Here is a 72,089-nt window from a genome sequence, read left to right as displayed (position 1 = left end):
TCTTTAAGAAAGACACCTTCATTGCCCACGAACAAAAGGATAACACAACGAACACAACGACAGTTGCAAGTGGTTGTGGACATTAAAAAGATTGAGACCAAGAGCATGGAAAAACTTGGGAATAAAGTATCGACCGACAACAGAACTTGCATTGACCAATCGAGAGTCGATACAACACTGTCACAAGAGGGTGACGAATCTATACCAATCACATCCAAGGAAAACCATAACACAATAACAACAAAGCCTCAGGAGAAACATGGAAACCCTGAGGACATAAACAATCCTAGAGTTGACCAATCTTGCTCGTCTAGGCTTGAGCCCCCAGGTATGTCGCAGAATGCTTAACTGAGTTGAATGCTAAACTCAAAGTGTTCACACGTGTCTACATCCTTGCAAACATGGGCGCATTCCCTAGAGATCAACCTGAAGAATACTTGCCATTTCCCCTATCCTAGGGAGCAAGAACATCTTGATGAGCACTATGACAGGCTCCTGCATGAACGCATGCGACTCATCTCTAACGAGGAAGCCGACAAACTATGCTTAACTGTGACATTCAATGATGTGCTCTGCCAACCAAATCTCTTAGAGATAGAGCAACTAAAGCAACAATCAGAGGGTCAAAGTCAATTTGAAAAACATTGGATTGAAAACCACATTACAATGGCCGAATTGGGAGCCATGATTATGACAATCTCAGAGGAGCGATTGGCCAAATGGCAGTCTCAAAGAGACCCAACCTATGTGGCGCCAACTTTCTTTGCTGACGGCCATTCGGGGTATGGACTTAGCCGAAACTAGCCAAGAAAACTCTCTAATTGATAAGGTTCTCACTGAGGAGGAGCTACATGTTGCGATTAGGCTTCGGACAAGGTACCATGCTACTCAATGTTGCAAAATATCTATTATTATTGAGTAAGTTGCCACAAGTACTAGATACGTGTGCCACACTCTAGTATAATCCTGAGTTCTACAACAAGTTTTTACCCTCACGAACCGACATGGATGCATAAATTGTACATAAATGAACAATGTGTTTTGTGAATGTGAATAAATAATATCCAAGCAAGCACACACACAAGAAATGATAGTCAAGCATAGAGAGAAAAGTTTGGGTTTGACAGGCTGAGGTCCTAGGGTCCTCCTTCGACCACACATCTAGAAGTCGTATGACCATTCCCACCTCCGAGTAAAGGGCAAATAGTCCTCATGACCGCCATGGGAAGCCTTGACCAACACCTTTGAGGGTGTACACGGGGCACCATCCCTTTTTACGGGCTCTCCCTCTGCTTCCGATCTCCCCTTCTGAAAATGAGTCTTGCCCCAATTCATCACAACCACTCCATGTGATTTGGGATAAGCAAAGATCTACTACGCCCTTCAGTCAAAGCAGGACAAATATTATCACGAGGGTTGTCCCTCTACAATGACTACTATGTGCTTGATGAGCTACTGGTTAATCCCTGTCATGTGAATAATTCCATCCTACCTCAAGGCCTAACCCTTGGTTCACTTTTTGTAGGTCTCCTCACAGTAGCCGTCATGGAGCACCCAATGGAGCTAGCTTGTAAGGACACTATCCGCCATCGGAGGGAGCATACGGCACAAACTCCTCCACCAGAGCGCTATGTACCTACCCTTAAGAGGTATGCATCGAAAAGAGACCCTAAGCGACACCGCCCCGGATGTAGGCCAAAAACTTCCCAGGCTAGGAAAACAAAGGCTCAAGGGAACGCCCGGGGTGTGGCAACCCTGGTCGTGCAGACGCTCGGGCACCAGGTGCTCAAAAGAGGAGAAGGCAGCTCAAAACAAGAGGGAATTTGATGAATCATTTAAAAGCATTCTTGAAACAGCTACGGATAGGGAATATACCATTCGGGTCCCGATCGATATCTTCCTTGCCTGGCGTAACAGGAACCCCTCATCGGCACACCCAGAGTCGCTCAACCACCCGAACTCACCCCGCCTCATACAAATAGAATAGCCCCTATATTGTATAAGCTACTTAACAAAGGCCGTCTTGCCGTAACTTTTTGTTCTTAAGTGGTTAAAGGGGCAAGCTCCCCCCAACTGTACAAACCTGCCTTACTACTAATACATGGCCTGTCTTTAACAAGCGCCGATGAGATGCATTGCAATCAACACCAAAGGATTTAGATGAAGTAATATCTTTTTGTGTTGCATCGACTCATCATAATTGACGCATATGATTTGCATGTACTCTCACGAAGCGTCAAGTGAATGCAGGACGACACAGGTCTCTCTACGAAAGTGTTTAGGGCCCAAGTCACTGCAAGACCACCAACCTCACGAAGAGCCATGACAAAAGCCTCACTGCCAAAAGTGAAAATCACCCTTGCCAATTGCCTATATCGCATGACCCAAGCAAGATCAAGGGGGCCACTCTCTCTTTCTGGGTTAAACTCTACACTTGGTACTCATGGCAACTATTACCTCAATTGTACCAACATCGCATGGTACAGAGAGATTTTGCAAAATCTCCAGTGTATCTCCCCATCTCATCAACTATTTCTCTAGCAACGAGGCTAGGGTACAATCATCAGTGTAATATCCATTTCCACAGCCTTCGAATCTCAACATTTCCCAACCCATTGAAAGGTTTGCCTCAACGTATTGCAATGGTTGTACTCAAGTTATTCTTTTTTTTTTAAAGAAAAGAAAGAAAAAAAAAAGCACTCACAATCACAACACAACACCTAGGGGTCCTCAAATTAGGTACGCCTAGTGACCTTGGCCGATTGGCTCCGTCCCTAGTTCCCTAGCTCTCTACACATTCCCAACAATTGTTCATGGCACATTAAGGGCAGGACATACCTAGGAAGCTTGTCTCGCCTATGGTTAGACATGGGAGTGTGAGAGTGTGAGGGAGTGAGTGTCTGAGGGTGAGGGACCGTGGAGGAGAAGCTCTCCATCATCTCCTCTTTTCTTCTCTTCTCTTGCTCGCGGCAATGGAGCTTGGAGCATGCGGCTTGAGGATGGAGCTTGCTTGAAGCTTGCACTTGGATCGTGGAGCTACTAAAGTGCTCGGGAGAGGAGGTAACTCAATCGAGCATGGAGGTAAGCTCACTACACCTGTAGAGATAGATAGCGCGTCAGCTATGTGAGAGGTAGACATTAGTGCTCGGCTTGGAATGCTTGAAGCAATAAGTAGTTCATGGGTCTCGACGGTTGATCACCACTACACACCAACCCCACTCTTTTACTCCATTTAATTAACTCTTACTTCATTAAATAGGCTAATATGACTCTTTATTTATCCATATGTTATCTTAACAATAGTTCGTTATCTTGCCTTCTATAATGCTTGAAAAAGGTTGCACACTTGGTTTGCCAACCCCACTCTTTACTATTATAATTAACTCATTTTATTACTTTTTGTCTTTTATTGTATTGTCATGACAATGACGTCTCAATCCTTCTTGCTTCACCGTCTTATTAATAATTAGTACCAGGTGCTCCGAATCTAGATTCTCTAAGTGCTTTGTATCGATGTCATCCTAGCACTTTGCATAGATGTTCAAATGCACGTTTCATGTGGTAAGAGGATTCATGGGAGGTTGATACAAGGATATAATCCAAATTTTAAAAGCTTTAGTTAGATTAATATAATATTTATTGTATGAAAATGCAATATATGGAAATATGGTACTCAATAATGTATAGGGAGTAGAAGGCCAACGTTAATAGGATTGAGCCTAAACTATATCTCCAAATAACCCTTGTAACCATTCCTTAAAGTTTTTAAAAGACAAACACATTTATTGGTGATTTCTATTCACATTGAGCCTATCATGGTATACATATTATCCTCATACATTGAGCTTATCATTAAATGGTGATTCATATTCATATTGAGTCTATCATGGCATGCATTTTATCCTCACACTAATCCTATCAGATTACATGTATTTGAAAATCTCTAAACTATATTAAGAACTACTACTACTATTCTCTCTCTCTCTCTCTCTCTCTCTCTCTCTCTCTCTCTCTCTCTCTCTCTCTCTCTCTCTCTCTCTCTCTCTCTCTCTCTCTCTCTCTCTCTCTCTCTCTCTCTCTCTCTCCACACACACACGTACACACATATATAACTAATATAACATATATACATAGTTTTATATATGAAATATATTTATATATTTATATATTTTTTCTTTGTTATTAATTAACATATTTATCATTAATAATTAACATATAATTAATTACATCATAGTAGCATTATATGTATATCAATTATTATTCACATAATCAAGTATACTAAAGTATTAATAATTAAAATAAGTATATTATAACTATCATTAATACATAAAGAATAATTATACATATTAATCATTAGTTAAAATTAAAATACACTAATTTCATATTATAGATTATAGCTATTTATAAATGTATATGTTAAATTATATCATTTATAGTTTTTATTTCAATTTCATTGAGATTTATTTTCTATCCAAGAATGAAATTCTCATCAAGATATTTTGCTAGATGATTTTCTAGCAAAGAGTTTATATGTTTTTCTAATCCTTACTAGCTTATGAGATTAATCTTTCTCTACTAGTTAATGTGTTTTTGTTGCTAGATAATCTTCTAGCAAATAGTTGATGTTGTTTTCTAATCCTTAGCAACTTGAGAGATCAATCTCTCTCTACTAGTTAATTTTTGAGCAATTAAAAATAGTACCTAACCAACATCCCTAAATACCTTAACTTCCTTTGAGTTTTAATTACATAAATATTTCATTTCAAATATGTAGCTTAATTTTTCTCTAAGACAAATTTAGTCCATCATTTTAGTATTGCAATATAAATATCCAATTGTATAGAAGTTTTAAGCATAAACTAGGTCCCATCATGGGAGGGGTTATTCCTATTGGAATTTTCTTCTAAAGCACCCATGTTTTCTATCCATCTACTTGACCCTTAGGGTGTCCACAAGGATCTTGAGACTCAAGTAGTTGTATTCTCATTCGTTATCATTTACTAACCAAGATTTCTATTATTGTTGTATCAAAAATTCTTTTTCAATTACAAGGGGGACACCTAGACTTGAGTCAGCGTGACGGAAATGTAGCTTGTACATGACACTTCTCATCCAACTCTAACGTTCCTTTATTTTAGGGCCATCTTGCACACATCGGCTCTCCTAGCATTTCCCTAGCCTCACTTCTCCTTTGGGCCTTTGTCATTATTATAAGACTTGCATGTCCTTGACTCAAGACTTGTCAAGGTAGAAGAATAAGCTCAACGAAGTTTAGTTGCGGAGTTTAGTTGAGCAAGAAGAAAGTCTCAAACTTTAAGGAGTGAGCTCTAAGATTAAAAAGGTGATATAAGGTCTCTAGATGTCGGATTGAGAGTTTTTTATGTGTTCTTGGGTGGATATATGATGGAGAGTAGGATGTGCAACAAAGGTAAATGTGATAAATGGACAAAATTAGCAATAGCAAATGGAGATAGGGTTGATATAGATAGTTGGAAGTCACTAGTATTGAATTGGGAGTATATGGATAGATTGAGGAGAGTAATTTATAGGGGCATTGTGATTTGCAAGGAGGTGGTAGAGATAAAGTGGCTTGGTTCTCCAAGTTTTAGACACAATCCTCTTCTCCTTCATTCTCTCTCTCTCCTCTCTTACTAGTATGATCCCTCTCTATCTCCCTTCTATATATATATATATATATATATATATATATATATATATATATATATATATATATATATATATATATATATATATATATATATATATATATATATATATATATACTCTCTCTCTCTCTCTCTCTCTCTCTCTCTCTCTCTCTCTCTCTCTCTCTCTCTCTCTTTAACGCCATAGAAATCACATGTATCCCTAAGCCTTAGAGACTAAGGCTCTTTAATGATTGAGATCGACTTTTGTGATCGCATTGCTTTAGATTTGTGTAAGCAAGAGATGAAGCTAACATTGACGGTGATGAGGGCTACAATGATGATGATAGATGTCTACAAAAGCATTAAGCTTTTCCTATTTAGTAACTCTAAGATTATTACATCATCTCCCTCTTAGAGAAATTGAGATGTTCTCATCTTGAGAGGAACTAGGGTCATTATTTATATAGAGCTTCCCCATCCATCCAAGTGACATCCTCTTTAGGATAGTCCTTGCAAAGGGCAAGGTATTTCCTTTTCATCAATTATTCTCTCATGCTAGAGCTCAGGCTAAAGCTCAAAGACTCCTTGGCTTGGCATTACAATCTATTGATCATCTAGTATATGATTTAAGTTGGATACATAAGCCTTTAATAAACTAATATGAAAAACATCATGGATACTTAAGTATTCGAGGTGTTGCAACTTATATCCATTGGTCCCTAGGCACTTGAGGATCTTATAAGGTCCAGAATATCTTGGGTTTAGTTTCTTAAATTGAGCCAACGATAGCAAACTCTTCTTTGCGCAAGCTCCTTCTTTGAAGATTTGCATATGTTTTCCAAAATCGGCATATATTTTCTAATGATACCACAATTGTTGGATTTAGACATGGATATCCCAAGTTATGGTATTTTTACTTTCGATTAATCTAATTGGATAGTTACAAGAGTCTATAGGTCTTTCACTCCTTCATAATTATTGCTTCATAGGTAATTGTTTTTAGATTATGGGCTTTATTCTCAACATGGATCTACATCCTCTAAAGCTCTTTTGTATATTCCATTATAAAATTCATGCCCTTTCTAAGCTTTGGGGACAATGTTTCTTTAGGCCAAGTAGACTTATACTGAAGCATTGGTTTAGGGAAGAGTATATAAAGATGAGATGTAACAATGCTCATTATCTTTTTGAAATTAATCGATTTCATCTTGAGGACTCCTAACTTTTGGACCTCCCACCATAGCAAAGGGGTAAGTACCTTGCTCCACATTGCAAGAGGTGGATATTTTGCTGCCACATCTCTTTTCCTTTGATGTAATGCTTCAGCATATTAATCTAATCTTTGGCTATGGCTATCTTCATCATGGCTTTTCACATTTTTTGAATATTTCATGTATTTCTTTGTTGTGAGAAATTGGCTTTATTACAAAAAGGGGGAACATTTTTTAATAGGTTTGGAGAATGATGTAGGTTTGAGAGGCCTTCTAGTGGTTTAAAACCTCCCAGACCTACAACCAAAACAAAAATATAGTATAAATGCATGGTTTTTAGCCTAAGAGAAAGGGGAGCCAATAAAATAATACCTTACTCAAGGTGCATCATTTATTCTTCTTTAAGCAATGGAAATCGACTACCTTTTTGGGCCCATTAGTATCACAAACGTATTGCACCTTTTAAGTAAAAATACATATGTGCCACGATGCTTCCACAGGTGAAGGTAAATGATATATAAATTTGCGACTAACAAAAATCAAATTTTATCATGTGAAAACAATGCACTTATTGAAAAATACAAATGTAGACCAGTTGTGTAATGGAATTTAAACTTGTCATCACTAGTGGAAGCTTTCTATTTGATTCCTATAAACCACTAGCGCGAATGCTTTTGTCATGCTACTAACCTCAACAATATCTTAAAAAGTGTTATCCCACTGGTACCTGTTTTTTAATTGGCTCCTCTATCCTACACCTTACCTTGAATGAGATCTCACTCCATATGACCTATTAGATCATGGCCTTTGAGCTAGATATTATATGCAAACATCTTTGCACTCCCAAAAGAGAAGGTAGTTTGTGATAGGAAGAAGCTCTAAGGCTTAGATGATGGTGCCAAGCATGGTAGTGCACGACACCCTCTCAAGCAACACACTTTTTTTTTTTTAATAATCTACTGGCTACGCTAGTGGTAAGCCACTTATTTATAGAACCCATTTACCCCCATTCAAATGACCCCTTTTCCATACATATACTGAATGGCCATGTGGAAAGTAGGATTTGAACCAAAGAAACATACATGCACGTGCGCGCACACATACACTCTCTGTAGTGAGCGCAATCTATTAGCTTAAGATGGTAATTTCATGTTCTAGAGCAATGGGTACCATAGCATGATGGGACAACTTTCTATAGCTCTCCTCTTTTATGTGTTTGACCAACTTTATAAGCTCGAGTACATGGCCGACATACGACAAAGAGGAAGGATGTTGCTAACAAAAGCCATGGTGGTTGTGGGCTCAAACAACAAAGTAATATAAGGTTAGGGAAAGACCTCAACTAATGCTGCTAATAGGCATAGGATACATTTCAAGTGCCCTTCTTTATTGTGTAGTGGGAAGGGCAAGTTGGCCACTTTATGCACGTCGTGTGGGCCCAAAACATTTTGTCGATGGTCGGGAGTCTGAGATAGCGTGATGTGGCCAAAATTGTGAGACAAGAGGTCATTGGTGTAGTCTTCTTTATATGTTGTTGCATACTTTTACAACAAATGTTGGTGTACTTTGGCTAAGTTGTAGATATGTGAGCTCGACAATTGAGTCCACCAATGACAAAGGTTCAACTCCTTGATTTGACTTGTAGTTTTCAAAATACTTTCTACCTTTGTCTTTTATCATTTTAAAGTGTATTTCTTAGAATTCAATCAAACCATTTCGAAATGCTTTGATTTTAGAATAATTATTTTAGAAAGGTTCAACTCAATAGTTTGCATGCACAACTCATTAAATTGTTGAATCTGGTATGTATGAATTTTCTTCCACCATTTTCTCTCTTTTTATAATGAGAATTTTCTTCATGTTCTCTCTAAGCCCTTCCACTCTACTTCAAGGAACATGCATATAAATATAAAATTTTTGAAGATGGAGTGCGAGATTTGATACTGGGGGTCAAAAATGAGGAAATGGAGTGCATAGCACTGCAACACGTCCATTTGATTGGTCATTATGCACAGTCTCATGGCGGTCGACAACCACCCCCATGTCTCAGATCGACTTGCGTGTAAAGTGGTCAGCTCGCCCTTCCCAATACACCACAAGGAAGCCTGGTGCTTGCAATCTATCCCAGGCTGAGTGCATCCATGCTTCCTTTCCTATTGTAGGATGAGATAAACCTTTCCATCAGCTCTCTCTCTCTCTCTCTCTCTCTCTCTCTCTCTCTCTCTCGTATGATGCATGAACTTCATTCGCATCTATATATAAATAATTGACGACCATAATTGGCGCTCATCACTACCTGTGTAGTTAACGCATGATCACTCAGCAACAGTAGCAACGCCTTTATAATAATAAATCTGCATTGCCTAGCTGCTTGCAAGTTACCAACTATGGCTGCAGTTAATTAGACGTCTAGTACTATAGTACTTCAACGTGGTGGGATTAACACTTCTGTAGTGGGTATAGAAGCCCATCAAAGTAGAACAGAATCAAAAACTAAGAAAAGCATCATTGTTTGTAAGAACTAATTTTCAAATGCTGGGTTCACTCAATTTTGAAGCCTACAAATATCAAAACCTTGAAGGCTTCTCGAGAAGCATGCAAAATTTTTAGGGTGGGAGTGGGGAGAATACCTGATCATGGCATGCTATTGCAGTTGAAGTTGCAAGGTTGAACCCATCAACCCAACGACATGATGCGACGCATCAAATTGGAATTCTAGGGAGGATAGGCTTTGTCAGGAGTGACGAGATTGCACCCAAGAGGAATGTAACTGTTGGGTGTCGCACCTACACAGCACAGGCCGTTATCCCAAGATATTGCACAGAGAGAGAGAGAGAGAGAGAGAGAGAGAGAGAGAGAGAGAGAGAGAACCCATACCTTTGCAGTACTAGCAAGGAAAGGAGCATATACGGTTGCTACAAATTCAAGGAGATGAGTTCTGCTTTGAGCTGCAATGAGCAAGGTACGCTTCCCTCTCCTCTTCTTGGTTCTATTAACAAGTGTATTTCGTCTCTTCTTTCTGTCTGTCTGTGAGAAAGGAGATTTGGCTTGTCTGTCTTCACAAGATGGAACGTTTGTTATTTACGTCGCAAATTAATAGGCAAGGTGTGCTTTCATCTCCTCTTCTGGGTTCTTTCTCTCTTATTTTCCAACTCCTCTTTCTTTAGATCAATCAGAATCGAGGTCTGCGTTATCTTGAAAAGATATAATACTTGGTGTCCTGCTTGCTTCTCTTATTTCAATGATGTTGTGTTTGAATTAGTATAGCAACGAGATGTGCCAATGTGTGAATAGACACAATTTTTGCTGATTTTGCATAAACACACACAATACACTATGAAATCCTAAGCTATGTTGGATGAACATATTGCATGTATATAGACAACTTCTCAAGATCAATCACTTTGAGTCCTCAAGGCCTACCATATCGTGCTGCTGCATGCCAAGCTATATCTAAGGACACCAATATGTATCACAAGCAATGTTGAGATATGTGTGGATTCTCAAGCCTACAACATTAGCAATGTTGGGAAATGCCCAATTGGAATTGTCACCGACTAGCGATATTGCATGACAAATTAGTAGACTGAATCAACCACCATATGAATGTTTAGACAAATTCCCACATTGTGAATTACGACATCAACACAAGCTTGTGTGAGGAAGGGACTCTACACCTAACTAGGGTGCAATTGGGAGCACGGGCTAGCAAGCCTCCAGTGCCGCTTGAGCAGAAGCTAACGTGCATTCATATCGAGAAAAAGTACTATCATTCAATCTCTGCCTTTGCATCACAATCAAGAGAAGAAAGACAATATTTAGTAAATATGTATATTATAAAATAGCATGCCTCAATGTATTGATATCATTATTTGGAACTCATTCAAGGTGTTCACATGTTCCATGGATAATATTGGTTAGTGGAGATTCTTTAAGGTTTTTTTAGGTCTATCTATTTTCTAAAAGTTGAGATATTCCAAGAAAGGTGACTATTTGATCATGTAATGGCCATCTCATCATGGCATACGCTTATTAGCATTACTGGATAACCTTAAAGTATATTGTAAAAGCTATGATTAACCTTTATATACTAGAGAAGAAACATAAATCTTTTGTGTCACGTCTATGTTGAACATTCAAAATCCATAGAACAATAACAATCACAAGTGTTTTGTAAGTAATGTTTATTATAAAACAAACATACATCAAATGTTGACATGATTATTTGTAACTTATTCACACTGTTCACATGTACATTTTTCCTCACACGTGCGCAAGCAGATATTCTCTCTCTCTCTCTCTCTCTCTCTCTCTCTCTCTCTCTCTCTCTCTCTCTCTCTCTCCACGGAGAGAGAGAGAGAGAGAGAGAGAGAGAGAGAGAGAGAAGAGAAGAAGGCTACATAGAGTTTGAATATATGCAAGGGTGTGTATAGTACGTATAGTATCCTTACAAAGTATTTAAGTTCCCAAAGCAACGATGCCATGGCAACCTATTAGAGCTATGCAAACATGAAGCCCTTGATAAGTAGGCTAACACCACAACCCACCAAGGGCACCAACTAGAGAGATCAACAACTTCTTTGAACATACATCCATTGACGCCCTATCAAACACCCTGATTGCAACTCTAAAGCCACCTAAGGAAACATTCTAGAGCCCTATTTGGAGATTCCATTCTTATCCACAATCCACAAGACCTATCTAAGAGCCTCAAATCATGACCCAGTTGTTGTGAAAGGATCAAGGCCATTATTACTCACCATCAAAGTTGAATATAAGTCCTCCTAGCTCGAACACCTTGCTCCCTAATATTACAACACCTAATGAGGGACATTATTTGATAGCCTAGATCCTCCTTTCTTTGTTGCACCTCTAGATACGCATGGTGTCTCGAAGCTCATAGGTCAATTAGGTTTTATAAACATTGCTAAAGTTTTCTTTTCGCTCTCAACTACATGGTGCATTCTCACCCCTAATTTGCTTATGAGATTGCACATACATAGAGCAAATATAACTGGGCATGGATATGCTTTTTGCACTTGCCCAAAATATTAAAAACATATTGAGCTTTGTGCAAGAAAGTGCGAGAAAGATCATTTGTAAATATGGTTTGTAGAGCACCACTAACTACATGCTTGAGAGAAGCATACAACCACCCTCACCTGTTTGCATAATATGAATTTTGGGTTATGAATGTTCCAAGCAGAGCGAGTTTTGGGAGTTTCTACATAAAGCATAGACATTCCACTTTATACTTGAGCTTTTTTCATATATCTAACTCTCTGTATCTCAAACCTTACAAAGCACAAAAATATTTTCCCAAGATTCATCCATCAAAGCTCAAAAGAACTTTCCAAAGATCCGTCCATCAAGAGAGAATCTTCCTCTACCCTGGAGATTGTTAAGTTTTTGCTTAATTGACGTCCTTGTCACCTCAATTTGCTATGAATAATCCTTGTCCTTTCTTGATTCATGGTACTATGCACAAAAAGAATATCCAAGTCCTCGAGTCATCTCCAATATTTGTGTGCACACCAATTTCACAAAATTTAAATCGTGTAAAGGTCAAAAAACCTCTCTTACCATAACGAAAAGGTTGGTTTGATACCAAATGGAATGCACTCAAGGTAAGGGATAAAGTAAGCAGATTCGCCAATCTTCGAGAAGGATTCTAAATTGCCAAAAACCTCAATTTAGATAACATTTTGAGCCTTGCAACCTCGAAAGGTCATAGTCTAAATGTGATGGATTGATATTGTTTACTATACCCACATGCATTCTTGATTCGCGTGTGATTTCTAGGCAGCCACTTGAGTCACCCTATTGGCTAGAATATTATCCTTGAACTAATGTCAAGGTGGGTAAATTACTGGTCAACCATGACATTCGAAGCTATCCACATGACCATTGTTTTGTTCACTTGTGAAATGTGGAACCTATTATTGTGGTCCGCATTTAGTTTTTTTGTTTTTTGAACTCATTATGAGGTCTACGGCTGAAATCGATTATTTCAGATCAATGGCAATATGAAAGACATAGAGGCATAAGAAAAGTGTCAAACCTTTGGCTGTTAAAAAAGTTTGCTTCCCAAAAATCGAATCAACAATCTTGGGCTCAAAAGTTGGCTTTTTTCTGGGCCAATCTAAGGGTTGGAAAGAATCCCCCTCTCTCACAAGATGCACAAGCAAGCCTTTCCCAAGCCCAAAGAGAGTACCCTTTGGGTCATCATGAAAAGCTTATTTGGCCCGGTTTGAAATATGATGGATTCCTTCCAAATCTGAACTCTGCAAATAGGTTACAAGACTAGAGCATTTCGTGTAATGGAAAGAATTATTCTGCAAGGCATCAAAACTACGAGAATCTATGTTGTATTGCAATCTAAGCCTTGCAGATCTAGACATGCCAGTGCAGTTTAGCACCGTGTACATGCTCTCGTTCAATGATGCCAAGAACTAAAATATGGGCCAGCAAACTATCATGCAAGGAGTGACCATTCCTTTGGAGATGTATGATCAGTATTATTCCTTCAATTCTATTCTTACCATCAGAAGCATTACTCCTGCTACTTATCATAGATATTATGCTTTGAATAAGACCTCTCCACACATTTCTGTAGTTGTCCTTGTTCACAAGGGCAAAGCGTATACTTCTCTCAGACTCTATTTTAATTCCTTTGGACTTGGCTTGCCACACAAGGGTTGCTCTTGCTCCTTGTCCTAGATGTGATGCTTTGATTGAGACCTTTCCCCACATTTTCAGAGTTGCCCCTGTTCAAAAGAGCTTATTCAAAGAGTGTTTGTTTCTCTCGGACTCTGTTTTCCGTCTTTCGAACTTGGCAAGCTCTTTTGGCTCTTCAGTTCTTGCCAGTTAGATTGAAGTTCAGGCCACTATTTTTTATGGCTACACCTACTTCAGAAAATCTCTACACCAGTCCCTTTCTGACAGCCTTGTCACTAAAGGATTGGATAACCTCAATATGATCTTTTTTGGGAATGCATAACTTTTTGGGCTGTACTTATAGTGTTCAGCCACTTTATATGATTGTTAATACAATATTTTCCCACATAAAAATTATATCGTGGGTGCATGCACATGCACATATGTACAGGTGTGCATGTTTATGCGTGCACATACATGTGGCTCTTCATTGGGTTGAAGGCCTGAAATGGTAGCTACTATGTTAATCTTGCATTAAATTAGCAGTAAAGTTCTTCGAAGACTGTTTATCTATGAATTCTCTTCTCTTAAAGAACAGAGATTCCTGAGACCTTGCCTTGTCGTAATGATGGAAAATTCTATTCAAGATTGCCTGTGAGCTGACTTGACTGATGAATAATAGTAAGCCTGAGTCTGTTACAAAGTCTCTGATATTTTATTGCGGCAGCAAGTGAATAAAAAATAAAAGATTGTAGAGCAACAGACTGTCCTCTCATTAACAATCAGTACCAGTGTTGCTAGTGTCATGGCAGAGCTTGACTGTCGATTTCAGAAGACAGACAGCCACCATTTTTGGAACTGGAGGAAGAAAAGTTCATGATACTTTATGGGTGCTCTGAGAGCTGACCAGCTATGAGGCACTCTGAGAGCTGACCAGCATCTGAGATTGATAATCTTTTCTGATTTCCCATAAACATTCTGCTGCTTTCTTCATTGTTGGCCGATCATGTTTTGTTGGTGCAGAACACTTGAAGGCCAACTCAAGAACCCTAGTAGCTAGAAGGTGAGCTGCCTCATTCTTCTCCAATCTTGGATCCAGGAGATCTAATAGATTGCCATCAAGAAAAGCTTTGAAGGCCTGCAGAAAAAAGAGAGACAGTTATAGAATCTTCCCAGAGCAGAGTTAAGTCCAAACAAAAGGAGCATGTAAGACCTTACCCAGCGCACAGTTATACGTTGCTCAAGAACTCGACTTTGTTCAATAGGTCGCCTGCCTGTCAGTAATTCCACCAGCAATATTCCAAAAGAATAGACGTCACTTTTAGGTGTAAGCTGATAAGATTTCAAGTACTCGGGGTCTAAGTATCCAGCTGTTCCTTTGACTTGTGTTGAGACATGGGTAGCACCTGATTCCATAGGACCAACTCTGGAAAACCCAAAATCAGTAACTTTGGCCCTGAAACTTTTTGTCAGTAATATGTTTGTGGCTTTGACATCTCGATGAATAATTGGTCGCTCTGCAGCAGCAACATCAAAGCAAGAAAAAGAAATCAAACTCCAGCTTCAAAAGCACATTGCCTTGCCTACTCAGTAAGTTACGATGTTTTCACAATGATATACACCCAGATTTTAAGGGTATGTACAAGTGAATATGTGCAGGTGTAATGTCAACATCAAGTTTATATGTGATTCTACTAAGAAATAAGCTGAGGAGTGTACCATCTACTGTTCCAGAGCAGGACCATATTTCACATTCACATGCTTGATAGAACTAATCGATAGGCATTTGTTCCTTATTTCACATTCAAATTCAAATCAAAGGAAATGTCTCCAACCAATTACTCTATTGACACCTAAATTAGTTGCTTACAACTCTTTAGTGGATGTACTTGTAAGTAGCCTCCGCCTCTGGGTGGTTTTTGAAATTGACAAATACTCCAGATAAACGGTCTGATGGGATCATTTAGTCCTATGGCCAAGAACCAGTTCGGCCTCAAGTTGGACATAATGAGCAATGTCCTCAAGCTGTAGAACTTCCTCAGTTGGAACTATCAATTCACCTTTCCCCACTCCTTTCAAACGACTCGGGTGGAACATGAGATAAACTTGGATCTTCGGAGGTAAATCTAGCTCATAAGACATGCTATTTATCTTCTAATATGCTTCTTCTTCCTTTCGATACCCTTGAGCAAACGTGTTTAAGGGTTCAACAATGTGAGCACAGTCCTTAATGAACTTCTGAAGAAAACCATTAAAACCCAAAATAGCTTTTACTTGCCTTATGGTCCTCCATATAGGCACTACTTGAACCTTTTCGAGATCACACCTGCACTTATCGTCTCCTTGCTGTCGCCAGTTGCTGACATCATCAGCAGACCTTGTGTTTGCTATACCAACACCACCATGTGTATCTGCATTTTTCTGTTCAAACCTCTCACCCAACTACCACATCATCGTCTAATGAGCATTTTGCTGATTTTGCTGCCAATTGCTGCGCTGTCAAATACTAATCCAGCCTCTTCTAAGATGCATCTTCTACTACCTGATATCTCTAGAGGCTATCCACTACATTTCGAGATTTGTCACGAGGATGTGAAATTTTATTGCTTTGCTTAGCATTTGATTAAAAGTTAATCAAATGTGCGGATGTGACTTGCACATGTGAGGTGCAAGTTAAGTGTTTCACAGTGTGGGACCTAGGACCCTGAGATATCAATTGGTGTCAAATATAAAAGTTGTAATAAGTTATACCTAACACGTACTAGGTGGTATCCGGTGTCAAATCTGGGCCTAGACCAATTTATTGGACACTAATATCAGTGGTGACAGTAGAGACTAGGCATTAATTAATTAATTAATGCTTGTCTAAGGGCTAATAACTGCTCAGGGATACTTCAAAGACAATTGGCCTAGCCAATTTAATTATTGGCACGTGAAACTAATTCTTTGATCACTAGAATAATTATTAAATTGATTTTCAAAATTAATGAAAATCAATTTAATAAGCTGGATAATGCTGGAAAATGAAATTAAAAGACTAGCACTTGGTAGACTTGCCTATGCAAGTGGAAAAAACGTTTTAAGGAACTACTGGAAGCCTATTCCAACCATTGTGAGAGAGAAGAAGGATATTAGAGAGCAAGAAGAGGCTGCTGATATGATTTGCAACCACCAAGAAACAGTCCTACAGCGTATAATTATAGTTTGGAACCCTCTAGGAGCAAGTAATAGAAGCCAAGGTCCTTCTGGTGCAAGTGATAGCCAAGGTCTCCTAGTCATCTCTCAAGTAATCTCAACATTTTCCACCAATTTGAACCATTAGAGGAAGAGATTTCAATTAATCTCTGTTGTAAACGCTAATTTACAACAAAAATTAGGGTTTTGATAGCTGCCTCAAGATGCGTGCTCAAAATTGAGGGCCTAGTACTTGAATTCCAACAGTTGAAATTGAGGAATTTCAAGGAGATTTGAGAGACTAGCCAGCCAATATCAGATTTGGGGCTGAATTTGTCTTTCAAGAAGTAGAGTGAAGACCAATCCCCAAGCAAACCAAGGGGCAAATTGGTTTGAAGGCTTACTAGTTAGTTTTGATAGCAAAAGGCACTTGGATTAGCGGAGGAGATCAAAGTATCTTAGTTGTACTCCTGTCTACTGAAGGATTCATCGATGACGATCGTTGGTGTCAAGTTCTCTATCACATTTGTGGTCATGAAGTTGACTATGACCTATCACAGACCCTAGAAGCACAGTGCACCACTCATTGAAGATTGGGACAATGGTCTAGTCTTTTTGGGAAACCAAACTAAGGTTGTGCGCATTGAAATGAATAGCTAGAAAACTACCTCAATCGTCCTAGATGTTATTTCTAGCTTGTTCCGTAGTGACACAATCTATCCCCTACCACAAAAGCCATTGAACAAATATGTTTCATGCCTCGAGGATGAACATGATTGGCTTCAAATTCTTGCCACCTTAGAGTTACCGTTCATACAACAAGGAGAGTACAAAGAAACCATTGAACACCTGAGTCAACAAGGCATAAAAGCAGCCCCTGTCAATATGCATGATGCCCTATGGAGCAATGCAACCAATGGACCTATTCACTTTGCCAGTTGTTACAACTTTGTTCAAAACTATGATCGTAAGACTAGAACAAGTGTTATGGAGTACTAGATAATAGAGAAACAAAAAATTGGGGAGTTAGCACTCACTTTTAAGCTGGTAGAATAAGCCTTAGGTCCCCATCAAAAATCACGAAAATAGAGTAAAATCCTACAATGGACCAGAGGTTAGACCATACGCCTAATGTCACTTCAAATGGATTGTTATTCTCTGCCATCAAGGAGTGTGTGCACATAAACTTACTTGTATGAATCTGCCTCTGTGCATCTAGTATCAAAGTGACGAGTGTAATTAAGCTACGTGGGCATTAAAGAATGTATGGTCGAAAGTGAGTGTGGACAAGGACTTATAAGATGTAATAGGAGGATGTGTGAATAGTGGGTAAGAGAAATAAAAACCCAGCCTACGCATCCTATCCAATGGATGTCGCATGGAGACGCCTTGGTTCCCGCTGCCCAAAGGACCAACCACCACCAAAAAGACATTGGCCAACCACCCTAGAGAGACACATAGTCCGACACCAAGTCAACCAGGCCGCCTCAATCAATATGTACATAGCCCAAGGAATATAAAAATCCGCCCAAGGAATAAAAACCACTACAATGAGGAGCCACCGCCCAAAAATAAAACACTGTCGTGATAGTGTGAACTACTTGAGATCGACAATCCAACACTAGCGCTGTTAAGAAACTTGAACTGCCATTGGAGACTACAAGCAATCTGTAAATATGCAAGCCAAGCTTTGAAGTTGCATGCAAATGAAACACGATACCAAGTGCACAACTGATGTGGACAGTTACCCAACCGGTCGACTAGAGCACTTCAGTTGTTGCAATGCACGAGGCAAGTGATGACGCAATGCACAAGAGGAACAGGTTTGACAAGTAGTCACTGTGCACAAATATGAAAGGTGATACGGCATGCATAAGAGCAGCTTTTCTAACCGGCCAACTAGAGGACAACGCTTCAGCTACTGCAATGCATGAGGCAAGTGATGCCGCTATGCACAAGAGGAACAAGTTTGACAAGTAGTCGCTATGCATAAATATGAAAGGTGATACGTCATGCATGAGAGCAACATTGTAAGCGCAGGGAAGAACATGAGAATGACAATACTTTAAACTTAACCAACTCGATCAATTATCACCATGAAAATTTATAAAAAGAGAGAGAGAGAGAGAGAGAGAGAGAGAGAGAGAAATCAACACCACGTTTAGAGGGGCCAGTTCCCCTCCACCTTTACACGAATTTATTGAAACAAACCACACGCACTGAGTGCCTGAACCATATACAAAGGGCTGATTTGCTGCAATTCTGAAAACTAGGGTTTTGAAACCCTAATTTCTACAAACTCTAGGCAACAAGCTGATTTTCTTCTTCAATGCTTGGATTAGATCAAACTAAGTGGAAAGTGCTTCTTGGATGAGAGACGAATTACAATTTAAAAAGAGTGCAACATTGAGCATCTACAGAATTTAAGAAATAAGAAACTTGTAGATAATCCCTAAACTGAATTATTCAGATTTGGGATACAATTTTCAGATTTGGAAATGTTTGGACATACAGTTTTCATATTTGGAAATGTAGATCAACTTAAGATTTGGAGCAAACATTCAAAGTCAAAATTTTGTTCAAATTTGGGCCCAATTTCTAAATTTCACAAATTTGGGGCAAATCTAGATAGAATCGGATCAATATTTAGGTTCAGTAACATTCAAATTGGGGAAAAATGTTCAAATTTGAGACTTAATGAAAGAACTGGGGCAAAATTCAGTATTTGGGAAAGAAATTGAGATGAAATTTCAGATTTGAGGCAAAAGTTTTCACATATGGGGTAAATTCAAAGATTTGGAGCAAATTTTCTCAAATTTGGGACAATTTTAGGTAGAATTTGGGCCAACAAATAAGATTGGGCAACATTCAAGCCGGGGCAAAATGTTCAATTTTCACACTTGGGAAAAGAATTGGGCCAACATTTCAACGTTTGGGGAAAAAAAATTCCATTCCAGGCTTGAGCAAAATTGGGCATAATCATGTAAACTTGGGGTAAAATTTCCTAGAATTGGAACAAAAATTGGTAGAATTGGGGCAAAATTAACAAATTAAAGTTAAATTTACTAGAGTCCGGGTGATTTTAGTGTAATTGGAGCAAAATGTTTAAGTTTCTAATTTGAAGATTCAAGAAAAGGAAAGAGAGAGAGAGAGTCTACAATCCTAATTTGGACAAGTCACAAAGTTGAAAGAAACAAGACTATGCAAAGAGAGAGAGAGAGAGAGAGAGAGAGAAATTTGGAAATTGGGCCAACCTAAGCGCATGAGCTAGTGGACATTGGAATCTTGATTGACAAGTCGTCCTGTGGACTGAGTCGTGACCTGTCACCGATCACACCGTACACACAGCCAACCAATCGCAAAGTTGTGATATCGTCGATCAATGCTGTCCACGTCCACGTCCATAAACACCAGCAGTTCACGTTGCCACGACTGACACGTTTCAATATTCCTTGGTTCGTAACATTCGTTGCTTCTTAAGCATTGATTATCAATACATGGTCCAACTAAACTTGACGAAAAAGGTCCGCGACCAAAACCTTATGTTAAGGAAATGCCTTTTTCTTCCTTGGATTGAAACGTTTGGGCGTTTCTCACCATGATGAAACATTTCGCACATGAAACGTATTTCATATTTCACATTTCGCAATTACCCCGAGTGAACCCACCTATCTTACCTATCCACGTTGTAGTCTGCAAGCTTGAAGGCTTGAAGATGGTTCCACGACCCAAGCAACATGATCCAACGTCATCACTTCTTTGCATCCACCACCAAGTATGCCAACAATGAAAGAAAAGATGGAGAAGAAAAAGGAGAGAAAAAAGATGGAGAAAAGCTTCACCACGCTCGATCCCTCACCCTCTCGCAATCTCACAACGTCACACACAACTCCAAAGTAACCCGCTTACCATTGATGGGAAGAAGAATACGAAAAGCAAGAAGAAGATATAGAGCTTCACTTTCCCTCAATCCCTAACTCAACACACCTATCACTCTCTCACTTCCTCACTCTCAACAACATAGATAAGATGATAGGATAGATGAAGCAAATAGCAAGCTTCAATAGTTGCACTAACAAAGCTTTTGCAGCATGGATGTACCAAAAGGATAAATACAACTAAGACCTCCCACCCTTATATAGACCAAGATTACAGTTACGGTTAGGTCACTTCTCTGAGGTATTGCCGCATTATCCTCTCACAACACATACTAGCCTCTCCCATTTTTCACAAAGTATGATGATCTCTAACCAAATCTTGGAGCGAGTTTGTGGAGTAGAGACATCCTAGAGGACTATAGCATGGCTCCACCCCACAATCCAAATGAACCAAGCAATAATAGTAGCAATGAGCTCCCATTTGTGATAATGGCCCTAAGTCCACTATGCCTACAAGTAGTCTAGAGTGAGGATCTAGCTCGGATATTGACCAATGATGAGAACTATTCACATAGTAGGCCTCTGTCTATGACCCAAGCGACAGTCCCCCCAAGTCACAACCATGGTCTCTCTTGTGTCATGAAAGACCATCTTGAGGGCTCTCCTCATACCTCCTAAGCTCTAAAATACTCCCATAGACAATGTCTCTACATCTCTAGCTCACCCACACCTTGCACATGCCATTGGGACCATGCTATACTTGAGCCAAGTGCCAACTTAAGCTCCTATGAGCTAGAGCCATAGAAAGAGGGATATCTTCCTATGCTTGAAGCTGTCATCTATCTTTCTCCACAAGTCTGACAAAATGATCTGAGAATTGAGATGCCCTGTTCATGCAAATGCTAGATGTGCTGTGATCCTAGTCATTTGAATCCTCCTCACCAGCCTGGTGGTGTAACAAAAAAGGAATCTATGCATGGTCTATCAAGGAATTTGGTCCCTCCAAACCCACTCTCCTAGATCCCCATTGCAACCTCTAAAGGAGACTCCTCTGTTAAGCACAGTATCTCCATCCATCTATCCAAAGACTTATCTACAGTATCTAACAAAATGGTATTTTAGCCATTTTGTTGTACAACCCTCTAGCTCCAACATGTTCTATAGAAGGGACTTGGTGTGTGCCACTCATCATACGATTTATCCCTATTCATACCTCTCAGCCCACAAGGGTGCAGCCATCATCAGTCCACCCTCACCTACACCATCCAAAGGTGCTGCCAGCCTTCACTACTTGCTCCTCCGGCTGATGCTAGCTGACACTGCCAACCTGCATGTGGCTCCTACCACTGCATTTTTGCAGCCAACTCATCGTCAACTGGTATTGCTGCCTGTTCAGAGGTTTTCCAGCCATCATGACCTGATCAGCTGCTGTGTTTCCCTTGCTGCTCAATTACTGACATGATCAGCTTCTGCATTTACACCTCCACTCAGCTGGCAACCTGCTCAAGTCCCTCCGTGACCAACACCAAATGCTGCATTTTGGCTGGGATCTGCTCCATCTGTGGATTTCGACACCCTCTGATCTCTCTGCAACGTCATCATCAGATTTTCAGTCATTTTCTTCACCAACTGGCCCTCAGCTGTTACATCACATCACCCTCTGCTCCAGTCTGCTCGATCTACTCCGAATTTGGGGAACTCAGGATCTATACACGGAGGACATCATTCTCCAGCACTCTCTCTCAGACAATTCCCACGAGAGTCAGTGGTTGGTGAACATCTTGGCTCTTTGAGCATCTACATTGTATCATCTTCTCCACTCATTCATTCACAGCATTCATTCATTCATCACATACATCTTCTCTCCCTTTTTGGCATTTTGCATTTTTATCTGAAGTTACTATGTTCTATTCATGTTCATACATTCTTTCTCTATGCAAACTACCTGCTGTCCTTGATACATGTATTACACGAGGTAGAATGATCTCAAAAGAATGCAATATCTAATGGTGTTTTTCTGACACTAAAAAGAAATATTTTGTCTCAGTAGTGTCCATGTCTCCAAAGGAATCGGTTTTCAACCTTTTAATCAATTTGCACTACTGTTTTTCAAACATTGTTTTCGTTATAACCTCATCCCAAGTTTGTGTCTATACCCTCTTAACTGTACAGCACATGTACCTGTAACCAGAAATAAATCCAAATTGTGTTTGTCATAATTGATTAGTTTGAGTCATAGCTAGTCCTATTGGAAAAGAGGAGGGTGCGACTTTAGTCACCTCAGCTCCTACAGATGGCTCTGGACTTTCTTAATGTTATGAATACTATGTACAAAGAACATTGAACGTATTGCAAGGTTCAAAATACAGTGAAGGATGACTTAAGAATCTGTTCATAAGCATTCATATCAATTATTCACAATCATAAATTATCAAATCAAACAAAAATGTGCAGTTAACATCATCAAAATACAAAGCATGTAAACCTGAATACAGATGAAGATATGTAAGGGCATGTGCAATATCAATAGCTATATCCAATCGTGTAAACAAGTCCAAGACCACTCCAAACTCACCTGCAAGAAATAACACTAGAGTGTTTATACTGCAACCACTCAAATAAGGCACATCACACAAATCATACAAACTGACAACATTCAGCAACATAAGCATCACCCACGATCAAGATGTTGACGAAGATTCCCATTTGGCACATACTCTTGAACCAAAATTCGTTCATCTTCCCCTTCAAAAAATCCAATTAGCTTAACAAGATTTAAATGCTCCACTCCTGCTAGCATATTGACTTCACTGTGAAACTGGTCAGTTAATCTTGCCTCAAATATATCCTGTCAGCCAACATATGAATCACTCAGTAAACTGTAGCTACACATTTTATTGAAAAACCAAATCCAACCACATAGTATTCTATCCATGCATCCATGCATATACATACATATTCCTGTAAACATGCGTGCCCTTGCGTGGGCACGCATTCGTGTCTATGTGTGTACAAGTGATCATGGGTGAATCTGTCTGGTGAACCTGTTTACTAGAGTTTCTGGACCAGCTGAAATTTGCTGAAGCTTCATATTGGCTCTTGCAAGCTGTTATCTAATCTGGTTGTCAGTTTCTGGCCCTGCTGCCCATGCTGGGCTGCCCTGTTGACTGCAATAGCAGGTCACTGTTCCTTCCGTGTTGCTGCAATTAGACTTTGGCCTCACAGGGATAGTTTCGAGTAGTGTGCTGGGTCTGGACAGACCCTCAAGGAGCTCTATGTATTGGCCAGGCAATCTGCAAAGGAACTTCTGCAACTGTACCTATCTTTGATTCTCCTCCTTCAGTCCTCCCTTCTTCTCTTGTGTGAAATTCCCCTTATTATGCAGCCTGTTTTACTGCTATTGCAATTCATTTTCAGTCAGATGTGGCTACCCAAAATAATATAATAGTATATGAAAAATAGGATCGTTCCAAGACTCCAAAGGAGACAATTCAATAATCTGAATCATGCAGAAACAGAAAACTATGATGCTATATATGTCTTTGAGACTCTCCATGATGAATTTCAGCGGAGTCATCAGGTGCAGAGCCACTGTACAATATGAAGTTTCCTGCCATTGTCCAAATCGCTCTTTGGAAATCAAATACAAAGGCAAAGGAAGAATAAAAGATCAAGGAAGGGGTGCTCAAGATGGATGGTAGTGGCCCAAAATTTGATCATGCTTAGCAAGAGACCTATACAAGCTTGAAATAGGAAGTACGGATGCAATCCAGTATCAAGGCTATGGGCTCATGTACTGAAAGTGTAGTGATGGAGCGCACGAAGATCGAGACAGTCAGTGTTCGTTAGCAGCAACGAGACAAAGAGTGAGAGAGAGCAGAGTAGAGAGTGTGCATGATCTTTGCGTACAATGACAAGTGTACCACTTCAGGTTTTTAGATAGATATATATGTGTAAGTACAAGTGCTAAGGGTGTGTTCACACCCTAGCACATTAAAAGGCACGAGGGCCTTTATTCCCAACAACCTTCCACCTAAAGGCAATGTGCCTTAAGAGAAGAAAAGAATCAGCTAAGTCTAGGTATCTACAAAGTTGAAATACATATATCTATCCAACTCCCATCATCTGTCGGCAATGAGCAAACCGCTCTGCTGGAAGACCCTTCGTGAAAAGGTCTGCAAGATTATCATCTGTATGCACTTTGAGAAGCTCAATGCTCTTGCTGTCAAGTACATCTCTAATGAAGTGGTACTTCACCTATATGTGCTTCGTCTTTGCATGCATCAGATGTAGGGTTGTCTTCGGCACTGAGTTTCACATATGGAGGCAATGGAACACCAATTGTTTCTCCCCCCCCCCTCCCCCCCTCCATATTGAAACGCTACAAGACCTTGGAGATATACTCCTACTAAGATAGATAGAGCAATCCTTTCGACCTATCTCTGAGTATTCGTATGCCAAGAATGTGATTTGCATCACCAAGATCCTTCATGTCAAAGCTGCCATGAAGACTTTGCTTCAGTGAGTCCCAGGCATGAGTATCCCTGCCAACAATCAGCATGTCATCTACATACAGAACCAAGATAATCAAGTTGCCATCTGCTGCCTTCTTAGTGTACAAGCAGTGATCCACTTGACTTCTATGGAAACCTTGAGACTGCATGAATGTATCAAACTTATGATACCATTCTCTTGGTGCTTGTTTCAACCCATACAAACTCCTTTTGAGTTTACATACCATCTTCTCTTTGCCTTTTTACACAAACCCTTCAGGTTACTGCATATATATGTCTTCATGCAGATCACCATGTAAAAATGCAATCTTTACATCCATCTATATGAGCTCCATATCTTCAGCTGCAACCAAGCCCAAAATGGTTCTCAATGTAGTCATTTTGACTACATGGAAGAAGATCTCATCAAAGTCAATTCCATGTTCCTGCTTGTACCCCTTCACAACCAATCTTGCTTTGTACTTTGGTGAGGAACCAGAAGTGACCATCTTGTAAACCCATTTGCATGGAAGTGTTTTCTGCCCTTTAGGCAACTACACCAAGTCCCAAGTGCCATTTTTTTCAAAAGATTCCATTTCTGACAAGATGGTTTTATACCATTTCTTGTTGTCCTATCTGTCCATTGCTTTCTATACAACAGGCACATTTTGCTGCTATAAAGCGGGCACATTTTGCTGTCCAAAAGGTATTTCTTCCCGCAATACAACCCTACGGACCTCCTCAGTCTTTTTAGGCTATTTATGCATGCAATCTTTCCGAAGATAACATTATTGCTGCGTACTACTTTCCTTTTCTCGGGATCCCATAATCTATACCTCATTTTACTCTCGTCACCATATCCTAGAAAAATGCAATTACAGAGCTTTGACTCAAGTTTGTTGTGTTTTTCTTTATAAATGTGCACAAAAGCCTCGCAACCAAACACTTTCAAGTGAGTATATGAAGGTGGCTTGCCCGACCACGCTTCTTGGGGAACTCCCCCTCCCCCTCCCCCCCCCCCCCCCAACAAGACCTGTTTGGTAACCAATTAATCAAGTGTACGACTATCATAACAACCTCTACCTAAAAACCATGGGGTAATGCAATATGAGACAGCATCATACGGACCTTATCCTATCTGGTCCAATTCATACACTCTGCAACTCCATTTTGGGGTGGATTATGAGGAGCAGTGAGCTTCCTCTTTATCCCTTTGCTGTCACAAAATCCCTGAAAGGCCTTGGACACATATTCTCCACCATTGTTAGAGCAAAGACACTTAAGTGTCTTATCAGTCTGATTTTCAGCCAATGCCAAGAATTTTTTAAACTTGTCGTGCATTTCATCCTTGCTACGAATAGGATAAACCCATACCTTTCTTGTAGCATCATCGACAAAGGTGGCAAAAGATTTCTTTCCCCCTAAAGATAATCCTAGCATCTGACATACATCTGAATGTACTAACTCTAAAGGAGAAGATTTCAACGAAAGAGACTTTTTATGGGATGTTCATGCATGTTTACCATAAACGCAATGATCACAATACTCAAAATCAGCAGAACGAAGACAAGGCAAGTAACCCAAACGAGAAAGCACTTTCATTATTGTTTGACTCATGTGTCCCAACCAACCATGCCACAAAGAAACACTTGGCTGCTTGGTCACGGCAACAACATGATCACTTACACTAGATACATGAAGAGGATACAAAGTATCATTTTTACAACCTTTGGCAATAACCCTAGATCCCTTACAGATCTTCAATTTCTCATCACCAAAGGTGGTATGAAAACCATCATCATCTAGCTACCCTGTGCTAATCAAGCTCTTCTTGAGTTGAGGTACATGCCATACATGCTGAAGTGTGAAGACAGAGCCATGCTGAAACTGCAACTGCACAATGCCAATACCTACAATGTCACATGCATAGTTGTCCCCAAGATGGACAACCACCATGTCGACCCCCTATATAGGCAGAGAACCACTCACAATGAGGGGTGACGTGAAAAGAAGCACCTGAATTGAGAATCCAGGTATGCATATCATCATCAATATCTACAAGTAAAGCATATGCACCAACGTGTGAAGAGACCAAGAGTACGTCATTCCCACTGTCACTGTCATGAGTGACTACATTCACCTCTTCAATTTTGACACTACTCTTCTTAGGTTAATCCTCTTTCTTCTCTTCCTTGCTATCATCTGTCTTCTTGCCCTCTCCTTTCTCTTTCTTCCATTTGTAGCAATCACGTTTAAAGTGACCCTTCTTGCCACAATGATGGCATTCAACATCTTTGCCACGTGATTTACTATGTCCCTTGCTATCAGATTTGCTTTTCTGTTGTGATCTGCCCCTAGTATGCAAAGCAATAGAAGACTTACTGGATGCATTATTCTGCCGATTCATTTCTTCCATGAGTAGAGCACTCTCTACATCAACATACAAAAGAATTGCATTAGAATTGCTCATAGCAATCCTGAATGTATCCCAACTCTTTGGAAGAGTGCAAAGCAAGAATGTAGCCTTAAATTCTTCATCAATCAAGAACTTCAAGGCAACCAGCTGGCTGAAAATGGAGTTAAACTCACTCAAGTGAGTAGACATTGCTGTACCCTCTTTCATACGCAAATCCATAAGCTTTTTCAGCCAATACACTTTGCTTGGAGCACTCTTCTGTGCATACAGTTCTTCCAGTCGAGTCCAAATAGCATACGCAAAATCCAAACTTTCAATGTTTAACAACAAGGCATCAAAAATCGATAGCTCGATGGTTGAGCATGCATCCCAACCATCCTGTTCCTGTTAGAGAGGATCACAGCCAGGCAGGTACAGCCAGGCAGATGCAGTCCAGTCGGACTGCTGCAGTCGGACCTGCAGCAGTCGGACTGCCACGTGGCAGTCCGACTGCCTGCAGCCATTTTATTCCTGGCTGCGCCCTATTTTGGCGCCCCGTTCTAGGTGATTTTTCGCCTATTTATTGCTGACGTTTTCAGCAGTCTGGCCATTATTCTCTGTCGCAGATTACAGACCGGTGCCATGCAGATTTCTGTCTCTGTTCACAGATTTCAGACAGCAGACAGTGCAGACTGCAGCAGACTTCGAGGTGGACAGTAGGTCGCATCGTCGAGGTGGAGACACGCAGTCCAGCGCACTGCGCCCGTGTATATCTTTGTATCCAGCATTCTTTATACAGCAGATCTTCAGTGTACACTGTCTCTTTCTCTCCCTTCTCTCTCTGCGTTCTCTCTCTCTCAGTCCTACGCTTCCGCACCGCTGCACTCTGACATGGTATCAGAGCAGTGTTTGAGGGCTGACTGAGCGCAGAATCAACCTGAAGAGGAGTTTCCATCGCGACACAAATTTGCGTTTTTTGCGTTTAAGGGCAGACAAGAGGGCTACGCCTTGGAACAAGGCTGAAACGAGTGTGGGCACACAGGAAAGGAGTACAGGTGGTGGATTTGCTGCTGTTTACTGCTGTTTGACGCGGAGAAAGTTTGAGTTTTCAACCTAAAAGTGCAGGTTTTGCTTTTTCATCGCCTCCGGCGGGTGAAGAAGCTTCGGGACGCGGAAGAGCCTTAGCAGGCTGAGTTTACCCAGTCAGAGGGGGCTGCTTTTGCGTTTGAGAAGGCATTGCAGGTGAAGATGTCTACAGAGATGGACTTGGAGTTCCAGGCGATTATGGACCGGAAGGTGCCTGTCCTACCGGCTCTTCCTACAGATCAGAAGCTCGACGGCAACAACTACCGCATTTGGCGCGTTATGATGTTGGCCATTCTGGAGTCCTATGATTTGGCGGAGTTGATACAGGAAGATATTGACCGGCCTTCGGTAAGAGATGAGTCCAAACTCTCTTCCGATGCTCGTGCGGAGTTGGCCAGGGCCCAGTCTCATTGGGACAAACTGAATGCCAGGATTCAATCCTTTCTCTTTCTATCATGCACTACAGCCGTGATCGCTCACATCGAGCACTTGACGGTGGCTCGTGAGATATGGCTGGAGCTTGATCAAATGTACAATCGGATGACCCTGATGAAGAGGGTTTCTTTGGAGGTACAGATGCGGACCTTGTCCGTCAATAAGTCTTCTTCGCTAAGGGAACACATTAACAAGCTACGGCAGCTACAGATGCAGGTTCAGAATGCGGGGAAGCCGATCTCCTCTAAAGACATGGCGATCACACTATTGTCCCAGTTGCCGCCACGATTCGGTACATTTTACTCTGCCCTTATTGCTTCGGGGCGAGAGTCTACTCTTCGGTGGAAAGAGTTGGTTTCTATGGTCTTGGACCAAGAGGAACAGTTAAAGGGACACAATGCTTCCAAGACGGAGGCGTTGACAGGTCAAGCCTCTCAGAAGAAGGGGAAGGACCAAAAGAAGAAGAAGGGGGATAACAAGTCCAAGAAGGACAAGGAGAAGGACAAGGACAAAGACTCCACATGCCATATTTGTGGAAAGACTGGCCATTGGAAGAAGGATTGCCCTGACAAAGACTCGAAGGACACCAAGAAGAAGGAAACCAAGGATTCTGGAGCGGTGGCTGCACCCTCATCAGCTGCATTTCTACACTTAGTTGTCATTGAGGACGCTTCACCGAATGCTTCTGATGCTGCGATGGCGGCTCCCCAATCTCGAGAGTGGATTATTGATAGTGGTGCCTCACGCCACATGACTCCTTCATCAGATGGTGTTGCCCAGCTGCGACCTTCGCGTGGGCAGGTTCTCATTGGAGACAGCTCTTCAGTTTCTATTGCAGGTCGGGGTAAGATGCAGCTTATTCCGGATGGACGAGGTGGCACCCATACCTCAGAGGTTATGCATGTACCAGGATTGGGGTACCATCTCCTTTCAGTTCATAAGATTTGCTCCCTTGGTCTTTTAGTGGAATTTGACAGTTCTACTGTGCGAGTCCTTGATCGTGAATCGAGGAAGGTTCTATCATCTGGATATGAGGAGAACGGCATTTACAAACTGAAGTCTTCCATTGCCCTCTCCACTCTTCTTCTTACCTCACAGTCACAGTCTGAATTATGGCATGCTAGGTTTGGTCACCTGAACTATGACTATCTTCGGAAGGCGTCACATGGACAGCTTGTTCGAGGGTTGCTGGATATAGTGGTGAGCCAGCAGCCATGTGTCTCCTGCATACGGGGGAAGCAGCATCGGGATGCCATTCCCCACACAGCTTCGCGGCGGTCTACTTCACCGATGGAGTTAGTATCTACGGATCTATGTGGCCCTATGAGGAATGAGTCTCTGCGTGGGAGCTCGTACTTCATGCTGATCGTGGATGACTATAGCAGGATGACATGGGCCTACTTTTTGGCACTAAAGTCAGAAGCTTTATCGCACTTCAAGGATTGGCTTCTCTTTGAGGAGAACCGATCAGGCCGGAAGTTGAAGACCTTGCGATCCGACAAGGGAGGTGAATTTGTGTCTAATGAATTTGCTCGGTTTTATACAGATAGAGGAATTCACCAGGAGTTTGCCAATACCAATACTCCTCAAGAAAATGGTATTCTCGAACGGAAGAACCGCAGTGTGATCGAGATGGCGCGCACCATGATGGAGCACCGACAGACCCCTCAGGTTCTGTGGGCCGAGGCTGTGGCTACTGCAGTCCACATTCTTAATCGATCCCCTACTTCGGCCGTGGAAGGGATGACTCCATTTGAGGCTTATTTTGGGATGAAGCCAGATGTTTCTTACTTTCGGGTCTTTGGGTGTGATGCCTATGTTCACATTCCCAAGGCTCACCATGACAAATTTGAAGCGGCTTCCCGAAAACAGGTATTTGTTGGCTACAGCTCCCAGTCCCAAGGCTACCGACTGTATGATCCCGTCAAGCGGGATGTATATACTAGCCGTGATGTGCGGTTTGTGGAGGTTCCGGCTTCTTCAACGGGTGAGGAGCATCCCGTTCTTGGAGATCTAGGGGAGAGTTTGGCTCCTTCTACAGTTCCACTGGAGCCTGTGCCGTTTGATTATGATTCTGTTTCTGACACAGAGTCTACTGTTCCACCGGATCCTTTTGAGGAGTTACCACCGGTGGACATTCCAGAGTCTTCTACTGATGGAGAACGACGAGGGGAGGTTCGGCCTCCTCCTCGCTGGGCCCGTGACACACTCCGTGATTCAGGGATCGAGGGGGTTCCTGAGGAGTGGGGACCGCAGGATGGTCCGCGGCGGTCACGGAGGCACCAGGCGCATTCTTCGGAGCTTGTTTGCTCCAATTATTGTTTGATGTCCCGAGTTATGCAGGATCGAGAGCCCACCTCCGTGAAAGAGGCTTTACAGTCCGCCCCATGGAAGAAAGCTATGGAAGCTGAGTTGGAGGCTATTGAGAGGAATGGCACTTGGTCACTTGTGCCACGCCCCCCGAAGAAGAAGGTGATTGGAGTCAAGTGGGTCTTCAAGACCAAATATCTCAGTGATGGTACTTTGGATAAGCACAAGGCTCGCCTTGTTGCTAAGGGTTTTGCCCAGCGCCCAGGGATTGACTGCCATGACACCTTTGCCCCTACAACTCGTATGGCAACCATTAGAGCTGTTCTTGCTTTGGCTGGCCATAGGAGATGGCCTGTTTATCAGCTGGATGTGAAGTCGGCCTTCCTGAATGGTGATTTGAAGGAGGAGATCTACGTTGAGCAGTCTCCTGGCTTTGGTTCTTCAGATGGGAAAGTCTACAGGTTGAAGAAGGCCCTGTATGGTCTCAAGCAGGCCCCGCGAGCTTGGAACGAGAAGATTGATTCGTTCCTCCAGACTCAGTTGGGATATCGGCGGTCCAAGGCCGATCCGCAGCTGTATGTTCACACTTCCGAGGATGGTTGTGTGCTGTTTGTATTATATGTTGATGATTTGATTGTCACAGGTGATGATGCACAACAGGTCCAGGAGACAAAGTCAGCTTTACATCGGACGTTCGAGATGACGGATTTGGGGCTACTCCATTTCTTTTTAGGACATGAGATTTTTCAGTCTCAGAGGGGGATCTTTCTCTCCCAACAGAGATATGTACAGGAGCTCTTGGTGTCTTTTGAGATGGAAGATTGTCGAGCCCTCTCTACTCCTATGGATCCGAACTGGAAGGCCACTTCCCACTCAGCTTCTCCTTTGGAGGATGCTTCCCGCTATCGACAGTTGATAGGGTCTTTGATTTGGCTTCTCAACACCAGGGTTGATCTATGTTTTGCTGTTGGGCTCTTGGCAGGGTTCATGAGTGAACCTAAGACGGTGCTTTGGCAGGCTGCTCAGAGGATACTTCGGTATCTGAGGGGGACGTCTGATTTGGGGATTCATTACCCCGCAGGGACAGATGGGTCAGATCTTGTACTTGCAGGTTGGAGCGACTCAGATTGGGCCGGTGACGTAGACCACAGGCGGTCTACAACAAGTTACTGCTTTACTTTGGGTGCCAGTGTTATTTCATGGAGTAGCAAGAAGCAGCCCACGGTAGCCCTTTCGTCTACTGAGGCGGAGTATCGGGCCGCATCTTCCACCACATGCGAGGTTGTATGGCTTCGGAGATTGTTGGAGGAGCTTGGGTGCCCCCAGACTCGTCCTACATTGCTGCGATGTGACAATGAAAGTTGCATTGCCTTGGCGAGGAACCCTATTTTTCATGCCCGGACGAAGCACATTGAGATCCAGTACCACTTCATCCGAGAAAAGCTTCTGGATGAGACCATCACTGTGGAGTATTGCAAGACGGAGGACAATCTTGCGGATTTGTTTACGAAGGCGCTTCCTCAGGCTCTACTTCGGCAACATTCCAGATCCCTCAGGCTTCTGCCTTGCCCAGGCTCTGAGAGGGGGTGTTAGAGAGGATCACAGCCAGGCAGGTACAGCCAGGCAGATGCAGTCCAGTCGGACTGCTGCAGTCGGACCTGCAGCAGTCGGACTGCCACGTGGCAGTCCGACTGCCTGCAGCCATTTTATTCCTAGCTGCGCCCTATTTTGGCGCCCCGTTCTAGGTGATTTTTCGCCTATTTATTGCTGACGTTTTCAGCAGTCTGGCTATTATTCTCTGTCGCAGGTTACAGACCGGTGCCGTGCAGATTTCTGTCTCTGTTCACAGATTTCAGACAGCAGACAGTGCAGACTGCAGCAGACTTCGAGGTGGACAGCAGGTCGCATCGTCGAGGTGGAGACACGCAGTCCAGCGCACTGCGCCCGTGTATATCTTTGTATCCAGCATTCTTTATACAGCAGATCTTCAGTGTACACTGTCTCTTTCTCTCCCTTCTCTCTCTGCGTTCTCTCTCTCTCAGTCCTACGCTTCCGCACCGCTGCACTCTGACAGTTCCATATCTGCAGGCTTTGCCCCTTTGGTCTTAATCGGCTTTGTCTGCTGCTTTTGCAACAAGATATTGTAGCACTATTTTTACCAACCTGCAAAGTTATGTGCTCCTTCAAGCTTCTTTATGTGCATGAGATTACTACTGTCACTGCTGCCAGCCATGATTTTCAGCCCAAGTGTGACCAAAAAATTCAGCAACTGCAGGCCCAAACTGTCACACAAGTGACGAAGGTGCAAACAAGTACCAACAAGCAATAAATGACCACGTAGAAGCAGAGATTTCAGATCTGTAATTGTATTTTCAGAAGCACCAAACCATGTGCTACAGCATTCCACAACTGATTACAGCTGTTCCAAGGGCATATACATCTCATTACATGAGAAATCCCAAATTTTAGCTGCAATTTCTGTTGTACTTGTACCCACGGGAATAAAACTTGACAAGCACGGTCAAAAGCCCCAAAATTTTGTGCTCAAAGCATCAACCACATATCTGCATTGTCTTTGACATGCATGGAACATGCCAATTTTGCCAAAATAGAGCAATTTCAGCAAAAACCCCAACATTTTCCAAGTGCTAGATGTCCAAATTGCATGGAATTAAGCCTGCATTTGAGAATCGCCAAAAAATTTTTGAGGCCTGTGCATTCAATGTCTGCAAATTTTGGTCCAGAGATCACTGCAATGTGTGTTAGGCAACAAATTTGGGAAAAGCCCCAAATTTTAACACAAATTTGCATATGTGCTTATGAGCGCGAACGCCCACAAAGGAAAGGGGGCAAAAGGCATTTTAGGAAAATTTTGATATTCTTTTTTAAAGTTGTCAGGGGATCTATTGACCCGCTCGACCATGTTGCCACGCGTTGGACCTATGACCCGCTCAACCATGCTGCGTCTGTCGTCAACGCCGTGCAGCTCGCCTCATCGACCGTCACGCCCTGGCTGCCATCCCATCTATTGTTTGTCAGATGCCACGCTACAACCCTTGCTTCCTACTAGTCACCCGCTGATCGTTCGTTAGCAGCAATCACTTCACCTGCTCCCTGCTAGTCACCCGCTGATCGTTCGCCAGCTGCAGTCACTTCACCTGCTCCCTGCTAGTCGCCTTGGCTGTTCTTCGGCTGCAGTCGCTTCTGCACCAGTCGACTGCTGACTCCTACTTGTCGAGTCCACCTGGGACTTCTGCAACACCTGAGTTGTCTCTTGCCCACTCTGATACCAATTTGTAGTGACGGGGTGCACGAAGATTGAGACCGTCAATGTTCATTAGCAGTAGCGAGACAGAGTGAGAGAGCAGAGTAGAGAGTGCACAATCTTTAGGTACAATGACGAGTGTATTGCTTTAGGTTCTTAGATAGATATATATGTGTAAGTACAAGTGCTAAGGGTGTGTTCACACCCGAGCATATTAAAAGGCACGAGGGCCTTTATTCCCAACAGAAAGAAGTATTGACTGATTATAATGTGAATGAATTGGATCAAGAATAGTATTATTTAGTGTGCAAGAGGATTCTGATGTTATGGCAATAAATCGATGCTCCTTTGCCTCTTCTTAAATCCTCATGTTTGCACCTACAAAAGTGTGTTTTGTATACGTACAAGGCCTCTGTAATGTAGATGGAGGTTGTTATGGCATTGCATGCAAATACACATCCAGATATCATATGTATAGAAGAAAACCAACATGAATTGGCTGGTCAACCTGGCTGCTTTTTTTTTGGTTTTGACATATACTATGCTGGATCTAGGAAATTTTATGAGGTTGCAATGCTTGTTAAATCATCTGCAGCCTTTTGTTGCTCATAATGATCCACAAGGCAGAGGGTCAATGTATGTTGCAGGCTGAAATATATATGAGTTTGCAGCTTCTCAATCTTCCGGCTAGCAAGCACAAATGTGGGGAGCTATAGGTAATAGAAAATGCAGCGGATTAAAGGCTCTTCATCACTCTTCTTGGCAATGATACCATGCAAGAGTGCACAATGGAAGGAAAGGAACACAGCGAGAAGAAAAAGAGAAGATAAAACGCAAAAGAAAAAGAAGCAAAACACTCTGATCTGAATGCAAATACAAGGCTGTGAATAGTCAGCAGTGCACGTGAATGCCACGTCAGTAAGGGGACCAGGGACTGAAGGCAGAAGATGAGAATATGACTGAGGATGATGAGGAAAATGATGGCTGTTCGACTGTGAACGATGGAGGCATGTGAGTGGCTGCCTCTATAGGCATGAGGTGTGAAATAGGCCAACCAAATGCTGCCAAAAGCTGGTGCATAAGCAAAACTGGCCACCTATGTGTGGAAGAGATGCCGCCCAGGCTGTCATGTGGCTCATAAAGTGGACTATGTGCAGTGTGAACAAGCTGAAGAAACAATGCATGTAATGATCAAGACCTAGATACCCCAATCTCCACTTGCTTGTAAATGGAAAAATTTGACGCACAGGATAGACTAACAGACTATGATAGTGCCGGAGCTCCCTATGTCCTCATCTAACCTAGAGTGAGGCTTGCATGCAAGAGATGTACCGAATAAACGACATTGATCTACAAACTCTAAGTCTAGACTCACTTTCCTTTCCTCAAGTTGACTTAGACTCTCTCCATTTAGGTGTTCAGTTTTCTTTAGCCTATGTCCTATCCATCTTAGGCGCCTGCCACTATACACCCTAGTGCTCTGTTGCCAAACTTTTCTCCTTTTCTCACACTGTAGGTTTAGGATCTAGAAACTCTAATCTAGGTTCAAGTTCCTTTCCTCGAGTTAGCTTAGACCCTCCCCATCTAGGTGTCAGGTCTTCTTTAGGCTATATATCCTATTCATCTCAGGTGCCCGCCACTGAACACCCTAGTGCTCCATTGCCAAAAATACCACGCATGCATCATGCACCTACAACCTACCCACAAATGAGCAAACTTGTTATCTTTGTGTGCCCATGTTGGGCATCCCCTCATGCCCCTTAGATCTCTACCCTCCGCATAAAAACATGAAACTAGAAATAAGGACAAGGAATAAGGAAGGGAATGGTGATGGGAATAGCAAAGCTAGGGAAGGGAGATGGGGATGAGCACAACATCAAAGAAACATATAATAATTTCTAATTATTTTTCTATGAAACACGTTGAGAAAGAGTTGATTGAAGGGGAAAGCTCTAAAAATGCAAGAGTTGAGGAGAGCAAAGATTAGAGAGGAGAGCTAATAGAGATAGTTGAGAGAAGAGATTGCAAACGGAGAGCATCAAGTTAAGCATAGTAATTTGGACAGGTTTTGGAAACAAGGATGGGAACCGGAACGGTGATGGAGACAAGAATTATCATCCCTTGTCACCATGAAGACAAGGTTGCAATGATACCAGAACGGGATTGGACTAGGACAAGAAGCTAGAAAATGGGTCTCCCATGTTACTATGGAGTTGAGAAAGAAGAAGATGCAAGAGTCAAACGGGAACATGAAAACACAGCCAAGAAAAGGCGGAAGAGTAGGAAAATGATCTCTAACATGAAGATGAGGTCACGACAGTAGCAGAATGGGATTGGACATGGGAAGCTAGAAAATTGTTGTCACATGTTACTATGGAGTTGAGAAAGAAGACAAAATTCACATGCACGAGTCAAAATACAGGGAGCATGAACAAACACGCGAGTGATGGATGAGTTAGACAATGATAAAATGAGTGCATAGGAAAATGAAGTTATTCCCTTTGGCATTTCCCTCAAGTGAGTGCCATTTCAAAATGCCTTTCCCTTGTCAAGGAAAATTGAGGAAATATCCCACCCAACACGAATGCATCTTTGGCCCCAAATTTCTTAGGAACATTGTTCAAAGTTTTTTTGTACATTCTACATTCTATGTGACTCCTTCGGCCACTCAATGCAAGGATATCTATCCCATGGCTAAAGTGTGCCTACCAAAACTCCTTAGGCCACTTAGACATAGGGATATTCATCCCATGCTTATAGTATAGCTATCCGTGCCTATGCCTAGTCATCCCAATTACACTAGTGATTCTATTATGCATACTTCACTAAGACGTACCTGCCTAAGAAACCCAAGAAGTAACATTGGTTAGTCGCCTAGTTTCACTTGTCCTAAGTATCACCACTTGAATCCCAAATTCCCATGGAACACACAAGCTTAGATAGTTAAGTTGCTTTTGGGTCTACCTCGCAAAAAATCACTATTGCGTGATCCATCAAAAGCTCAAAGTGGGCAAACATTACACTTGGTTCAATGAGAGTAAGAAATGAGGGAGAGTGGAACAATGATCCCTCTTCCCATAGGGCATAGTCTCACACCAACCCACTACAATGGTGCTATGCCGGGTTCTAAGACTTGGATCTTGGGAACTCATCATTCAACTCCAAATCCTAACCATTCTAAGAAGCCACTCGACTAATCAAATCCACCCATCCATAGAATAACTCCCAATGGGAAAGTCGCCCTCTCGCTTCCCACATACGCACCCAAAACATCTTTAGTTTTGGAGGCTGTTTTGTAATCATTCATCTTGGGGGGGGAGAGAGAGAGAGAGAGAGAGAGAGAGCTATTGATCAATTTTCAAGCCTGATTGTAACCGGTCTATGACTCACATAAAGCAGTAGTTCCTTCAATTAATACCTAGTCTTTTCACACACACACACACAAATAGAGACCTCACTCCCTCGCTCAACACCAGATTGGCCCTGAAGACCGGCGCCCCTCTCGGTATTTTTTTATCAATTAAAAGATGGAAAGTTACAAAAATGAAATGTTCCAAAATACATAACCTGTGAACTGTTGGTTTTCATCTTTTCTAAGTAAATCCCAACTGCATAAGGATAATACAGCATGACCAGAACAACATCCCTTTTAAGAAAGCATTTTCTGTGACCATAACTCAATAATTCATATGCAGAATTGTTGTCTCCTCTTAGGAAAACATTTTGTGACCATAACTCAATGATTCATGTGCAGAATTGCAGTCTATAGAACTCTGTATTCACTATTCTTACTGTCCAGCATATCCAAAACAACATCCCTTTCTAGAAAGCATTTTCTGTGACCATAACTCAATGATTCATGTGCAGAATTGCGGTCTGCAAAAATTTGTATTCACTGTTCTTACTATCTAGCATATCTAGAACGACACCCCTTTTAGCCTGGCATCATTCCAATAGTAAAACAGTCCCACAAATAGCACTAAATCAGAGCTGAAAAACCCTGCTCCTGTGTGGCATGGTCATCACTTTCTTTAGTTCTTGCATTGGAGAAGCCAACAGCTGCTCCTGAACCTGGACAGTGAGGCTCTTGCCTCAGCGGAAGTGCAAAGAAAACACAGAACTGTACCTTCAATGGAATCAGCCCATCGTGCAGAGCATTTCCTCTGAGAATAGTGAGAGAGTTGACCAGAGGGAGCAAGCTCTACCTCCGTACATGAGACAAAGACAAAGAAGTGCTCTCCATAGCTGATAAACTTGCAGCAATCTGCCCTCAACTCCTCCAAAATTCATTCTCGAATCTGCCCCTTATGCCTATTACGTTTTTTTTAAATGATCTCTCTCTCTCTTTTGGAAATTTGTGCCACATGGCATGCATGTAACAATTTTCCCGTTTAAACCTTCCGGTCTAAAATTCTCCATAATCGATGCAAATTTTGACCTCGTCACGACCAGAGAATTAATCCTCGTGCAAAAACAAAGGTAATGACATGAACAAATTCTGGGGTCCAAAAATAGTAACTCCCTAAATTTTAGGGATGGTGACCCCTGCATTCCTCAAGTTGTTCTAAGCAACTTTTATCATTCCAACCACATCAAAGAGTGTAATGTGGCTCAGTTACGGTGACTTTTATTCCATGAGCATTCTCACATATGCATCTTCTGTCTTGGCCACGCTCATTGTCTTGCACCGTCTCCAATGGCTAAGCACACAGTCCCAAACCACTAGCATTCTATTCTTCAGTGCTCGTTCAATATGGAACCGGTCCTAAGGCTCAAACAAACCATTAGTCCAATTTGTCCCAATGGTTGCCTCTTCTGGCCATGCAAAGATCCTAGCTTAATCCAAGAGAACTCTAGGGGTAAAAAGCAACAGCAACTAAACAAAAGAAAAATAAAATATTTATATAAGTAAATAAGGAAAGCAACTGCAAAAAGTATCACAACCTAGTGGCACCGATTCCATCCATTGGAGGCAAGAGACAGCAACCAAGAGGCCAAGGAGAGCAAGCAACGGCATTAGTAAGTCTTCTAGCTCCTGGCGACAGCAATTAGAGACAAGCGATAGCAGTTTGGAACTCTCCAAGCAGCAGGCAACAGCCTTGGGGCTGATCCGAGGAGGGCAGCTGTCAATTTTGGAGATTCTCCACGAAGAATTTCTGGAATTTCTCTCTCTACAGCTCTTTCGGTCCTTCTCTCAACAAATCTCGGCATTTTCCAACCATTCTTAGAAGAACTCAGCCATATTTTATAGATAACAGAGGGATTTCTATTGTAAACTCTAAATTTCTATAAATATTAGGGTTCAGCAGCCACCTCAGGATCCATGCCAACAAAAAAGGCATCGTACATAGAAATCAGTACCTAAAATTCATGGAATTGACAAGGATTTCAAATGCCGGGCATTGTGAATTGAAGCAACATTTGGCCAATTGGTGGTTCCATTTGTGCAAGTCCTAGGTGAAAATCAAGAGGCAATTGGCCCAAATTGCTTGCCGATTTTTTGTACAACAAGCGGCTTTTGGATCAACAAAGAAGATTGTGGAAACTCAACTTCAACTCAATCCATTAGCAATTAAAATTAAAGAGATACCGAAAGGGGCACCAATTTCGGAGCCAACAAGATGTCAAATGTCCAATGTCCAAGATAATTAAACTAAATTGTACATTTCAATTTATGTTTATTTGCTGATTGTTGAAATTTAGTGCTTGATCAATGAATTACCACCCTCTTGAAGAAGGATGGTTGGTTTCATGATTTCATTGCTAGGATACCACTCAATCCCCTAATTTCGTGAGCCCGAGGCACCTAATTGCAAGCCAAAGCTTTGTGCTAGTGCTGATTTTTGCTCAGCTGAGAAATTATAGCAATATGTCTCCATATAGTGGGATGAAATCAAGCAATAATGATGCCTCTCAGTATGGACATTCACATGGGGAAGAAGAAAATGCAATGCCTCATCTCTATTGTATTAGCAAATGATATTCCTATGGACCCTCCAAAGTTTGAGGTAATAGGATCATGGCCACCTTTGAAAAAGTGCATGGGATCCATAGCTTCTTGGGTTTATGTTCTTACTACAAGAAGTATGTACATGGATTTGTTGAAATCACATCTCCATTGCATGCTTTACAAAAGAAGGATGTGTCATTTACATGGACAACATTAGAAATTTCAGAATTTGAAAAGTTAAAGAAAAAGATGACTTCCGATCTTGTGCTTGTGTTGCCTGATCTAAGGAAGCCGTTTGTAGTTCAGTGTGATGCATGTAGTAATAGTATTTGGGCTATTCATGTGCAGGATAGTTAAGTTGTGGCTTATGAGAGTCAAATTCTCCACAATGCAAAATTTGCAGGTCTAAAAAAGGGCTCTTGGTTGTATTTCATGCATTGTCTATATGGAAACATTATTTGTTGGGGGCTGATTTTACAGTGCAAACAAACCATCAAACTTTAATATACTTTCTGACATCGACAAAGTTGTCAGAGAAGCATATGAGATGGGCAAATTTTCTCTTTATGTTTCACTTTTAGATTGTACATATCGATGGTAAAAAGAATGTTGTGGCTGATGCACTGTCACGTAAGCCATAAATTTCAGCCCTCAGCATGGTTTATCACACTAAGTTGGATCCCATGAAAGAGCAGTATACTGTTGAGTCAGACTTTGCTAATGTTTATAGTCAGCTTTGCAATGGCCAGAGGCATGAGCACTTTGTGCTTAGAGATGGATTTTTGATGATACATGGATGACTATGTCAAAAAGCATTTGAGGCCTAGAGTCATCATTGAAAGTCATGCTCCTTCGTATGCAAGACATACAGGTATTGATGACACAATCAAGGCAGTGGAGCATTTTTTCTATTGGCTAGCTTTAACGCAGAACAGTTTGTAAGGACATGCATCGTATGTCAGAAGGAAAAAAATATTATGCAAAAGATGTTGGGCTTGTTGCAACCCTTGCCTATTCCAGATAGGCCTTAGCAGAGCATTGTGATAGATTTTATTTTTGAGCTTTCTAGGACACCTATAGGGAACAATGGGATATAGACTATCATTTGCAAGTTTAACAAACAAGCCCATTTCATTCTAGTGAAGTAGAAAATAAAGGCTTATCATATGACACGATTGTTTTTGCAGCACATCTTTAAGTATCACGATATGCCAAAGTCAATCGTCAATGATCAAGACCCTTAGATGACCAATTTATTTTGGAATGGGTTGTTTGAGAATATGGGTACCACACTGAAATTCTCATCATCCTTCCATCCATAGATAAATGGTCAGTCTGAGAAAGTACATTCCACAATATTAGATCTTTTGAGGTGCTATGTTTCAAACCACAAGACACACTATGAGCAATATTTGTTATTGGTTGAGTTGGCTTACAACAATACACTACATAGTTTCACTGGCAAAGATCAATTTGAGGTGGTTGAGAGTGGCAAGAAGATACCACCTATCTTGCAGACTAAGGATAAAATCTTTGAGGCTAATCGTACTGTGGAAAACTTGGATGCAGCCTATGCAAAGATAAAGTTAGCACTTCAGAGATCACAAGAAAAGCAAAAGAAGGTAGCTAATCAGTATAGACGTACTTTGCAATTTGCAGAGAGTGATAATGTATTGTTGTGTTTTGAAAAGGCAAGGCTGAAAAAGATGATAGAAAGAGAGAGATTGTATCCAAAGTTAAGTATGAGATACTACGGGCCCTTCCAAGTGTTGGAGAAGATCAACAATGTAACATATCAGCTAAAATTACCTCCACATTGGCAGATACACAATGCCTTTCATGTCAATTTGCTGAGGCCTTTTTGTAGTGATGTGCCAAAGGATATATCTGTTGAAATTCCACTTGAAGTTGAGGACCTAGATGAGATCTTGGTACCTGAGCAAATCTTGGCACATAAGGAAAGACATGTCAGAGGTAAAGTTTCCAGAAGATATTTAGTGTAGTTTTAAAATTATTCACCAACGGATGCATAATGGATGGAAGAGGATGACTTGGAAAACCATCCTTAGTTGTTGTAGCTTTATCTAGATGCCTTTTAGTTAGAGCCAACTTTAATTCGGATTCAATCAAGTTCAGCAAAGCAGGGGACCAGAGTATTGCTTGATACTCCAGGGGAAGGTAGCACTTTCACTCCTCCAGTTGTGGACAACTCTTGTATATAGTCGATCTTGGATATATTCAATATGCATCCAAGGTAGTGTGCTAATAGTATATCTACCATGGGGTCACTACTCAGTGTACTAGTCACTATGAGATGTATGCAAATGAGTATGGTTGTTACGGTTTTCAATGGTTTACAGCCGGTTCCATGAACAGCAACATGTTAGTGAATGCCATTGATAGTTTCAGCCATGTTTTATTGTGAAAATATACTTTACTATGGTTGTGAAGTCAGAACAGTTAAGAAACATGAGTTATGGATGCATCCAATGGGTCTCTAGGAATAGATCTAGATTGTTTCTCAATATTATCTGATGTTTACACCGGCTAGAAATTTTTAGTAAGGTTTGGGGCATGTAGCATGGTTAGACAATAATGGCCAATGTTGTGAGTATAATGCCTTATGGAAATTCCAATACAATATGCTTTTCCTTTGGCACAATGCAGTGCAATTGAGGAGGATTGCAAGGATTTCAAGGGGGGAGGTCTATCATGGGGACATGAAATTTTGAGATGCTTTACCCTTGCCAATGACATTTAATTAAGTTATTAATCAAATGTGCAAGGTTGTTTAGCATATGTGTTGCACATGGCAGTTATTCAATCATGACAAGTCAAGGACCTCGAGGATGCAATGGGTATCAAGGGGCATTTGGCCCAAATTGGTGCAAGTCTTGGGTGAAAATCAAGGCGCATTTGGCCCAAATTGCTTGCCGATTGTTTGTATAGCAAGGGGCTTTTGGATCAGCAAAGAAGATTGTGGAATCTCAACTTGTACTTAATCCATTAGCAATTAAAGTTAAAGAAATACTGAAAAGGGTGCCATTTTTGGGGCCAACAAGGTATGTCCATGATTATTAAGATAAATTGTGCATTTCAATTTATGTTTATTTGTTAATTGCTATAATTAAATGCTTGATCAGTGAATTACCACCCTCTTGAAGAAGAAAGGCTGGTTTCAAACTACCTATAGAAAAAGAATCATCAACAAGATCTTCAAAGGCTAAAGCCTCATCAAAGATCACATCCTACTCGCCTTAGTCGTTCTTTTCTTCAAGGTCGTAGAGCCGATAGCCGTTCATGGTCATACTATAGCCCCCCAAGATAAGCTTCTTCAACTTAGAGTTGCATTTGTTGCCTCTCTTTTCCTTGTCCATGGGGACAAAAGCATCACACCCAAAGATGTGAAAATGAGAAACGAAAGGCTTCTTTCCAAAGAAGGCCTCATAGAGAGTTATATTTTGTAATGTGGAGGTAGAAGACTCATTGCAGATGTGAACCACAATAGCTCTTGTCTCACCCCAAAGGGAGTGAGGAAGACTTCTATGCTCCAACATCGATCAAGCCATCTCCAACATGGTCTGATTAGCATGCTCCACCACACAATTCTCGGATAGTGTGTTCAAATGTGAGTACTCCATTCGAATGCTATTATCCCTGCAAAACTTAGAAAAGAGGTTAGAATAAAACTTATCGTTGTGGTTTGCTCGAACGCCTTGAACCTTGAAAAACATTTGCATTTCCGCAAACAATTTTCAATCGCAGAAGCTGGAGTACACCTCACTTTTGTACTCTAGAAAGTAAGTATATATAACAGTTGATGTCATCAATGATGAGCATCAAATACTTGGCCTTTCCCAAGGGAAGCCAAACCCATAAGACCGCATAGGTCCATGTGGACCAACTCAAGCGGTGTACAAGCCTTCCAATAGCGATGGGGATACCTATGCTACTTGCCCCTCAAACAGCTAGAGCATAGGGTGTGAATGGAAGGGAAATCAAAAAGTCCCTTCACCGTCTTCTTCCAAGAAGCCCGCCTGATAGCATCAAAGTTTAGGTGCCTGTATTGGGCATGCCAACACAGTCCTAGCTCATGGAAAGTCCTCGCAATAAGGGTTGTGAACATATAAAGCCCACCCTCCAGTGTATCTATCCAAAGAACCACTCCTATAGAAGCGTCCTCCACAATTATTACATCTTATCTAATACAACGCGGGTACCTAGTTGTATAAGTCCATGAGTAAACACTAGGTATGGTCTCCACTCCACGAACAAGTACGAAAGAATTGTCACCAATGGTGACAAACCCCCCTCCAAAATCATGTTCTAAAGCTAATCCTCTTGATAGGTCATGTGGAAAGAAGCCCCATTGTCCATGAGCCAAGGCTTCTCCACAATGAAAGAAGCAAGAGCGGTATCCTTCTTCTCGAACACATATGCAAAGATGGCCGACTGAATGGTAGCTCGAGTGGCCTTCAAATCCTTAGACCCCTCCTTGAAGCTTCCCTTGAGCTTCAAATGAGGATACTTTTGCCAACACTTTTCCTCCAAATGTGTATCCTTTCCATAGTGTGGGCGCTTGGACTTCTTCTTATCATTCTTCTTTTCATCCCTATCATCTTGTTTATTTGCCTTAGGCTTCTCCTTCTTCCTCCCTCCTCCCAAACCTGCTATGAAAACATTCATGGAGTCAGATCCAGTGGCTTCGACCTCTCTAAGCCACTCATCATGCTCCAAATCAATGGAGCAAGCTCCTCCCAAAGACGAGTCTCTAGGGTCCTCAATGTAAGAAGGCTCGTATAGAACACATCAAACTTTAAAGATGACAATGAAGTCAATAGAATCATGCAATATCCTCTGAAGCTATTGTTAGAATTTACTAGGGCAATGCACACTATATTAAGTGTCAATGTAGTGTGAGTGTACCTAGTATCTTTGACATTAAACTAGTGACACTAGGGACTAGAGTAAGTTAGCCTAACTCTAGTTGATTGGTGGAAGGCTAGTTAGGTCAACCCTTGATCTAACTTAGTATTGTACTTTCACTCTATCTTTCAGTTCAACAAGCACATTCTACTCTCTTGCTTCACCTCACTCACTATCATTGTCTCTTGTTTCTCTCTCCTCCATAGCTAGTACATTTTCTCACAGATAGTCCTCCGGAGGGATGCAAGCCCATCCCTCATGTCCTCCAATTTGTTGATGTGATCCTTCATGGAAGGAGAGTCATTAACACTAAGCATCCAAAGTTTCTTCTCAAGAGAGATTCTATTGGTAAACATCTTCTAATGGTACAAAGACACAAGCTTCTTCCACACTTCTACCGCTCACTTCAACCTACGAACATGCACTAGGACAAAATCCTATAAGCTCACGAAAAGGAAGGATCGGGCTCGAGAGTTTCCAAGTGCCATGTTAGGCATTCTAAAGCCAATAGAATGGGCTTTATGTGAAACATGGAGAGAGAGGGGAGGAGAAGACAGCTCCGAATGATGAGACCGTTCGAAGCACTCGATGACCTCCATTCTTCTCGATAATCACGTCATCCTTTAGACGAGTGATGGGAAACCTCCTTGTTTGAGTCATCAAAGCCTTGAAATTGGTGGTAACACATCTTTGTATGACCTGCAAACACACAAAGGCTGCTGCGTTTTGCTGTAAGAGTGCCCAAACAGAGGGTTAATCAGCAACATCTACAAGAGAAGAGTTGAGGATGTCTTGCCTTTTTCAAAATCACTCGTCCACCACAGAAAATGTGCATTTACAGCAGCGAACAGCAGGCTGAAACTTGAGTTTACAGCAGGGAACAACAAGCAGACCTAACTGAATTCTCAAAATTGCACATCCATCATCCACCCAACATCTAAATGGTTGTTAAAGAAGAAGAAGAAGAAGAAGAAGAAGAAATGTCCTCAATGTTGAGGGAATACTACTGCATCAAAACCTCTGGAGAGGGGGGTAAATGTATGGGTAGGAAGCTCCCAAGATGGAGGTGATTTGAGACATCATAGGTTGGTATATGTTGCACATCCAAGCCTAGCATAATAGCTCAAGATACTTTAGAAGAGGACCAGCTTTGGTAACAGGGGAGGATACCCTACAGTTTGCAAAGAAAACACAAAGAGTGTATGAACACGACTAACACAATGAAGCCAAGCAAACATAAATGAAGCAGCAGCAAATGAATGATGCTCAAATCTCAATCAACAGACTGAGTACAAGAAGTGTGATTCAACAAATACTTGAGGAGCTGAGGATTATCTCCAGCAGCCAGTCTCTCATGGAAGCAGGCTAAGGGGGAGTATCACAGAGTGTCATCCTCCAGGATGGATCCCAAGTATAGAAAACCAGCGGGTCAATACCAAATAATGACGAAAAGGCACCAGGCAGCTGCATGGGCAAGAGAAATGCCAAAGGAAGCAGTTCCTGATGTGGAGAGAGATGATGAGGCTGACGGGAAGCTGGACAGCAGCAAAACACAGAAGACTTGTCAACAAGGAGCAGCAAGCATTAAAACACAGCCATGACTGACAGAAGAGACAGTAGGAGAGGCCGAAACGCAGCTGCCAAATAGCATCGAAGGGGGCAGGCAGAAAGCTGAATGAAAACGCAGAAGTCAAGATGTGAGCAACAGCTCTAGGAGGCTGGCAATGAAGCACAGCAGGCTGTAATGATGAAAGCACAGCACTTGAAGGCAAGGGAGCAGCAGGGTGGGAGCCAAAAAGTCACATCGATGAGGGGAAGATGCAGGGCAACCACCCTGGAACACACGCAGCTGAGTGCAAGGGCAAGGCAGCAGGTCCTGCACTGGAGATGATAATAATAAGAGAGAGAGTATGCTGATGATGATGATTGGGGCAGCGAGGAGATGAGCAATAACTGACACTGATGTGGGAGAAGAATGGATGAAAGTGGTAGCGACCAATGATTCTCTTTTATAGAACTTTGTCAGCCACTTGTCCTAACAAAGTTCTCAAGTGTCATATTTAATGAATTCATTCATGTTGGGACAGGTTTAAGAGCCAGAAAAATACAACAAATCAGTGGCAAGTTCTACAACTGTATCAGAAAATCACAACCCTGAAGTTCAATGAAATGTGCCTGATCTGAGCTTGAAATAAGATAAACCCTAAAAGGAGAGAGAATTTACTCTGCATTGTGATGAGCAATTGTGATGAGAGGCGGGTAGCAGCAGAAGTCCATGTGATCCGCTCATTCTATGATGGCAACGGGGGAAGAGTTGTGGCAAAGAAACATCTGGCATGACGTGGTGGTCACAATTGTGCAAAGGGGAGGTCTTCATGTTACACATGGTATCGCCATAACTTTGCTGTGTGCACAGAAGGGAAGAGGGGAAGCATCAGCATCTGCTTTTTCCTCAAGAACAAAGAAGAATCGCACATGTGTCAAGAGAAGGCATCATCATCATCATCACAACATCAGACATGAGATGCACTTCAGCCATGCTGAGCTAAACAATGTTATCAGGATGGACCTAACACAGATAGAGATTGAGAAGACTAAAGACCTGTGGCTTACACTTCCTGGAAGTTGAAGCCTTATGAAGCTAACTATGTCCAACTTGAAGCTTCTTGCAGTGACCCATGCCTTTAAAATATGGAGATATTATCTTCTAGGAAGGAGATTTTCTCTAGTGACAAACCATAACACTCTTCAGTGAGAGGCAAAGCATATGGATAGAGATTCTACAAGAGTTTAACTTGAAATCTAATATAGGTCAAGGAAGAAAATGCAATATCAATGCCTTAAGCCAGAAACCATTCTTGAAGAGAATTGCAAGGGCACCAAGCCAATGAACCATATCTACTCCTAAAAACCCTATCCTAGAATTCACCAGCCAAGCTCTCTCCTTTGACCAGAACACAAATCACTCCTTAAGGAGGAAGTTTTGCCGAGGAAAAGGCCAGGATAAAGGACCATCACACAAGTGATGGATGCCTTTACTTCCAAAATCGGCTTTGCCTTCCAAAGAACTAGCAAGGCAAGACAAAGATTCTGTGGAAAGCACCCCCATTAAAAAAGAAAACATGCTATTTATTATTATGTGGAAAGCCATGAAAATTTGTGAAAGCCTTCCTTACAGTACAAGGTTGAAACTTACAAAACCTTGCTTGCTTAAGCAACAACACAAAAAGTATCATTTGATGTAAATTTGAAGTCAGTTGGTAGTAGTTATTAAGTTCATGTAAGAATCTCGACAAACTACAAGATTACAGTTTAACATGTCAAGGATAACCCAAAACAATACCTTTCTGGCTCGTTTAACAGCAATGTATGTACCATCTGCAAGGCATCCCCTATATACTATGCCAAAACCCCCTTGGCCAACTTTACAAGTAGTAGAAAAGTTTGATGTTGCTCGCTTAAGCTCTGCCATGGTGAAAACCAAAGCTCTTTCTCCACTAGGCAAAGCTTGCGTTGTAAAGCCACTAGAGTAACTTGAAGACTGACTGATATAAGACTGATCAGTTGAACTGGAAAGAACTGCTAGCACTTACAAAATCAAATGTGAGTAACCATACCCATCCAAGCAACATAAACAGTTTCCAACATGGTAAGATAAAACACTTACATTCACTGCCTTTGTCTCTATCTTGCTCCTTTGCACCACAACATGACAGGATATTTAAAAATCGTAACCAAAGCTTATCAGAGGCACCAGGTGGCTGCTTGTCATTCATCTGGTCACTTTTCGGGCCACTATATTATCTTTACCCTATGGAGCCACGTAAGTCTGAGCCCCCAAACTCAAACGCATATTACAACGCAGCAATATGGGTGAACCTTCATTTTGTGCAAAGATGTGGGCAATATTTTGTCTGGACTCTGCACAGATATCTGCAGTTCATCAGCATACTCTAAGCCCCAGTACTCTCTACAACAGGCATACTTAACATGCCCACCAAAGGAAAACCACTTCCTAAATTAGTATTATCTCAGCCACCTTGAACCACATGACATCCAGGAAATGATTTTGATGCACCTGCATCATAACAGACGGCGACTAAGTATAAATTTGACTACAAAGGCAGACAAACATGGACAATAGCTGTACTTATAGCACATATGTAAAAACCAGGAGATGCATCAAAACGCTAAGTGGACCAAAAATAAACGTGCCATTTGCCATTTTGCAGTTTATTACTGTCTTCAGCAAACTCTGGAACTCAACCTCCGCAGATTGTACTAGTTTAAATATATAAAACCCCATAAAATAGGGGCCAGGGTGCAGGCATGACTCTCACCATCCATTCCAAGAATAAGATCCAGGTGGATTTCCACAGGCTCTGTGATCTATCAGGTTCCTCCATCCTGACCCTTGTTCAAGATAACCTGAATTGTTTTCATTTAGAGGACACAATGGAGTCTCATCACATTGCCCCTAGCTTGAGTTGAAACTTACTACAAACCCTAGCTTAGGACTCTCCTATCTGCATGTATTAGGCTGCATAGTCAGTAATCCACACACTAGCCATTCAGCACATTACAAATTCCCCTGTTCAATCAAATTATTTCCAAAGAGAACGATTCAATGACCCCAACAACTATATTAAGTCGGCTCTATCAAATCTAGTCTCCAAAGACAAGCTACACCGCGGTTAATAATTCATCATAATAAGGTAGTTTTGTAGTCTTTGCTCCATCTTGAATTATCCTGTCATTGTCCTTCAACTGCAATGGTAAATATGGGTACAAAAATCTCTCCTAAAGCTTAACTGATCATAACATATAAATATTGCCAAACCTGTTTGGTTGGAGGCAACAACTTGGACACTCCTTGCTCTACCTCCTGGTCCCCCTTTTTCTTAAGGTTTCAGTTCCTAACCTTCCTCCTTTTCTATCATACTCTTCTAAACAAACAAGGGATCTCTCTTTGATTTCTCCTCCTCATTACGATTGATGGCAACATTTATATAGGAGATTTGGCTTAAGGGAGCACACTCAAACCTAGAGACTGATCTATATATCTCTCCTATAAGATGCCATTCAAGAAGGCAAACTCCATGTCCATCTAGTAAACAAGCCAATGATGATGGTCTGCAAGAGTCAAGAAAGCTTAGATAGTAGACATATGGGTTGTTTGGACTAGTGAGCTTGACCAATAACTTGGCCAAAAGAAATACATTTCAAGTGCCTTGGTTGTGGGCAAAATACCAAGATGAGCCATGTAAGGGGCATCGTGACATTCTTCCATTACTTTAGGTCCGAAATCTTTAGTAATACACAACTTATTCTCCATCAAAAGAAATCCATCTTTGACAACATAAGAGTTTACCTTTTTACCAAGCTGTAAACTCTCCCAAATGATTTTGCAGTCTTCGTCAGAAGCATACAGGTCCCTCATATTAGTGAAATCTTTATGATGAATCATGGACATTGCATAAATTTGAGATCTTCTTGGCAGGGCAGCAACTACCTTCTTTTGCTTCCCAAGAATATGCAATATCTAAAAGTTAAATTGAGCTAAATAATTGACCCATCGAATAGACTTCTCAAAATTCCTTGATTGGTTAAGAAAATGTCCCAGACTATCATGGTCTGTCTTGATAAGAATTTCTTCACCTAAAAGATAATGTCACCAATCTTTTAAAGCTTAAATGATAGCCATCAACTTCTTTTCATAGGTAGTACTATTCTTTTCTTTTGTGTAACTCCATCCTTCACCTTCTAGGGCCACATCTTGGGGTACTTCCAAACTATCAAGCTTTGTCATCTTGACAACTCACTGTACGGTTGGATGTAATCCATGGATAAACTTTCTCGCCTCCATATTGGAAGGAACCTCATTAAGAGAGGTAAACTTAAGAGAAACAAGCAACAAACGTATTGATATATGTTTCAGCATTGTCTCCTTGGCTTTGCTTCAACTCATCCCATTCTTGTTGCACATCGGCTTCAAAGGATGAAGGCAAAAACTTCTTGTTAAACATCCCCTTAAACTCTTTCCAAGACTTCGGTTCCTTTCCCTTTTAGATAACTTTGGGCCACTGATTTAAAGCCGCATCCTTCAAATGCATCTTAACCATCCTAATCTTTGACTTTTTACTATAATCTTCACCACCAAAGGTGGCATCAAATTGTCTAGTGCAAGACATAACTTTTTGAGAATCTCTCTTACCATAGAAAACGTCAAACTCGACACTCCTCTCCAAGCTGGAAGTCTCCTTTAGCATTGTTTTCCTTTGCTAAAAGAATCTTTGGAGATTCAACTATCATGGAAATAGCCGGTTCTTTGACCTTCTCCTTGCCCTTCTTCATGGAGGGATTCGTGGGACAAGAGGAGGCAACTTGTATATGATGAGGCTTTGAAGTTACCACTTGGGAGGACCCTTAAATGATAGGTGATGTATTACCTTTCATAGACTTAGTTACATCAATAACATCGACACCTTTCATGCTAAGGTAGATCTTCTACCATCTACCTCAAGAGCCTTCTTTGTAAGGAAATCTTCAAAGACCTTCGCTTCAGCCCATGTTTTATCCCTTCTCTCTATCAAAGCTTGACCTTCTGCATCCACTTCCAGCTCCTTGTATCTTTGTAGCTTCTCACAATCAAAGAAGCATACAAATACAGAGAGTAAGGAGCCTTCCAGCTGTTCACCAAAATTCTCTTCGCCTCTTGACATGGTGAGAAAGTTGAGCCCAAAGATCTTGTCGCCCCAAAAAGTTCTTGCAAAGAAGAAGTCCTTGCTCTGATACCAATGTAAGCATGGGAAAGAACATGAGAATGACACTACTTTAAACTTAATCAACTTGATCAATTATCACCATCAAAATCAGTAGATCGAGAAAGAGGAAAAAAGAAGAGAGCCAACACCACGTTAAGAGGGGTACTGGCCTCTCCCCCTTGCAGGAATTTATTGAAACAAACCACAGGCACCAAGTACTTGAACCATATACAAAAGGCTAATTTGTAGCAATTCTGAAAATTAGGATTTTGAAACCCTAATTCATGTATACTGTGGGCAGCAAGGTGATTTTCTTCTTTTCTGCCTTGCTAGATCAATCTAGGTAGAAAGTGCTTCTTGGATGAGTGATAGATAGGAGAAAAAGCATATGGCTGAAATTTTAGTATAAAAGCTTATTGAAAAGAAAGAGAGAGACCTACAATGCAAAGATGTGGGGCTTGGGTACTCAAAAGTGAAAAGTAGGAGAGAAAGAACCTTCTAAACCTTCTCTCAAATGGTTAAGAATTTGAGATAGCCACTAAATACGAAGCTATTCCTTGCAAAATTCGGAAGCCTTTGACGCAAATAGAAATTTCCATTCAACTTCCAAAAATAGTAACCTCTTAAATTTTAGGAGTCACCAAATTTAGATTCTGGAGAGCTTCATTCTATAGGTTCACAGATTCATGATTTGTTTCTTTGATCATGAGCATCTAGCTTCACTTGCTAAAGCCACTCATTATATGTGCTTCTAGCCAATGTGACTACCCGAGTATAAATGTCTTAGTCATCTAGGTGTTTTCGTCAATCTAACTACCCAACCAAACTTTTAATTTCTCTTGGGCATCTCACCAATGAGAACCCAAGTATAATTATAGGGCATTCCGACCATTGGCCACTCTTAAATAGAAAGTTGAATATTTAATCATATTTTGAAACACTTGAATAACACAAATCACCTTTCAAAGTATATGAGCATTGAATTAATTTGAATCATTGAACCAATATGTCTTGGTAACTATTAATATATACAGTGCATTAGCCACAACATTCTTTTTACCATCAATATGAACGATCTGAAAGTGAAACATAGAGAGCAAATTTACCCATCTCATTTGCTTCTCTATCAACTTTGTCTACATCAGAAAGTACATCAAAGTTTGATGGTCTGTCTACCCTGTAAAATCAACCCGCAACAAATAATGTTTCCGCGTAGACAGTGCATGAATTACAGCCAAGAGCTCTTTCTCATAAAACTGCAAATTCATTTCTGGACCGTGGAGAATTCAGCTCTCATAAGCCACAACTCGGCCGTCCTGCATAAGAACAACCCCAATGCTATTACCACATGCATCACACTAAACTACGAATGACTTTTTTAGATCAAGCAACAAAAGCATAGAATCTAAAGTCATCTTTTCCTTCAACTTTTTAAATGCTGAAATTTCCATAGCTATCTATCTAAATGGCACATCCTTCTTCTGCAAAGCATACAATGGAGATACAATTTCAACAAATCCGAGTACATACTTCCTGTAGTAAGAATAAAAACCCAAGAACCTATTAATCTCATGTACATTTCTCAAAGGTGGCCATAATCGTACTGCCTCAACTTGTGCAAGGTTCATACAAATACTATCAATTGATACAATATGCCCCAAAAAGTGGATTTCATACAAGAAGAATTCACTTTTTTTATCATTGATAATCAACCTATGCTCACGCAGTTCATTGAACACAATGTCCAAGTGTCTTCTATGCTCTGTCTCGTTCTTTGAATAGACAATTGTGTCATCAAAGAAGTGTCCACAAATTCTCTATGTGGCCTGAAGATGTGATCCATCATCCGATTAAAAGTCACAGAAGCATTCGTAAGTCCAAAAGGCATAACAAGAAACTTATACAATCCAAAAGATATCCTAAAAGCTATCTTAGACACATCTTCCGATCTAATGCGTATCTGATGATATCCACTTCAAATCTATGCAGCTGAATATGGTTGTCCCCTACAATCTATCCATAATATCATCAATCCTAGGAATCCGAAAGTGATTCTTTATCGTGATCTTGTTCAAAGAACGATAATCAATGTAGATACGCCATGAACCATCCTTTTTCTGCACCAAAAGCACTAGAGAACAAAAAGTAGATGAGCTAAGCTAAATCATCCCTTTTTCTAACAGCTAATTCACCTGACTCACAATCTCCTCCCGTTGGGCTGCAGACTCTATAGGGTGGCTTATTAGGTGGGTTACTTCCAAGGATAAGATTTATGCCATGATCTTCTAGTCTTTTAAGTGGTAGCTGCCTTGGAAATGAATGAGAAAAGTAACCAACATAAATTTTCATAAATGACATGCGATCCTTCTCTATCTTAGACATGTTCCCAACATTCTCACTATCATCTTTATCCTTAGTAAAAACCAAGTATGCTAAAAGATGATTCTTTATAACTTTAGAAATGGCGGCTGCAGATACAACAGAGACAAATTCACCTTTCAACTTCATATCAAGTGTGAGTATCTTTCCCTTATGCTAAATAATGACCTTTTTTGCACGAGAATCAATCACTGCATGCATATGATGATACCATGGCATACCAAGCAATACATCACAACCCTCAAGTGGAGTAATGAAGAACTCTTCACTGTCCACATATCCCTGTATATGTAACCGAACCTTTCCAATAAGCAATGTGACAAGCTCTGCATGGCCTTTATATGCCATTCCAATTTTCCCCATGGGTCCCATCTCATCCTCTTTGACCACTAGATGAGCTGCCATATCAACAGAGATGAAGATGGCTCGTGCACCATTATCAAAGAAAATCAATGCATACCGATCCCTAATTTTGCCCCATACTCTGCACAACTTAGTAGTATGATCATTGGGCTGATCAATAACCACATCGGGCACCACCAATCCCACTCATATTTTGGGCTTCTTTCCTTTAGAATCTCCCTGATTTTCCGATTTTCCAACTTGCTGCCTATTGGGACAATCCCTTGCAATGTGACCCTCCTATTCACAAAGAAAATATTTATTTGTAGCTATCAATTCCCTACATTGTGGCAATGTTTTTTAGCCCTTTCTTTACTGTTTTGGCCTCTTTTTAGGCTGATTTTCAGATATGCCCCTTTTCTCAGCCTTAAACAACTTTTATTCGGCTTTTTTCCCCTACTCTAGGAAGCCAAAATCCTTCCCACCCAGCAAAGCATTGGCTATAGAAGCAATCTCTATGAGCTAAGACATGCTAGACACGATGGATTTAATGCAAAAATCCATGATTCCTTTGGGCACCCCACAAACATATTTTTCCACTTGTTCATGAAGGGTACAAGGCAATAAGAAGTAATAGTAGCAATGCATCCCAAAACTTCTTATTGTATTGCTCCAAATTTTTGCATTCCTTAGCATCCAGCTTATTCCAAGTTGTCATGATCTCCACTTCAAAGGTACTTGTCAACCAATTCAATGCAAACATTTGCTTGAATTGTACCACGTTGACGGTGCTCTACCTTGCATCAAAAGAGTGGACCACCTTTACAATGCATTCCCTTTCAAGAAAGTGGCTGCCTTTCGAATCTTGGAGGACTTGGTAAAGTTTCCCACTGAATAACTATATTAAACTACTGAATGAAAGTCAAAGCTTTCAGTCTATCTTGTACACCACTAAAGGACTCAAACTTCATTGCTTTTCCACCCTCATCATAGTCTTTTGCTGCCCCTTTGGATGTCAAGTTGTCATACACTGGCTGCTGCAAAAAGGGTGCATTTGCTGAATTTACATCAAAACCAACACCAAATGGAGCATTTGCATGACCAACACTCATTCCTTGAGCCCCATAAGCATTCGAGGGTGCAAAAGCATTACCAAACATGCTACTTTGGTGCCCCAAGTATCAAACCAATGCTGTCATACATAGGGTTTTACACATTTTCAGCCATACCTGAATATATTGGGCCTTGCACACCATGCATTGGCTATTACATACCACAGGGATTTGTGCCATACATTTCCATATACCGTCCCTGTCCAACCATAGCATGAAAAATCATGCTTCCACCAAAGTAGCCTAGCTACCCTATCATAGCATGCATGCCCGACAATACAAAATCCATTGGATTGACACTTCCGTGATGGCCCTTGATTTGCATTCATTGCCCCCTAGGTACCAACTATTATGTTTCATTAGCATCTTTGGGAGCTTCAAATGAAGGGTTTGGCTTTATGTATAGTGCATCTTGTTGTTCCGAAGGTGTAGAAGACGTATTCTTCTTCTTGCCTTTGCTATCCTTTGGAGCATTCAAAAATCGGATAAATTGAGGATCCTTTGCCAATTCAACAACGAAATTTGCTGCTGTCCTCATCCGATTCTTGAACTGGTCATCAATTTCCTCTTCACTTTGCTAGTCATCAGCCTCCTTATGCCTTGAAGGCCGTGTATCTTGCCCAACTGCAACATTTTCATCTTGTTGTCCATGGTCTGAGCCTTGTCCAAGGTCAAGCATTGCATTTCCTTCATTCCTATGTGAATGTTCATACTGAGAGGCATCATCACTGCTTGAGTCCATCTGATTGTAAGAAGACAAATTGCTGTAATTTCTCAGCTGAGAGCAAAAATCAGCGCCAACACAAAGCTTTGACTTGCAATGAGATGCCTCGGGTCTACCAAATCAAGGAATTGAGTGGTATCCCGGCAATGGAACCATGAAAGCAGGCTACCTTCTTGGAAAGGGTGGTAATTTCTTGATTAAGCACTTAATTACAGCAACAATATTTATTACAAAACTGAGAAATGCAAATTAATTTACAATCTTGGACAATGGACACCCTGTTGGCCCCAAAACTAGTGCCCCTTTCGGTATTTCTTTAACTTAATTGAAGAAGAAGTTAATGTACAATGAGATTCTCCCAATCCCTTTTGATATTCCAACTCCCCTTACTATCCAAAATGACCTAGTAGTCTTCAATCTGATTTGCCCCTTAATTCGAGCAGTCAATTAGCCTTCTCTCGCTTTGATAGAGATGGAAAATGCCCCAAGTTCAATGATTTGCTGGCCCCTCCACTTGAATTTGATGGAAAAGAGCTTCAACCCTATTAATCCAAGTCTTAGAGCTTCCAATTTCTGGCATGCTTCTTGAGGCTACTGCTAAACCCTAATTTCTACTCTACAATTTAGGGCTTATAATAGAGAAATCGGAAATTTCTCAACCTCTAGTGATCTGAATATTGTACTACTTGGGACAAGGCTGTAGAAAGACTGAGAGATGAGAGAGAATGCCGAGGAGAGAGAAAATTCAAACTTTCTTCACGAAGAATTGAAGAAAAGCAGTCATTTGCTACTACTGCCCTATCTCAACAGCCTATAGATACTGTCTCCAGTTGTTGATTGGTTTTCTCCTGCCCCTAGCTACCTCAGAAGGTCCTCCAATGGCTACAAATCATGCCAAGCACGGGAACTGCTCTAATACCAAATGTGAGAAAAATGCACCGACTATGGAAGAGAGAAACGAGACAATGACTATGAGTGAGAGTGTACTTACTGAAGTGAAGTGAAAAGAGTTAAGGTACAACCTAAGTTAGATCAAGGGTGTTAGGTCAAGGATTGACCTAACCAACCCTCCACCAACTAACTAGAGTTAAGCTAACTCACTCTAGTCCCTAGTGACACTACTTTTAATGTCAAGACACTAAGTATACACACTAAAGTGACACTTATTAAAGTGTCCACACTACACAAATTACATGGACATTGCCCAAAATTGACAAATTCTAAGAACGTGGGAGTCCTAAGTGGGGGGAAATCACTATTTCCTAGTCCATGTATATCATTACCTAAACAAGTTGCATACATGTTTCTGTTAGCCTGCTCTTATTCAATCTCAGTCTGTCATCTCCTGGTTGTGAGCTCCTGTCAGAGTCTGACAGGAGACAGAGGAGCTCTGTCAGTGTGTTTTTAGGCTGCTTTTGTTAGTATGCAGCCTTGGGCATTTTACAGCCCAATTTGGGCTGTTTCTGGGCTGACTGCCCATTGTTTTGGGCAGTCGGACCAGATCTGGCCATAGTCGGCCAGATCTGGCCAGGTCGGCCAGTTTAGCTGGTCGGCCAGTTTGCTGGCTGGGGGCTATTTATAGCAGCCCCCCCAGTCAGTCCAGCATTCACTCTCTGCAGGTACAGCACTGCTTCCTCCGTCTCCGTCTCCGGCATTGGTGCTGCCTCTACTTCCAGTCTGTCCTGGTTCCCTCACTGACGCTCCGGGCTGCGTGCAGGGACTGTTCTGTCCATTCCAGTGTATTCAGCATTCATCTCAGTCAGTGCAGACTTTCTTCCTTCATTCTCTGCTTCTTCTCTCCTCTCCTCTGTGTTCGTGTTCTTCTTTCGCTGCGCACTCTCACATGGTATCATTGCCTGATTGAGAGCACGGAGGACGAGAGAAATACCTTACTGCTGCTGCCCACAGTTCCACAACAGCCAGGCGATTCCTTCAGGCGGCTGCCCACAGGTCCATCCCAGCCAGGCGACTGCATCAGAAGGCTGTACAGCCTGCGTTTGCTGTACAAAGGGGCTGCCACGTCATTCAGTGACGCAGCAACCCTGCGTTTGCTGCCAGGAGACCTCTTCTGCTGCAGGGCGACCTTCCTACAGCCTGCGTTTTGCTGTTTTGCAGGTCGCTTCTACCCCGGCTGCTCCTATCCTGCAGGCGACCTCTGTCTGGGCTTGTTCCCGGTGCTGGTGGTCTCGATTCTAGTGTTCGACATCAGATCTATTTGCGTTTTGCAGATCCAGGTGTTTGTAGGCACTCTCTGCCTGCGTCTTGGTGGTTGGTGACCACATTGCTGGTCCTATTTCGTCAGCGGCACAACTTTCTTTGGTATTTTGCAGATTGGAAGATGTCTTACCAGTTTTCAAGCTTTGAAGACTCAGAGGATGAGCTTCTTTCTCATCATTCCTCTGAGCGGAGGCGGGACTATCGTGAAGTTCGACATCGGGAAGACCCTCCTCGCACTCGTCCTTCTTCAGTCCATGCATCTCAGAGGGTTCCATCTACTGCGAAGGTTTCTTCAGTGAAGACTGCATCAACTGTGTGGATGCCTTCCTTGATTCCCTCTATACAGGTGCCGATTCTCCCTTCCTTTCCGAAGGAAGATAAGTTGGATGGTTCCAACTACTCCCTATGGTCATGCAAGGTGGCTTGCATCCTTGATACCTTTGATCTATGGGAGCTTGTTTCTTCGCCCATCGACCGACCCCCCGTGGATTCGTCCGATGGCACCTCTATGGACCGTGCAGCCTTATGGGATAGGCTCAACTCTCGAGCCCGTTCCTTTCTTTTTATGAGTCTCCATGATTCTGTTCTTGTACATGTTCACAGGTTAAAGACTGCGGCGGAAATATGGACAAAGCTTGCATCTTTGTATCAGCACAAGACATTTGCCCACAAGATTTCCCTGGAGAAGAAGTTGCGGATGCTCAGTCTTGATGGTTCTTCTTCCATGAAGGAGCACATCACGAAGATGGAGGATATGCGAGGCGAGCTAGCCTCTCTTGGTCGTCTGATATCGTCTGAGGATATGGCGATTCTGTTGACTCAGCTGCCATCACCCCGTTATGATGTCTTCTACACCAGCCTCATCACTACGAGAACCCGTGAGACTCTCCTATGGGAGGAGCTTTCCCCGCTTGTCTTGGAGCATGACGAGCGACTCAAAGAGGTGGGAGCCAGTGGCTCCACCAAGGCATTTACGGCTACCACAGGTGGTGGCAAGAAGAAGAAACAAAAGAAGGAGAAGTCCAAGGACAAGAAGGAGGAAGATAAGAAGGATGCGAAGGAGAAGAAGCCCAAGTGTCCCCATTGTGGAAAGGGCACTCATCCCGAGGAGAAGTGTTGGCAGAAGTATCCCCATTTGAAGCCTAAGGAGAAGGACTCGAAGGAAGCCCCAGCCACAACAGAATCTGCGTTTGTGCATCTCTTTGTTGAGGAAGACACTGCCCTAGCTTCTACCACACAGGAGAAGCCTTGGCTCGTTGACAGTGGAGCATCTTCACATATGACCTTCCGTCAGAATTGGCTTCAGGATCTTCGTTCCAGAGGGGGTACAGTCACCATTGGTGACAATTCTACAATTCCTATTCATGGAGTGGGGACTTTACCTATGTTTTCTGACAGGCGGTCTTCCTCCACCAAAGTTCTCTATGTGCCTGATTTGGGCTTTAACCTATTATCCGTGCATGGTCTTACTCAGTTAGGTACCCGAGTCATTTTTACTCAGGATGCAGTCACAGTGGAGGATGCTTCTACAGGTGATGCTCTTTGGACAGGTACACAGGAGGGTGGGCTTTATACGCTCACAGCCTTGGCTGCGCGGACTTCCCATGAGCTTCATCTGCTCTGGCATGCTCGGTATGGTCATTTGAACCTCGATTCTCTCCGCCGGGCTTCTAGGAGGAAGATGGTGGAGGGACTTCCTGATTTCCCTCCTCTTCACACTTTGTGCCCTAGCTGCTTGAGGGGCAAGCAGCACCGGCAGCCTCACCCACAGGTTGCTTCTAGGAGGGCTACTTCTCCGCTTGAGTTGGTTCATACCGACCTTTGCGGACCTATGGGCACGGCCTCCCTTGGGAAGGCCAAGTATTTGATGCTGATTGTGGACGACTTTAGTCGTTATGTGTGGCCTTATTTCTTGGAGTATAAGAGCGAGGCGTACTCCCGTTTCTGTGAGTGGCAGGTGTTTGTGGAGACCCAAACAACTTCCAAGGTTCGTGGTGTTCGAGCTAATCACAGTGGAGAGTTCACTTCTCACCTTTTCTCTAAGTTTTGCAGGGATCATGGTATTCGGGTGGAGTATTCCCATCCGAACACACCATCAGAGAATGGTGTGGTGGAGCGTGCGAATCGGACCATGATTGAGATGGCCCGATCTATGCTGGAGCATAGGAGTCTTCCTCATTTCCTTTGGGGTGAGGCGGTGGCTACAGCGGTGCATATACGCAACCGCTCTCCGACTTCGGCGTTACAGGACATGACTCCATATGAGGCTTTCTTTGGAAAGAAGCCTTCCGTGTCCCATTTTCGCATCTTTGGGTGCGATGCTTTTGTCCATGTGGCCAAGAAGAAGAGGAAGACGAAGTTCGACTCTAAGTCAAGAAAGCTTATCTTCGTTGGTTATAGTACGACCACGAAGGGATATCGGCTCTACGACCCGACGACTCGGCAGGTTGAGGTGAGCAGGGATGTGATCTTTGATGAGGCTTCGGCCTCTGAGGATCCGATTGATGGTTCTATTACAGATGTTTCTTCATCCTCGACGGACCCCCCCCCCCCCCCTATTCCTCCTCCTTCGGCTTCCCTTTCCCCTTTGGTGGATGTGCCTTCGTCTTCTACGAGCTCTTCTACCGCCACTTCGGGATCTTCACGGGATATACAGCCTTCTTCAGATGCGGAGGATTTACCTTCACTCGGTGAGGGGGAGTCCCTCTCCGATTTGGGTGCTTTACAGGTTCCGGAGACCCCCCGGTCTCCCTCACAGGAGTCTCTCAGGATTCCTTTATGGTATCGCCGGCTCATGCAGGATTCAGGTGTTACTCACTTTCCTGCTTCTTCTTCAGGTCCACGTCGATCAGCACGTTTACAGGCCCAGCAGGACAGTTCACTATGTATGAACTATGCTCTTATGTCACAGATTCTTCAGGATTCCGAGCCTTCCACTGTGGAGGAGGCTCTTGCACAGGATATTTGGAGACAGGCTATGCAGGCCGAGCTCAACTCCATCGAGCGAAACCATACGTGGGAGCTTGTACCACGTCCCGCGAAACGGAAGGTGATTGGTGTGAAATGGGTCTTTAAGACCAAATATCTTGCAGATGGCTCCTTGCACAAGCATAAAGCTAGGCTTGTTGCCAAGGGTTTTGCCCAGCGTGCAGGGTTGGATTACTTTGAGACTTTTGCTCCTACAGCTAGGATGTCCACCATCCGAGTGCTTTTGGCTCTTGCTGCTCATCACCGTTGGCCTGTCTATCAGATAGACGTCAAGTCTGCTTTTCTGAATGGCGTTCTTGAGGAGGAGATTTATGTTTCACAGCCTCCTGGTTTTCTTGTGCAGGGGAAGGAGGATCATGTCTACAGGCTGCGGAAGGCTCTTTATGGCCTAAAGTAGGCTCCTCGTGCTTGGTACCAGCGGATTGACCGCTTCTTTCTACAGAGTGGCTTTGCGCGCTCCGCTTATGATCCCAACCTCTACTTACGGGTTGTGGATTCTCTTTCGGTGTTCCTCATCTTGTATGTGGATGATCTTATCATTACAGGGAGCGACACTCAGCAGGTGGAGCATACACGGTCCATTCTACAGCAGGAGTTTGACATGACGGATCTAGGGATCCTTCACTTCTTTCTAGGTCTGGAGATCTATCAGATGGCACAGGGCATTTTTATCTCGCAGCACAGGTACACCTCCGAGCTTCTTTCGGAGTTTGATATGGCTGAGTGTCGGCCTATCTCATGCCCTATGGACCCTGAGTCCAAGCTTTTGACAGCTGGAGTTCCTCTTACCGATCCCACCCGTTACAGGTGCCTTGTCAGCTCTCTTATCTGGCTGCTTCACACTCGGCCGGATATCTCCTTTGTGGTGGCTTTATTGTCTTCCTTTATGCAGACTCCTACCCAGGATCACTGGCAGGCGGCCTTGCGGGTTCTTTGCTATTTGCAGGGGACTCGATCCTTTGGGATCATGTATGGAGATGGGATTACCCTTTCTGGATGGAGTGATTCTAATTGGGCAGGTGATGTGGATTCGCGACGATCCACTACAGGTTATGCTTTCACCCTTGGATCTGGTGCTGTCTCTTGGAGCAGCAAGAAGCAGCCTACTGTGGCACTTTCTTCTACAGAGGCTGAGTATCGGGCCCTATGTTCGACCGCTATGGAGGCAGTTTGGCTCCGTCGCTTACTCGCGGAGATTGGCTTTTCCCAGACCGGACCTACGGAGCTGCGCGTGGATAACCAGAGTGCTCTTGCTCTGGCTAAGAACCCGGTGTTTCATGCTCGTACGAAGCACATTGAGGTTCAGTATCACTATGTTCGAGAGCGGATTGTGGATTCGGAGCTGGTGGTGGTCTATTGTCCTACGGCGGCCAATGCAGCTGATCTCTTTACGAAGCCGTTGCCTCAGGCTTCTTTGCTTCATCACATGCGGTTCTTGGGTCTTCAGACTCTCCCAGGAGTTGAGAGGGGGTGTTAGCCTGCTCTTATTCAGTCTCAGTCTGTCATCTCCTAGTTGTGAGCTCCTGTCAGAGTCTGACAGGAGACAGAGGAGCTCTGTCAGTGTGTTTTTAGGCTGCTTTTGTTAGTATGCAGCCTTGGGCATTTTACAGCCCAATTTGGGCTGTTTCTGGGCTGACTGCCCATTATTTTGGGCAGTCGGACCAGTTCTGGTCAGTCGGACCAGATCTGGCCATAGTCGGCCAGATCTGGCCAGGTCGGCCAGTTTAGCTGGTCGGCCAGTTTGCTGGCTGGGGGCTATTTATAGCAGCCCCCCCAGTCAGTCCAGCATTCACTCTCTGCAGGTACAGCACTGCTTCCTCCGTCTCCGTCTCCGGCATTGGTGCTGCCTCTACTTCCAGTCTGTCCTGGTTCCCTCACTGACGCTCCGGGCTGCGTGCAGGGACTGTTCTGTCCATTCCAGTGTATTCAGCATTCATCTCAGTCAGTGCAGACTTTCTTCCTTCATTCTCTGCTTCTTCTCTCCTCTCCTCTGTGTTCGTGTTCTTCTTTCGCTGCGCACTAGCCTGCTCTTATTAAGTCTCAGTCTGTCATCTCCTGGTTGTGAGCTCCTGTCAGAGTCTGACAGGAGACAGAGGAGCTCTGTCAATGTGTTTTTAGGCTGCTTTTGTTAGTATGCAGCCTTGGGCATTTTACAGCCCAATTTGGGCTGTTTCTGGGCTGACTGCCCATTATTTTGGGCAGTCGGACCAGATCTGGCCATAGTCGGCCAGATCTGGCCAGGTCGGCCAGTTTAGCTGGTCAGCCAGTTTGCTGGCTGGGGGCTATTTATAGCAGCCCCCCCAGTCAGTCCAGCATTCACTCTCTGCAGGTACAGCACTGCTTCCTCCGTCTCCGTCTCCGACATTGGTGCTGCCTCTGCTTCCAGTCTGTACTGGTTCCCTCACTGACGCTCCGGGCTGCGTGCAGGGACTGTTCTGTCCATTCCAGTGTATTCAGCATTCATCTCAGTCAGTGCAGACTTTCTTCCTTCATTCTCTGCTTCTTCTCTCCTCTCCTCTGTGTTCGTGTTCTTCTTTCGCTGCGCACTCTCACAGTTTCAACACATTAAAATCCAACTCTCCGTCTTCTTAATCATTCAATTTTTTTCAGTCTTTAAACTACTCTTGGCTTTAAAGACAAAAGCAAGGCCTTTTAGCTACTCCCCTTCCCTAATAGCCCACCCAAACCCCGGTTCCGGTCCTACATTTGAAGCGAACAGTTTCCGCTTCTTCTGCTCTTTTCTCTCGCACTCCTTGAGCTCCAAATCATCTCTTCTCTCTCTCTCTCTCTCCCAAAACCTCTCCTCTTGTCAATACCATGTCTTCTCATGGTGTTTCTCCCTATGATGCGCCTGCTTCTACTGAACTTCAGCACATGGAGAATGCCCATCCAGCTTCTCTTGAACCTAAACACATGCACAAGTAGCATCTCCAAGCCTCTTCTTCTTTCAAATCCGAAAGAGATTCATCCATTGTGGCAATTCTCCAAGCTCAAGTTCAAAAAATGTTGCAGCACTACACACTCGTCATTTTTCATTTATGCCCACAACCATGAGGAAGTAGCCTCTTCAATTCCAACCCAATCCCTTTAAAGGGGAGAAGGAATGCGATGCAACAAATATAGATTGATGGCTCGCCAAATGAACGATGTATTTTGATTTGTATCAATTTGATGATGCTTAGTGCATCGGTAGATACAAATCATGTTACAAGGGAAGGCATACGCTTGGTGGGCAAAGCCTACACCCTAAGCTCATGACTTGGGCTGATTTTCAATACAATTTTCGGAAACACTTTGTAAACAACGATCGGATTAAAATTTTTCAAATTTTATTTGAGTTGAATATATGCAAGATGAGCTTGGATGCGTACCCTCAAGAATTCAAAGATTTATTGCATAAAACAAAAGCCTTGGACAATCCTAAAATATCTACTCTGCATGTAATACCTTTTTGAATTGCTCTTGGACTACCAAAATGAGGTGATCTGCAATCCTCTTCACTCACTCAAGAACATCTACAAGTATGCAAAAAAATTTGGCAACACTTTGGCTGCAAGTAGGGGCAACCAATTGACTAGAGGTTCCTATCAAGCTGCCTCAATCTTAAGTCAAAGAAGTTGTCTAACTCAGCAACTCCTCGTCAACCGACTTTCAAGTTGCATAAGAAAAAGGATGGCAAGCGTAAGGTCGCTCGTAGCGAGAATCTCAAAGGGCCATTGTTTCGCCTACGACCAGATGGGTCATTTTCGTGGTGATCACGAGTGTCCCCAAAAAAAAAAGGCAAAGTCTTCTAACAAGACTTCGATAAATGCACTTGAGGCTCCAAGTATTTCTTCTGAAATTTTCTTCAAAGAATGTTTTGTTAATGGTAGCAATAGCAACAATAGTCCCATTAGTAAAACTACTTTTGGCTTACATGACCTTCTAAAGGCCGTTGGACGTATAAATGGCCAAGACATTACGGTTCTATTTGATAATGATTCTACTCATAATTATATTTCTTCTCGCTTGATACAAAAACTACGACTTCACATGGTACTCAATGATTGAGTTTATCATGTCAAATCTACGGAGTGCCCTACGGTGGATCACTAGGATCGAATTGTACTGGACTTGGATCTCTAGATCCAACAATATCATCAAATTATAAATCTCTAACTTAGAAGCCTTGACCATATGGATGTCATTCTTAGCATACCATGGTTCTTTGAAAAATACTACTCCTTGTATATTGATTATAAAAATCATATACTTTCATCGAGGGCTATTTAGCCTTCGAGATCACAAAAAATAATATACATATAATTTCAGCAATGGAGTTTACTCAACGTTTTTTCAATCCAACTGTTTTTTATTGAAAAAGTTCAATCATTTAATTATTAATGTAATTCAATTTCTTTTAATAATAATCTTAATATGAGTTCAAATGTAAGTGAGTATTTTGAATCTGATATTACATGAGTATGTTGATGTTTTTCCACCCAAGCTACCTAATGGTCTTTTACCGTCTCACAGAATCTTAGACCATATAATTGAAACCTGGTCTGATAGTCATCCCATCTCTTGGCAACCTTGTAGGTTTAGCCTAAAAGAGGACGACGAGATAGCTAGGCAACTTCATGACTATTTGGCTAAGGGTTATATTAACCAAGTAAATCCCCATGGGGCGCACCAATCCTTCTTGCCAAAGAGAAGGATGGCACGATGCACTTCTATGTTGATTACAAAGCGCTCAATAAGGTAACCATCGAGAATAAATACATATTGCCTAGAACGGATGACCTTATTGATCGACTTTGTGATACGCACTCTCTTACCGAAATCCATCTAAGGTCCGAATACCATCAGATATAGATAGCTTCAAAAAATGTCCCAAAAATTGTGTTTTAAGCATGGTATGGACATTATCTATTTTTTATCCTATCTTTTGGATTGACCAATAATCCCACAACTTTTCAACAAATGATGACTGTTTTATTTCCTCCATATCTTGGGAAGTGGATAGTCGTTTTCCTTAACAACTTCCTTATTTATAGTAAGTCATTGAAGGAGCATACAAAACACTTGTATATCATCTTATATCTCTTAAGACGAGCAATTGTTTGCCAAACTATCCAAGTGCGAATTCTTTTGCACAGAGCTATTATACCTTGGACATGTTATCTAGATTGATGGCATTTGAATTGATCCTGAAAAGGTACGAGTAGTGCTTGACTAGCATATTTTCAGGACCATAAGGTAGGTAAAATCTTTTTTAGGTTTTGCTGGGTTTTTTCAAGAATTCATTAAGAACTATTCTAATATTGTTAAACCCTTGATATGTTTGCTTGAGGGTATTTAAAGCAAGAAGAAGCACGTTAGTCCACCAGTTGTTTGGACTAGTAAGCTCAATCAATGTTTTCAAGCATTGAAACAACTTGTTACCACTGTACCAATGTTGCAAATTATTGATCTGAATAAACCTTTTGAGGTTCATATGGATGCAAGTGATTATACTTTATGTGCTATCCTTTATCAAGATGGCCGACCTATCGCATTCAAAAGCTATAAGCTCATTAATGCACAAACACATTATACTACCCAAGAGAAGAATTGTTAGCAATCATCCATGCACTTAAAAGTATAGCGTCATTATTTGTATGGCGCCTAGTTTATAGTTCAAATGGACCATCACTCATTGAAATACCTATGTGATCAACACAATCTCTATAGCCGCAAGGCGAGATGGCCGGAGCTTCTACAAAAGTTTGGCTTTGAAATTCATTACAGAAAGGCTACAAATATAGTTGTCGATGCTATTAGTTGAATTCCTAAAGTCAATGCTTTTGTTGAATTCTCCGAAATTTCAATTGATTTCTATCTTTCTCTCAGAGATAATAGCCCAAACGATCTTCACTACAATAAGATCTGGAAACTAGTTCAAGAGGGATCTAGTAGCCCAAGAAGCTCAGGAGGTCCAAACGCCCGAAGGCTGCGTACCCCATGATCAAGATTTCCACAAGAAAATTTTATAGAAGTATCGTGATGCGTCGAGCAGCGTTGAACACCCTAGCATACACCAAACTTTGGCCTTGGTCACCTATCATTTTTATTGGCCACATACTAAGACTACAATTGAGTCTTATATGTGTGAGTATCCACAATGTCAACTTAATAAAGTTGAACGGCACAAATAGACAAGGATATTGCATCCTTTACAAATTCCTGATAGAAAATGAAGTAGCATTTCTATGGATTTTGTGATAGGGTTGTCCCTCTAGATTGTGATCGATCGATTCACAAAAAAAGCTCAATTCATTCTACAAAGCGATAGTAAAAAGCCATGAGTTGGCTGGTCTCTTTATCGAACACCTTTACAGACTTTATGGTTTGCCTAATGAAATAGTCAATAACCACAATCCTAAGTTCACTAGCCATTTTTGGCAAACAATGTTTCAAAAAGTGAAAACTCAATTGTCCATGTCGTCCTCGAAATATCCAAAAACTGATGGGAGACCAAACAGACAAATCAAACCATGGAGGATACGCTTCATGCATATATCTCCCATAGACAATCTGATTTGGAGCATTATCCTCCTCAGATTGAGTTAGCTTATAGCAGTACTAAGCGTTCGGCTATCGATTATAGCCCGTTTACGCATGCGTATGATTATAAGCGAAAACCATTAATTGCTACCTAAGCTTAGGTGGGTAAAAATGCAATCCCTAGTCAACTTTTTGCACGATATACAGGAGATGTTAACGATTGCAAGGAAAAGCATTAAAACAGTCCAAGATTGTACCACATTTTATGCTAACCAACATCGTACCCCTAGACAGCTCTAAGAAGACATGTGGATTTACCTTAAAGTCCCAAAGGACTCCAATTCAATGACTACCGACAAGTGTGATAGATTGTCCTTGAGGTATTGTGGTCCTTTTCAAATTACCAAGAAGATAAGTAGAGCATATCCTATGAGTTTGACTTATCTTCACAAATCCGAGTTTACCCCATGTTCCACACGAGTCATTTGAAAGAACAACTAGGACAAGGTAAGCAAATTATTCCAATTGAGAAAGTCCTACGGCTCAAGGATACTACTCATTATGTTCCACTCAAACCCGAATCAGTTCTTGACCTTATGACTAAACGATCCTGTTAGACCATTTATCCCGAATATTTGGTCAAGTGAAAAACCGCTTGGAGGCAGAGGCTACTTGGACATCGATACATTCATTGAGGAGTCGTTTTCCTCACTTTGTCTCTCACGATATTGCTAAGGACAGCAATTATTTATCAGGGGAAAAGTATCATATCCTTGGACACCCAAATGCACTAAAGACACTTCGGAGTTAGAATAATCGAGTCCTATAAATAGGAATCAAGGCCCTATTGCGCACATTAATTGTGTGCTCACTACTCTTAGACGCTTGGCCCGTTGGCCAATGCATCCATGCATCGGGATGGTGTGGAGTAGTGATATGGGACACCAATCCTTGGGATGTGGTTGTGTGACCTAGAGTGTTGCTAGCTCCTAGGCTCAGGGGTGAGCCCGTTTGGCTCTACGATTGTACAACTGGGAGGTGAGTCTGATGTTGAGTCCCTTTTATGGTGAGTTTTGCTTGCACCGTGCAAGTTGGATCTTAGAGGGATGTTTCAATGAGGCTCCTTTGTGTTTACAAGGGAGGCTACCATCCCGACATGGTAGTGAGCAGAAAGCATTTGCACCTTCAAAGAGTAAGTGACAAGCATAGAAAGAAGAAGATCCAGTATTACCATTGTGGCAAGAAAGGGAATGCAAGAACCTAGCGGCATTATCGAAGGAGGAAGATGAGGACGAGTACAAGGAGGCGGCGGCGGCAATGGCAGCAACGGCGACAAGGGGGGAAAAGGGGAGGCAAGGTAAGTAAGAATGACTCCAACAAGTCATCATCATCTTCAAATTCAAGTTCAAACTCCAACTCAAGCTCTCTAGCAAAAGCAAAAGCCAGGGCTATGAAGGGATCCTCTTCTATAGTAAAGGCAAAAGGCCGTGAAGGCCTCCTCTTCCACCTTCTAGCCCTAGTGTGCTGGCATCCCTCACCACACTCTAGTGCCAGAGACAATGTGAGACGATTTTGTGGCACCTAACTGCCCCCCGCTCGATCCACAGTCAAATATGGCAGACCACTTTGCCGCCTGCAAATATATGCTTGCAAGCTTCATTGGACACAGCAGGAAAAAATCTGGATGATTTTGATCAGATTTAGGGGTCCCAATGTCTGCTGAACTGCTTTTCTTTGTTGAGAAAAAAGCCCGCAGTTTTGTGACAGCAGAGGGTGTGAAGAAAAAACCGAGAGCAACCATTTCGGTGACACTTTCACCGCCTTTTCCACCAATTAGTGGAGGACATGTCATCCAATAGGTATCTCAATGCATCTTGATTTGTCTTTCAATTGGGAAAGTACTGCCAATACGAAATGCAACTAAATAGGGCGCCATAACTTTTTCGGCCCCCTTACCCTACAACATTGGCAAATGTGTTGACACCTACAGCAAATAGAGTCTTTTCTGGACGCCACAATCTTGGAAAAGCATGGTGATTATATACAGGTATACCAGACAGACACAAGAAGATATGTCCCAAACTTCAACCTCAGATTCAATTCAGCAAATGTGTCAATGTCTCCCAGACTGAAAGTTGCTAAGCACTTTGTGTTCTGGAAGATCGCCAGAGTCACAAAAGCAGAGACTCGGGGGAGAGCTGCTACAAGAGGAAGAGTTCGACAAGTCGGATGACACACAGCCCAGCATGGAGCTTCTCAAACTGACCTTAGGTCAAAGCTTCCAACCCATTTTGCTCGAGTTTGCTTGCATCTTGTCCCTTGCCCCTCTTCTTCCTACCACTCCCATACATCAGATTGAGGTAGTTTGGAAAGGTGTGCCCCAGGTTACGATTTTCCCCCAAAATAATGGACGCAAATGCGAGAAATAAGATTTGCACAAAATGATCGGCTCGTTCAGTTTCAGAATTTCCTGCTTCATAACACATGAAGATAAGGCAAAAACCCCGGCGGCTTGCCCCCCCAGGGAACTGCAGCATCGTCCCCCTTTTTCTCCTTTGATGATTAATACTATTAACAGGAACCATTTATGTGCATCTATGCTTTTGATGGATATAACTCCACTCGGCAATCTTCTTCCTTGAGCTATGGCAGACTGGTAGCCGATATTGAAATCAAAAATGGAGCTCACCTTTACAAAAGCCGCCGGTGCGCCCCCCCAGGGAACTGCAGCATCGTCCCCCTTTTTCTCCTTTGATGATTAATACTATTAACAGGAACCATTTATGTGCATCTATGCTTTTGATGGATATAACTCCACTCGGCAATCTTCTTCCTTGAGCTATGGCAGACTGGTAGCCGATATTGAAATCAAAAATGGAGCTCACCTTTACAAGGAAAATTTGTCTTCTTTCGAGACCTCAGCTTACGATGATGCGAACTTCTGTTATCTCTTGTTCTTTCACTGACGACTAGTCTTCTTTCGAGGCGTAAACATATGATGCCGGCTTCTGTTTTCTCTTTCTCTTCTTCGGTTAGGACATGTCTTCTCTCCCGAGCCGTAAGCATACGACTAGAAGTTCCACCTCTCTCTCTCTCTCTCTCTCTCTCTCTCTCTCTCTCTCTCTCTGGCTTTCACCACTTGCAACCAACTCATCCAGTCTACCAACCGAGAAGCACTCAACCCGGCCCCCCAATTAAGCATTCATAGAAAACCAATGAGCACGTGTAGACCATGGGCATGGAGTCGCAATTGCAATAAAGTTGCCTATGTCCTTGCAAGAGCTTTGTAAATATTTTACTCCGATCCATCCATTACCCTATATTAGCATCTCGCACACAAGTGCTTCCAAAACGAACCAAAAAGTGAAGTTATCGTACGGTAAAGCTAAGTTACTATGTTATAGCACAACCTCACTCAACATCATTCAACAATCCATTTCTTCTCTTTTTTTCTTTTCTTTTTTCTCTTTGTCTTTATTTTTTTTCTCTTTGCCTTTTATTTTAGTCTATTTTCTCTCCTCTCTTGGTTCTCTCTCTCCCTCCTTCCTTTTCTTCTCTCCTCCCTCTCGCTCTGCTTTTTTTCTCTCCCTCTCTCTTTCTCTCTCTCCTC

General features: G+C 42.2%; 1 protein-coding gene across 6 annotated transcripts; it reads right to left on the bottom strand.

The window, feature by feature from the left end:
* Nucleotides 1-14,035: 14,035 nt before the first annotated feature.
* LOC148008221 (calmodulin-binding receptor-like cytoplasmic kinase 2) lies at nt 14,036-71,694 on the bottom strand. 6 transcript variants are annotated; one of them, XM_087674399.1, is made up of 9 exons: nt 71,365-71,694; nt 53,299-53,508; nt 49,468-49,506; nt 49,096-49,349; nt 48,772-49,007; nt 23,248-23,416; nt 23,054-23,143; nt 14,735-15,033; nt 14,036-14,654 (listed from the first exon to the last, which is right to left on the bottom strand). In XM_087674399.1, the coding sequence occupies exons 4-9, from the start codon at nt 49,202-49,204 to the stop codon at nt 14,427-14,429; spliced, it is 1,131 nt and encodes a 376-aa protein (XP_087530525.1). In that variant the 5' UTR covers nt 49,205-49,349; nt 49,468-49,506; nt 53,299-53,508; nt 71,365-71,694; the 3' UTR covers nt 14,036-14,426. The 6 variants fall into 6 exon arrangements, with proteins under 6 accessions (XP_087530525.1, XP_087530523.1, XP_087530524.1 ...); XM_087674397.1 differs by lacking the exon at nt 53,299-53,508 and having other exon boundaries at nt 49,096-49,361; XM_087674398.1 differs by lacking the exon at nt 53,299-53,508.
* Between the last annotated feature and the right edge of the window lie 395 nt (nt 71,695-72,089).

This window comes from Lygodium microphyllum, unplaced genomic scaffold (genome assembly GCF_053477565.2).
Source record: "Lygodium microphyllum isolate KBCC unplaced genomic scaffold, Lygodium_microphyllum_v1.1.10 scaffold_261, whole genome shotgun sequence".
NCBI classification, from domain to species: Eukaryota; Viridiplantae; Streptophyta; class Polypodiopsida; order Schizaeales; family Lygodiaceae; genus Lygodium; species Lygodium microphyllum.
The sequence above is the reverse complement of the archived record's forward strand: the minus strand, read 5'-3'. Positions and strand labels throughout refer to the sequence as shown.

Excerpts from the sequence above, each read along its gene's own strand:
- LOC148008221 (XM_087674399.1), bottom strand. The coding sequence starts at position 49,204 with ATGAATGACAAGCAGCCACCTGGTGCCTCTGATAAGCTTTGGTTACGA. Across the intron at positions 49,008-49,095 it reads TAGAGACAAAGGCAGTGAAT|TTCTTTCCAGTTCAACTGAT; the intron begins GTAAGTGTTTTA and ends AAGTGCTAGCAG. Across the intron at positions 14,655-14,734 it reads AACGTATAACTGTGCGCTGG|GCCTTCAAAGCTTTTCTTGA; the intron begins GTAAGGTCTTAC and ends TTTTTTCTGCAG.